General features: G+C 34.1%; 5 protein-coding genes across 7 annotated transcripts; 4 read left to right on the top strand and 1 right to left on the bottom strand.

The window, feature by feature from the left end:
* Positions 1–7,574: 7,574 nt before the first annotated feature.
* Positions 7,575–12,484, bottom strand: LOC123668512 (succinate dehydrogenase cytochrome b560 subunit, mitochondrial-like). Its single transcript, XM_045602247.1, has 3 exons — positions 12,450–12,484; positions 9,317–9,555; positions 7,575–7,861 (listed from the first exon to the last, which is right to left on the bottom strand). Exons 1-3 carry the CDS (start codon positions 12,482–12,484, stop codon positions 7,575–7,577), a joined length of 561 nt encoding a protein of 186 aa, XP_045458203.1.
* Positions 12,485–25,243: 12,759 nt separating this feature from the next.
* On the top strand, positions 25,244–25,600 carry LOC123668511 (protein GVQW3-like). The gene has a single exon (XM_045602246.1). The coding sequence runs from the start codon at positions 25,244–25,246 to the stop codon at positions 25,598–25,600; it is 357 nt and encodes a 118-aa protein (XP_045458202.1).
* A 9-nt stretch (positions 25,601–25,609) lies between these two features.
* Positions 25,610–26,041, top strand: LOC123668510. Its single transcript, XM_045602244.1, has one exon. It carries the CDS (start codon positions 25,610–25,612, stop codon positions 26,039–26,041), a length of 432 nt encoding a protein of 143 aa, XP_045458200.1.
* Positions 26,042–44,999: 18,958 nt separating this feature from the next.
* On the top strand, positions 45,000–53,217 carry LOC123668509 (protein SCAI). Its single transcript, XM_045602243.1, has 9 exons — positions 45,000–45,091; positions 45,165–45,347; positions 46,049–46,402; positions 46,691–46,929; positions 47,194–47,373; positions 49,026–49,286; positions 49,869–50,039; positions 51,783–51,985; positions 52,847–53,217. The coding sequence occupies exons 1-9, from the start codon at positions 45,003–45,005 to the stop codon at positions 52,895–52,897; spliced, it is 1,731 nt and encodes a 576-aa protein (XP_045458199.1). The 5' UTR covers positions 45,000–45,002; the 3' UTR covers positions 52,898–53,217.
* A 6,444-nt stretch (positions 53,218–59,661) lies between these two features.
* LOC123668486 lies at positions 59,662–68,179 on the top strand. 3 transcript variants are annotated; one of them, XM_045602218.1, is made up of 4 exons: positions 59,662–59,838; positions 60,147–61,431; positions 62,373–64,236; positions 65,450–68,179. In XM_045602218.1, the coding sequence occupies exons 2-4, from the start codon at positions 60,314–60,316 to the stop codon at positions 67,619–67,621; spliced, it is 5,154 nt and encodes a 1,717-aa protein (XP_045458174.1). In that variant the 5' UTR covers positions 59,662–59,838; positions 60,147–60,313; the 3' UTR covers positions 67,622–68,179. The 3 variants fall into 3 exon arrangements, with proteins under 3 accessions (XP_045458174.1, XP_045458173.1, XP_045458171.1); XM_045602217.1 differs by having other exon boundaries at positions 59,947–61,431; XM_045602215.1 differs by lacking the exon at positions 59,662–59,838 and having other exon boundaries at positions 59,893–61,431.
* The last annotated feature ends 3,910 nt before the right edge of the window (positions 68,180–72,089 follow it).

The following is a 72,089-nucleotide window of genomic DNA, read 5'->3' as shown; positions in this document are numbered from 1 at the left end:
TATTACTTTTTCATACAACGGTAATTATAAACATATGGTAACTAGTATACGGTAATTAGAAAACGATACATTTTCATAAAAATGTTTCAAACCGACACAGTATACAAATTCTAGCTTATTACAACGTACGGAGGCCAAAGTACTGTCTCCATTTACATGATCAACTTCGGTCTATCTTAAAAATTTAGTATTAAAATAAGAACAACGGTAATTAGAAAAGTTTTTAACCAAGGCTACGGTAATTATATACTCACGTGCTTCATTGGCGGTACACTAAACTGAGAGTCATACAACTGCTGATGGACCTCGGTACACACTGAGGAGACGCGATGCGTACGGTAGTGATGTGCCAAATACTTTTATTTAGGGATGTGCACTCGAGAACAGCAGATGTTACGGTAATTAGAAGTTTCCATTGGACATACGATTACTTCATAATAATTATTTGTAGACTGGTTCTATTGAGTTGATATTTTGTTATGCGATACACGCTGCTTAATATCGTTTAAAACGTTGAATGGATCAAAGTAAATCTATACGCTATAAAAATTACAAGCAAGTTTTAAGATTAAGTTGGTGTGCGGACACGCCACGGTAATTAGAGAACAGAGGTTTTTTGAACATAAGTTAAATTAATTTAGTCTTAATTACTTAAAACAGAAGCCAATATTTTTTTTTACAGCTAGGTACGGATGCTATCTAAAATATATAAAAAAGTGCATGATTGAATATTATGATATTACGGTTTAAACAAGCCCGGACACGAAAAATTTGCTAATCGGAGAATGGCCGAAACAAGCATGTCCAAACGTATTTAGCCCGAGAAGCTACGAGTAAAAGGGAAGGAAGGGCGCGCGGGACGGGACTACTTGCAAAAAAAATAGAACACGTTTCTATTCACTTGACTACGCTGTTTACTAATCACTGTTGCAGTCCACACGTGTTTTGTACTAATCATTAAGCATCTTCACTAAGCACTTGCACTCATACTAATCAAAGTGTAAACTAGCCTTTACTTATAAGTACCAGACCATTATATTTTATTGTATTCTTGAACGTGTAATTCATAATATTAAAAAAAAAAACCGTTCAAGAGCGAGTCAGACTCGCGCACCGAGGGTTCCTTACAAATAAAATTATTAAAAATATTTTTATTATATGATGTGACTAAAAATTTATACTTACAATTTTACCTTTAACTGTGCTATAAGACGTTGCTTCGTATCAAAATTTCAAGATTATGTAGTCACAGGAGGTACCCTATAAGTTTTGATTCCCTAGCGAGCGTTGAAACTTGCAGTATAAACGGATGCGGCTTTGGATTACGTTGGCTTAAAAGTTCGATTTTTTTACAGCTCTAAGAGACAGTAGACTTAAGTATTTGGTATGAATTTCAGCTTGATACCTCCACCGGTTCTTGAAAGAAGGGTTTTGACAGACAGAAGGAGGACAAAAAATCCTGTAAGGGTTCCTTCCTTTTGAGGGTTTTTTCCTTTTATGGTACGAAACCCTAAAAATAACGATTAAAGAGTAAGAGTTATTAGGTATTATTATGTTGAAAATAAATAATAAAACATGGACAAATGCAGACCAAATTCTCATACTAGCTACAGGCTATAAGAATCTATGAGATCTGAGACTCAGTGTGACAGTTTTTCTTATTTAACGCAGGTTAAATTTTAAAATATAGATAGACATATAAGCAATTCACTAGAAAGATGTTGGTCTTAAAACAATATATAGAAATGTACATTATATGTCTACTTTCTTCAACGTATTATTTAGGTTACTCATGTAATAATAACTGAAAAAAATATACAAATAACTATTTTAAAACTTTGTTATTCAATATAGATTATTATATCAATTCTCTTTTTATTTTATCATACAGATTAATTCTATAGGATAGAAGATGTCATAGATTTAGAATTACGCAGAAGCAAAACAAACATTCAAGGAAAATTGTTTGACAGGCACGTGGGCGACACTAGAATAAAAATCGATATCTCCTTGAAAAGAAAAATGAACGAAATTAAAAGCTCGTGAATGCAAAGACAATCTCTTTGCTCGCCAATCGGATATAAACAATACGGAGTTAACCCCGCGTATTCATTTAAAAATTCCAATTTTAAAATTAAATAATTAATTTATTATAAAATTTTCAATTCAAAAATCAATTATAAAAATTTCAATGTTTGTATGTATTTTAGATGCCTGATGATAGTCCAATAAAGGATCGAAACTTCGCATGAATTTGCAATTAGTGGTTTGATTGGCACCTTATGTCCACTTTCCTGCGAACCGTCAAAGGATTAAATAATTAATATTTCAATACTTGGCTATTATTGTTTACTTTAAAAAAAACATGTTTAGACAAATCAAAAGTGCAAGTGTTTGTGTTATATCGTCTCATCTATATTAATTACGTACTTAAAATTATTTTAATGTAACATTAAATAGCCTCAAAAGTTATTTTACTACATATATACTAAAATAAATATAAAATTATTTTCATCTATAAAACAGATGAAAGTAAATCGTCCCTAGTTCAGATCTCCCTTATACGAGTATACCCATCAATGTTTCGGTCAATACAAGGTTTATATGAATTTGTTTGTAGCTATACAATTCGAGCTCGCCCGGGCACGGCAATGCAGCGCCTGGCCCCTTGGTAATGTAATGTGAAATAAAGCACATTGGTATCAAAAGTTTAGGGTAGAATTTAATCGTTTGTTGTTTAATATTAAATTTTTATATTTTAGAAAATGGCGAATCTAGCTTCCAGTTTGCTTTAATTTATGATAAGTTTTTATTTCCGTTATCACCTTTCTGAATTCTAACGCGAACAAAGTTTTCAAACTAAATAATAGGTAATTGTTTCTTTGATTCTAGAATCGCTCATTTTTTTCCGTTTTCTTTAATATTTGCCTGATTGTGACTCTACCATCAAAATATTTGTATAAAATGAATAATTTTTGTTTAAGTTATTGAATTATTTAATATCCGAAAAAGTATATTAACAGTTGATACAAAAAAAAAGCTTACAAGAATCGAAGTAGGAAAAAAAGAAAATTTTTCTTTCGATCACTCCATGTATATTACATTCATTTGAAGTAGTTATTATGATTACGGAATTATTTTGATTTTTTTATATACCGATGATCACTCGCGCTATCAAGACGAATCTAACGACACCTCAAACATTGAAATTCTTCAAGCCGTATAGACTGTAGTAGAAAACATAGAATGTAGGTACATATATACATAAATACCCTCGAAAAACACTACTCTCCTTCTGCAGTCACGTAAAAACTAAGATCAACAATGCTCCAACAGACTAAGTAATTTAGCTATAGATTCAATTGAACGTGAAATTTTAGACAGCTTGGATACAAGAAAGCTGATAGAAGATTTCGCAAATATAAAGGAGAGAAGAGCTAAATTTTTGTAGACAAATATTTAAGTGAATGGTTTTACCTACCAAATCAGACATATTTTTTTTTTTGTTAAGATTTTTTCCCACCATTAATGAGAAAAAACGTTAAGAAGTTTTTAACTAAACTCAGCGTATGTATTTAGTGCACACGGGCGATCAATCAGCTAATGACGGGTCTGGCTTCGGCTATCCTATTGCTGTATCTTAATATCCTTTAGCCGACTCTGCAGTATCGTCTGTAATCTATACAAAGTTTTTTTATCGGTTTTGTGGTAATGTGCTTATAATATTAATTCGCCTCGAAATAATATATTGTATAATAACAGGCGAAGAATATTAAATTTATCAAATACAAAGCAAGCTATCACATATTTTATATCTGAACATGTTGAGAAGATTTTTCAACTTCTCCCGTTTTTTCTAACTAACGTAGCAGTGTATAATGAGAGAGCATAATGTCTACTACTAATCTTCACTACACTTTATACATACATTGACAAATTCTTCTTTCAGTTCTCGTTCGTAGTTTCATCGTAAGTAAATATTGATGAAATTTTCGTAGATAAGTAACATGCTAAGCAAACACTTCCCTGTTCCCTCACAGTTTCAATAATTCGGTAAATACTCGACGCGCTATTCTTGGTTTTGAGGCGATAAGGTGTTAAGTTAACTGGATCCCAATTCGCTTCCGCAGGAATACTCACATCCTCTTACTGCTTTATCGCGTATTGTTTCGTCCTGATTCACCCTTTTACCTCAAAGAACGCTATGAGTTTCTTTGCGACATCCATGATCGTTCCTTTCGATCTGACACCAATTTAATCCTTAAAACTCCGTCTCATACTTCTCACTATTTTTCTAATTCCTTCTCTGTTAATGCTCCAACTTTGGAACTCTCTCCTTCTTCCTATTAGACAAGCTCAATCTGTCATCTCCTTCAAAAAATACCTAAAACTACACTATTTGTCACTAAACACGTCATGATCGCCTATATCGTGTTTGTGTGATATACGTATTTATATATGTGTGTATTTTATATATGTAAGTATTATGTATTTTTATTAAACTATTCTAATTTGCACTTATTTGGTTACTTCCTAACTGCAATTTCTGTTTCGTGTCCTATACCCAAAGGTTGTCTTGAAGAGATCGCTCTTTCCGCGATAAGACCGCCTTTGTACATCTTTCATTTTATGTTACTTTTTTGTTGTTTCATTTAATGGTGTAAAATAAAAAGTATTATTATTATTATCTTATTAAGTGAAGTAAGGCACAGCAGGAAATTTCCTGCTCAAAATATGGACCAGCCCGACTGGGGTAGTATACCTCGACCTTACAGAAGATCACAGCTAAATAATACCATTTCAAATAATGTTTTAAAACAGTGTTGTGTTCCTGTTTGCGACTGGAAGCTTAAATAATCATTCTGGAATTTTCAAGAAAAAATCCTTTTGGAACATTTTATAAAGTATCAGGAAACTAACAAAAAACATTAACCGCAATGGTTCAACAGAACTCGAGCTTTGCACTTAGCAAAATATTTAGTGATTCATTTTTCTTTATATACTACTAATTATTAATGTTATTATATTTTATTATAATTATATATATATTTGTACTTATGTTGAGTTACATGGATTTGATTTACTTTACAAGTACCATATTATAATGTGAAGTTTCAATTATTAATTTTCATACTTTATTGTTTATTTTTACTATATTTTCTCTATTTTTGGAAGTTGTCTGTAAAATATCACCTTTAATGATAAGCCACCTTTGCTGTTTTTAAATTACAATATTGTTATTTTCGTTATGTAGTTTATTGATATCCAATAAAGTGTAAAATAAATACCCCTACCTACAAGCCTGTTCGTGATTACGCATATTGACTACCATCCCCTCGCCTGAGGGAATAACGTAATACAAACTAATATAGATTTATATGATTCATATCAAGTTCTGTTCAAATGAATACAGTATTTTGATAGCTCTTAATATGACCACGATACTTATATATAAACAAAATTAAAAATAATCGCTTCATTAACTTACTCGTAGTTTTATTTTAAATTGGGTGACCCAACGAACTTCGCACCGCCATAGGCATTTTTTAATTAATGTATAGATTTTTTTCTTAAAAGTATGTCCAGACAATTACGAAAACAAACAAAAGAACTATCCCATTTCGTGCAGTATTCGAAAGTTATGCGCTTACACAAATTTCAACGATTTATTTTTACTAGTGGTCGCCTAGTGCTCGAATATCGACCATAATTAAAAAATTTAATTATAAAAATATCCAAAAAAGTACGTAATGAAAAACAACTTTGACAATCAACAATAGAGTATATAACTAACACTACTAATACATAGTAGTGCATGTAATGTTTTTTTTTTTTCTTAGATTCAATACATTTTTATGCACATTTTAAAAAGTGTTAGCATTCTGCGCTCCTTCTGTATATAACCTATAAGTGTACGAAATTTCATACTCCTCCGTCCGCGTAATTTTCGTAAAAATGGGTACAAGGTTTTTGCTTCTTGTTTTAATATATAGATTTATGCAGATAACAATTTTTCAAGTGACTTCTCAGCGTTGGGATGTTTACTTTCAATAATGAATATTTCAATAACATATTATTCATTTTATTTCAAACAAGCATTTACCTGACTCAATGGCGGATTTACCAGTAGGCTGAGTAGGGTGAGCCTAGGGCGCCAAATGTTAGTTTACACATTCTTATTATAAATGAAATATATAATGATGAAATACATATATAATAGTTATATTGATAGTAATAATAATAACGAAACCTGCTATCATGTGAATACGTTTTTAAAGTTAACTATACAATAGCTAAACTTAAACGTTCCACGTAATACAACCGCATGCAATTACGGGTTTTGCGAAGCGGATGCTCCGAGATCACCAATAAAATATTTTATGCATCGAAATAGCTTTTAACAAGTCTGTTCCGCTTAATAGTTTCATATCCTATTGAAAAGTCACAAATAATTAAGGTAGGCTATATTCAGAGGTTCGCAATTTTATCAATATTTCAGTTCTTAGACGGGGCAGTAATCGCATGCGTGCAAACCAGGACGCCAATGATACATAAAATCAATTACACATCCCGGCGAAAAAACGAAAACATTTGTTTGAGACCACTTAATTGTGAGGCACAGTAGAAAATACTTTGCTCACATTTAAAAGTAGTACAAAAGATTACAGTCAAATGACAGTGGTTTCAAGTAGTGTTGTGTACCTATAGTGCAGGGGTTCCCAAACTTATTTTGTCTACTGCCCACTAAGAGAATAAATTATTTTATAGTGCCCCCTTTGAGCAATCTTTTAATGAATATGAGTTGATGTTCACAGGTTGTAGTCGAGAGTCCTTATAGATTAAATTAAAAAGCCTCTACTGACTTTATCTGAAAGTAAAATAATTATTTATTTAAAAAAAAAGTGTATGTGTATTTATGTATACACGTAAGGAGTTATACTTCATTGGCTACCTAACTTCACGTTGCTATCTTCCTCTTCGTTCACTACCTAACTTCAGGGTGTCGGTTTTTTATGACAGTGTTTCCCCAAAAGAAGTATAACTTCAAAATACAAAATACGGTTTCAAATTAGATTTTTGCTACATTTACCGAGTTAAAATTAAACTAAAAGATATTATGAGTAGACAAAAAAACATATATATTTAAAAATAACATATTATACAGTAGGTATATGGAAATAAATTTTCCGTTTACAATGTTTTATATTACTTAATCGTAATAATTTATGTTACTTAATCGTAGCATTAACATCGTTTGGGACAGTAGAAAATTGCTTATGGGTTTGTAAGTGTGTACAATCATCAGTGAAGGTAAGTCAAACATTGCAAATATCTTGTTCTAAATTTAAACCAAGACACCATTGCTAAATTCGTGACAGATAATCAAAATTATACAATGTAACCGTCATCACATGACTATACGTATTTATACTCGTATAATTTGTATGAATATAATTATTATCAGGTAACAACTAGTTACTCAAATATGTTAATTAACTACAAGATAAGTTCGAAACATACAAAATTTTTCCAATGAAACAGTTATATGCCAGCGAATAAGAAAATAATATCTTTTAAATAAGAGCAAAAATTAACGTTACAACAGCGGTAGCAACAAAACTTTTTTTTGCTGTGGCGTATACGTCCTTCATTTCCAGCCATCTTCCAGCATTCCACATACAGAAACGTATTCCGTTAAAATAGTGATACACAAACGGAACTCCTAATATAATTTTTATGATAAATATGAGAGGTCTAGAAAGATCTAGACTTTGTATCATAGACACATAGGTCTCCACTCCATTGGACAGGAAAAGACTGCCACATGCAAGTAGCAGCCCATAAAAAGTAATAATTATTCCTGAAACAAAATATAAATACAATATAATATAATAAAGATTTCTCAATATGTTTTTACAATAATTTTTTTCTGTACTACATTGCATGCTTAGCTATCATATATATACACAAATGAAAAATAATTTTGTGACAGACCTACATTAAAGATGTCAAAGGATTTTTAAAAAAAAATCCTTTAATTTTTTATGCTACAAACTTGAAAGTTAACACAAATATAGGTTATAGTCAATAAATATATGCTGTAACAACAGAACTGGGTTAAGATGGCCTAAGGACTCTCACAAGTTTGTTCAGTTTTTGTGTTACAGGCGTGAAATTTGACAAAAAGATAGTTAATAGTAGTGTTCTTCTATTTTGTGATAGATCTGCATAAAGAAAATCTAAGGGCTCTCTAAAGATTTTATAAAAGTCCTAAGGCATTGTACTATATCTTAAAAAATTACTCAGAGGTAGCTGATAATTAATAAATATCCAGTAAGAACGGATTTTGTGACAGAACTGGATTAAAGTAGTATAAAGGTCCTTAATTTTTTGTGCTACAAATACTACAAGTTAACAGACGTCCATTTAACATATAATACTTCTAGGGGGGTGAAATATGGTTTGAAAGCTTAAAAAGAAAGTTCATCATATTTTTGAAGCTGGAAACATAAAATTTTAATACTGGACTACATGATGAGAAATGACATGATTAAAAAAGTGTAAACGGGTGTGTAGCTTTTACGGGAATTCTAACATATATAGGAGTAAATTTGTAGTGATGTCTGTCATTTCTGGAATTAGAAACTTAAAGCCCTTGGCTTCTAATCACAAGTACACAAATATGTATTTTGCCACTTTTGAAGTTAAGAAAAAATCACTTACATTAAAATCATTGACATTTTGTATGAAAGTGCGACTTATTTTTGCATATCTTTATTTCTAGATTGCTACTAAAATTATAAACACTAGTTCAAGTTTTATTCTTATATCCGGTTAGGGGTTGATTAAACAAAATAATTTTTTTAATTAAATATTTTCCTCTCATATCTGAAGTAGAAATAAAAGCATGAAATTTTGTTTTTATACTTTTGATTGCATATAAAATAAATAAGAATTAATAATTAACAGTTCTTATTACTGAAATTATACAAAATGGCTTGAGAAGACCTAAGAGAAGACTGTTTTCCGAACAACTGTTCCTTTGCGAACAACTTCTATTAAGATATAGAAATAACTTTCCACAAAAAGCTTTGAAAACTATTAAAATAATACGTTATAATGTTAGGTGTATAGCATTTAATAAAGCAACACTATTGTTACGTATTTCGTATTATACGAGTATAATGACATCGTCGCTTGTGACTTGATTGGAACTACAGAATCATTATTGACGACAAGGTTCCAGCTGCATGCAAATCAATAATCTCGTTAAATTTTACCATTATGTGGTGTCTAGCTGACGTTTCAATCTAACCTGTAATACGCTGGACAATGGACGTCATGGCTGGTAACGTAGGTGCATATATCGTCAGATGCGGCGACATAGGGCGATTCAAACTCATATTCTTTTCATCGTGAGTTTTTTTTGGTGGTGGTACGTATGTTTTGAATATTATCTTACTGCCGCTACCTTGTGAGTCCCCACAACCACACGAATCTTTACCGCTTAAGTTTACTCTTCCGGTTAGTGAAAGTGATGATGGTGTTATTAATCTGGAAGACATATTTAAAAATTAAATTTAGAATATATTTTATTGGCGAATCGCAATTGTTTTAGAACCATACTCTGTCAATCGAAGTGTCTTTTTTATATTTGTGTTATATCATAAACAAATCTGCAGCGAGTAATATTAATGAATCTTCTATTTTATTTTAGACTGTGACGAATGAAATGCATAAAATATAGTACATGTATATAGTTACTATTACCAATATTAACGGCCCCCAGTACGATTATCTCCTGTGTCGGGAGTCCGGAAACACACACAGTACACAAGCACAAACACCCAGACCGTGACGAATATCTCTATGGCTAATACAAATATATGTCGTGAGTGGGAATCGAACCCACGACCGCCAGCGCAACAGTCAGTGCTATGACCACTGTGCCAACACGTGTCAATGTACAAATAACTATAGGTATTAAATATGGGGCATTCTACGTGAAGTGGACAACTAATAATGAGATGATGAATGATGTTTCCGATTTTAGTACAATTCAATTATGTAATACATATATTTTCCTTTTATTCATATCAATCCTACCGGATCCATTTTTAACACTAATTTTTCTGATTCTGATATCCCAGAAATAATTATAGCATATTTGTATAAATTTAAAAAATATGAAATTCAGATAATAATCAATTTAAGCACAAGTAAAAAAGTACGTAAATATAAATTAAATTTATGTCAAGCTTATAGATCTTTTTCACTCGTCATACGCCATATCTTTACAGAAAATGATAACAATCCTGCTTTCTTTCGTAAAAGAAAAAAATAGACCTTTCAGTACTTTAAAACAAAAATAAAAAATTTAAGAGACTTTTATTCAACCCCTGCGAAGTAAACATACAGCTTTAATACCATCGAATGAGATAGTTAGAATTTTTCAAAAGTATATACGTACAGTGTAAATAATCAAAACAAAACGTGGTATAAACAAGGGACGGCATGAGTTATTTAAAAAGAGTATAAGTAACTATCCAAATAATATCGTATTATACACCAATCAATATCCCAGTATCAAGGCTTCTATGCAATTAGGGAGTTGCAGGATTCAAGTTAAATAACATAAATAATGAAAGTGAGTCCGAACTGACTGAATATCATAGCGAGTACAGTAGCGAAATCTATTCGTTATGAGTACCTATGACATATATACGATAAACCTAGATAATAACTACCTACTACTTTTATTTTATTGCAATTAAATATGAACTGATTACAGTAAGTTTTTTTTTTGTGAACCCAAAATTCTTTGTAACTCGAGACATCTCGTTTTTAGTCTTGTTACTAGCGATAGGACACGGTACATGACACTTTGAGACTATGCCCCATATAGTCTGGTATCGTATATTGCTTTTGTATATTTTTTTTTTAACATAGATCAATGTAACGTCTTGTTTACACTGCATTAAAACTGGCCAAGAGTAAAAGAAACATAAACAAATTTAAAATATTTGTATGATTTAAGAATCATACAAGTTTGGATTGGGAGGAAAGTTACAACTTGAGTGTTTACATTTGAGAGTTTTAGTGACTTATCTAACGCTTAAAACGTGTTATTGTATTTACACGAAAGTTATCACAGTAATGTTGTTATTTAAAAAATTTAAATTATTTTCGTTTAGCTGTTGCTTGTGAAAATTTAAACGCCGTAAGCGTTAGTGAAGGTCGTCTAAATACAAGAATACAAAAAAAAACAAATTTCGTTTGATATATATGTACAACATACCTATCAATTTTGACTTCTAATTGTACTTAGAAGAGCTGACTACTATAGTTAAAATGAAGTTGGGGCTCCCGACCATAGTGTATCTATTAGGTTACATACAAACTAGCATTTTTTTTTAAATTGATGCACCCCATTTTAATATTTGCTTTCGGCTAATATTATAATATAAAAACCAAGCTTGAGATACAAAGCTTTTCAAATTAAAGAAAAAGCGATTGTAATTACAAACTGACACGCCAACACCGGCTGTACGTAGGCTGTAGCTATGCAACTAACGGACGGCCACGGCGGGTTAATGTAATTTGCAACCCCAGCATGATCTCTATACCTAATACACTTATACCAAAATTGTGGCAAATCTATTTCTGTATTGACGATATACGAGTATGTATCTAATTTGTATATAGCTATCACTGAAATGTCAAAATGTAATTTTTTATATTTTTTTTTTCATTTTGCCTGTATCGTAGTCGTGTGTCATGCCCAAATTACAAAGTTAATTAAAATAAAACTCGGAAAATAGGGAATGTTTGATTTCTCTTAAAGCGTGGAGATAACTTTTGATGAGCGCATTTTACACTCTCTAAACATGTTCTTTCTATTATATTTTTAGCTTGAACGCATTTAATTTAAATAGTGTGCGTAGTTAAAAACTATCTCAGTGTCATCCCAGTAAAAGATAACAACGCTGTTAAAAATATATGTGTCTAATACAAGTATTTTAAAGGTTGAAAGGGTGGTTAAGACGTCATCAAGCGTCTAGGAGACAAGGGAATATGTATTGAACAAATTATTCTTTAACGTACTTCATTTAGTGTTAATAATGAATTATATTTGAAATTCACTCACCTATTAGTTTTAAATATTCTAAAAGCAATATTATCTCTAAAACAATACGTTTTTAGTAAAATATGAAACATTATTTCAATTTTTTATACTGTCAATGTTTCACGTAGTTCCCTTTTAAAATATTTTGGTAAGAGTGACACTATAAACAAAACGTCAGAGACAATTATTTTTAATTATTGCCAGCTTTACAAACAATGACGTAAACACAAAGAATTTATTTTAATTATTCATTAACATTTTTTTAATATCATATCAAAAATGGACTGCTCCAGCGGGGATCAAACCTGCATCTCCAACTGACCGTGTCGGTGCTCTAGCCCAGCCGTACTCAACCATTTTTTTATAGGGGCCACAAATATGTTTCAGTCATGGTGTCGCGGGCCGCAAGCAAAAACTATTTAGGTTTCAATTAAAACGAAATTCCAAGTTAATAATGTAGTTACTTTATTAATGAAAAAATAAGTTTTGACAAAGATATATAGATTTTTACGTATTTATTTTATTTTTATTTTTTACTTATTTATTCGTTTATCAATTTATTTTTTTCTCTGTGTATGTATTTTTCTTTGTTATCAAATTATTATGTGTTTTTGTAGGTATTTGTGTACGTGTATATGTGTGTATTTGTGTAGGTGTATTTGTATGTATATGTATGTGTATGTATGAATATAAATAACTAGCTGACCTGGCGAACTTCGTATCACCTTATTTTTTTCTGAAATATAATAATAACATAATATATCAAAATAAAATATAGCCTATCTTTTAAGTTGGATCAAACTGCACACGGTGTGCAAATTTGACTAAAATCGGTTAAGTAGTTTAGGAGTCCATTGAGGACAAACATTGTGACACGAGATTTATATATATTAAGATATATATAATATATACTTATGTTTATGACTGATAGCACTTATTTAGCGCCCATATCCCCAATAACAATCAATTCTAGTCCTCTGCCCAAAGGTTGCCTGGAAGAAATCGCTGCTTTAGCGATAAGGCCGCCTGTTGCAACTAATGCAAATTTATTATATTTTTTTACCTCATTAAACTTATTTTACTTTTGTGTTGGTGTGCAAAAGTGTAAATAAATAAATAAATAAATAAATATTTTAATGCGATTTTTGTATTTAAGAACACTTTTTACAACTTTTTTACGGTCTGGTTTAGCGCTACATGCTATCCTTATTACATCTTCCTGATGAAAGTCTGTAAGTTTGTTTCTATAAACGTCCTCCTGTGTAATTCATTTTTGAAAAAGACGATTCGCACACATACGTAGATCCAAAAATGTTAGTAGGATTTGGGCACATCTTTGGACGTTTTATACTTTTGGTACTCAAAAATTTTACATATTCTCTATTTTTTCCTTTTTTTCTTTAAACAAAACTTCAAGATTAGTGTCGTTTTTAAAATCAATGAACTCATCGAACCACTCAGAGTAATTACAATTTGTATCGTCTCACTATTTTTGATCCGAACGCCCGTTTTCTAATGGACACAAAATTTAAATTGGTTTACAATAAATTGGTAAATTCAGGTGGGCCAACAACAAGAGCCCGGCGGGCCGCATGCGACCCGCGGGCCGCAGTTTGAGTATAGCGGCTCTAGCCAATTAAGCTATGGAACGATATACCCATTAGACCGAAATTTTTGATATGATGATTATTATTGAGTTCTTATAGCATGGTGTCGTCTCCTGTCAAAGATTTTCATTGTAATATGAAACTTTGAATAGTTACGAGTTTCTGTAAAGAAATCACTATAGACGGCGCCACGGTTCGCTTAAATCGAATATAAAATCATGTGTGGGTAACACATTAAAAAAAAACGTACAAATTAATTATTCATTTATAAAAACTTTATTGCACACACACAAAAAGAAAATAGAATTTAGAACCATTAGATATAAAAACAAATAAGTATGCAAAGGTGTATCGCTTATAAGCGATATCTCCCAGGCAACCTTTAATTTATTTATTTTTTTAATTTTTTCAAAAATACAAAAAACACATACTTAACACTTATACATAAGCCTGTCACGAAAACTCACAAGAGCTTATCCGGACAAACCGCCGCGTCGCATACCATATTATCATACAACATCTATACCGTACCGTACCATATTATAGCAATTAAATCTAAACTAAGGTAATTACCAAAATTTTGTGACTTTTAAACGCTTAAAGATTTCAATAAATGTTGTTTTAGTGATCTTCTATATTTTCGTTTTTCCAGGTATAACTTTTGTAGGTCTTCGGGAATTTCATTAAAAAATGCACGTATAATGGTATTTAACATTCTAGCTCCGTAAAAATTTCTAGCATTCGGTGTAACAATATTTTTTGAATTTTGATTATTTCTTAGGGTATTGGGACTACATTTTTCGATTAATAAAGAAGGATCATTAACTTCATTTAGGATATTGAATTTCACCAACGTAAATACATCCATGACATTACAATATTTAAAAATATCGCTTTCATTCAAGATACTTTTATTTTTAAATTTTGGGATAATGGTTTTTAATAAACGTAACTGTAAAGCATAAATATTATTTAAATGTGTTTTATAGGTCCTACCGTAGCTACTTAGTCTATAACTAATAACAGATTTAGCCAGGGCTAGATACAGTATTCTAGAAATTTTATATGGGAGCTTATGTTTCAGTATACACAATTTACTAAGTAGAGATATTACTTTAGAGCAAACGAGGTCTATGTGAGGCTTCCAGTTAAATCTTTTATCAATAACGATGCCGAGATAGGTATGTTGATTTACTTTTTCTAACAGTTGGACATTGACAATTTAAACTAATACGACTACTATGGAAACATTCATGAGTGTGGGCCATGATAGCAGGGGAGGTGATAAGTACGTTATGGGAAGAATGTATATGTATAAATTTAGTTTTTTGAGCGTTAATCATCAGCCCAACATCATGGGCCCATTTACAAATAAGATTATAATTAATAGTATAGAAAAAATATGTTGGTAATAATGCGCAATCAATAGCGCAAGTTTATTACACATAATGAAATTAAGTTATAATGCTAAACATAGTTGTATAATATAATATTTATACATTACACGGCATATACATACATAAACATATACATACAAAATATATTTAAGCAAACATTTAAAAACAATATACCACTAGAATAAATATATTTAAGTACATAATCATTTCACATAGAACTTTTTTTTTCTAAAAACGTATAAAAAATTATTTCTTGCTCAAGATTCATAAGTTGCCGCTTGATAGAGGAACAATGTTCAATACTCCATACTGACTAAAGAATTTTTCTCTACCAATACTTATTGTTATGTTATGAAGTCACTATTGATTGATTATATAACTACATATAGTGATTATATAATAAGAACTGATGACTTTACACGTTCTCTGAGGCACCCACGCAATTTTTTGTTTGTTTTTTGCCTATTTTTGCTCGATATCAATAAAGGTAACAGGTAGGACTTGAAATATTAACAAAATACTTAATTGTATATTTACTTTAATAACAAATAATAAAATTAAAATTAAAAAAAAATTAGGGGGGGTGGTTCTCATACAATAAGTGATTTTTTTGCCGCTTTTTGCCCGAAATTAAAATCAATGTGCCTACTGTTATTTACCTAGTTAATGGTATGGAACCCTTCATGCGTGAGTCCGGCTCGCACTTGGCCGACTTTTTATATTAGCTTCAGTCTATAATATCCCACTGCTTGGCATAGGCCTCTTTCTAAATGTGGTCTCCATGTCCGTAAGTAACCATCGCTATCAGGGGTACATGATATCAACCGGGACCGAGAACTTAACGTACTCTGCGAGGCACGGTGAGACAAGGACTAACAGCCAGACCGGAAATAAATCTATGTAAAGTTTCTAACTTTGTTTGTTAGTAGGGTGTAATCTTTAAATACTGATCCGATCATAAAAAAACATTTCACTAACAGAAAGTTACACTGTTCAGGTTTCATATTTTATTGTTATTGAACAGAAAAAATAATAGTATATGTAAATCAAGTCGGACAAATGCGAGCGAGATGAAAACTTTTCTATATATTGGCATCAAAAGTAATAATTAACGCCCAACGAAGTGGGCACAGGTCAGCTAGTATTTACACAAATATCCACTCCGAGCGGGAAACAAAACAGCGACCGTCGGTGTTTAGGCACTACTGACACGCACCTTTACACCAGAGCGGTCATCATAAAAAATAATGTAAAATAATAATGTCGCTTAAAATATATGCAGCGTAAAATCATCAGAAACTGTCCTAAACAATATAATCTGTAGAAGCCCACCGCAATTGAGTACCGTAGTTAATTATTATATTATTTCAATAAACGTATAGTTTATTTATTTATTCATTTATTTACTCTTTATTGTACACCACAATATGTAAATACAAAATAATAATAATACAGACAACTTAAGAATGTGTAGTACAAGAGGCGGTCTTACGGCTAGTTAGCCATTTCTTCCAGACAACCCGAAATAGGATTAAGTATTATTTATTTGAAGATCGGGTAGGTGGTATAGTTATAATAAACGCTCAAGATCGCTATAAGCGATATAGATCGCTATAAGCGATATAGATCGCTATAAGCGATAAGGCCGCCTTTGCATACATTACTTGTTTTTGTATCTGATCGTTCTGAATCTTTTTTTTATGTGTAGGTACTTACAAACTAAACTTACATACAAATATCTACACATTAATACTTACAAGCAATAAATATATACATTAGAATAATATAATATAATAAACTAATAAATATAACAACAGTATCTCATAGCACTTACAGTGTAGTTCTAGTGATGTCAACTCTCTTTAAGTGCAGACAGAACGTATGTCAGGTGAGCTAGTTAGTAGTCCAACCGGCGTCTAACATAAGCAGTTAAATGGATTTTATTACTTTTTTTTTAAATATTTGATAAATAATACTACCTTGTGAGCCTACCTAGTCGTTGAAAAACAATTCTATTTTGTTTTTTCATTCTATTTTATTTGTATTTTTTAATGTACAATAAAAAGTTTTTTTGTACACATTTCTTTGTATAATGATTGTAAAAGAAAACAAAAAAGTACTGTGCCTTGGAATAAAATAACAAAGTAATTTATTGACTAATTAGAGTTGTATTGTGTTGACAACCCAAAAATGAAACGCTAATGAGCGAAAAGATTTGTCAGCAATAACAATAAAAACTGACCAAGTGCGAGTCGGACTCGCTCACCGATGGTTCCGTACAAACAAAATTATTAAAAATATTTTAATTCAATGATATAACTAAAAGTTTATGCGTTTCGCAATTTTTCCTATATCTGTGCTAAAAAACGTTGCTTCGTACCAAATTTCAAGATTCTGAGTTCACGATAAGTACTCTGTAGGTTTTGATTCCCTTGCGAGACTCGAAAATATGCAGCGTGAATGGCTGTATCTTTTGATTGCGTTGTTTTAGAAGTTTGAATTTTTCACAGCTCCAAGGGACAGTAGACCTTGGTATTTGATAGGAATTTCAGCTTGATACCACCCTCGAATTCCTAAGAAAAGGGGTCTTGACAGACAGACGAACAAGAAAGTGATCCTATAAGGGTTCCGTTTTTTCCTTTTAAGGTACGGAACCCCATAAAAGCTTTTAGGTAAACAAAGTACTATTAAAAAAATAAGAAGAAGACACTCGATAAAATAGAAAATTTAAAATGTTTTTCACGTTAAATACTGATGTACTTTTTCACAACCCACGACAAGATCCCACTCTGTTTCTATAGGCCTTTTTATTAAAATTTATTTTCTGTTATAGTAATAAACGAAAGGCCAGTTTTTTTTATTAGTTTACACTGCGAAAACTACTAAACCGATCGGAATAATACTTATACCATCAGGTGCAGCGTGCTCCGGAGAAGGTTTTAGTATATTACTGGCTGAGTCCGCGACTTCGTCCGCGTGGAATTTAACAAAAAAGTTATTGTCCAGTTCGCAGATTTATAAAATAAATAAATTACTAAAATAAATGTAGCCTAAGTTACTCCTTATTACATCAGCTATCTGCCAGTGAAAGTCCCGTCAACCTCGGTCCAACCGTTTCAGAGATTAACCGGAACAAACAGACAGACAGACAGACAAAAATTGTAAAAAAATGCTGTTTTGGTACATGTACCATGTGCATGCATTATAAAAAGCGGTTATTTGAATATTACAAACAGACACTCCAATTTTATTTATTTCTATTGTATATGTTGGTGATTACTTATCGTGTAAAAAACATGGACAGACCGAGGACGCTAGTGTTGCTTATATGCCATAATCATAATTATGTCATACATTTGCTGAACATATTTATGTTCCAATAATTGAATGCGAATACGGTATATATATATATATATATATATATATATATCTTCTTTTTTAAATTGTGTTATTAATTCCTTAGTCTTAAATAAATATTTGTACAATTACAAATATCCATCCCGAGCGAGAATCGAACACGAAAACCGTCGGTGTTTTAGGCGACTACTCGCATCACTACACTATAGCGGTTGTTCACTCGGTTTATACTTATATTTAAAAAATATGGTTGTGGTCGATTTTTATAAGTCCGCCATATTGGCTTAATAGTAACTTATCTTTAATTTATAAGCTACTCTTAGAAATTCCTTTAATTTGATACCCATATTATAGGAAAACACAAAAACTTAGTCTGACATCTTTGGAAGGCCGCCTTATTGGATTTAGAGTTATGTCAATTGATTTTTCGGGTTACTCTTTAGAAACCCCGTTCATTTGGTATCGATATTGTAGTAGTGCATTAAAAAAAAAGCAGCCGCCATATACGTCACATAGCTAACCATGCAATGTCTTCCAAACTAAGCATGTGTACGAAATATCAGCTCCATCAAATTGATTTGTAAGATTTCATCCTAAAAACATACCTACTTATATACATATATACAATAAAAAAAGCGTTTTAAAAATATATTTGAGATAATTATATGTATTGCGTATACTAAACATGTAGTTTTTGTAAATAATAATTGGTCGTGGATTTTTTAACCTAGTTTAATAATATTACATGTCTGCGTGATTTTTAGTCCTAGCCATATATTGGCCTAACTGCTACATATTTACCTGAGCTATAGAACGAAAGAGACAGGTAGTAACTACTATTTCAAGATAAATTTTCGATTAATGTCTGCATAAAATTTAGTCCTAGCTTATTGCCGTTATTTACCTAGCTCTTACAGATTTACCTGAACTATAGAACGAAAGAGATAGATAGCAATTACTCTTTTGCGATAAATTTCCGATTCTCGGTGCCTCCCACTAACTTCCCTGTATGTGTGTCAGGACAGCCTTCATCCAGTGTTGCTAAATTGACCTATTTACAATAAAGGACTTATTCTGAACATATACGGAATATTTGAATAAAATGCACTAAATATTATTTATTATTATTACCTGTTACATTTTTTTAACATCTATACGACTATGTAAAAACCGACCACATCCATATTGTTTATATATAAGTATAAACCGAGTGAACAACCGCTATAGTGTACGTGACGATTTCCATGTTCGATTCCCGCTCGGGGTTGATATTTGTAATTGTAAAAATATTTCTTTCCGGTTTGGATATTTTTCCTTGTGGTTCACCCCACCGTACCCCGGAGAGCACGTTAAGCCATCGGCCTGGTTATTATCATAAATACCTGACAGCGATCGTTACTCATAGTATGAAACATATCCGCCAACCCGCAATGGAGCTGGAGAAAGACGCTTATGCTCAGTGGGATGATATAGGCTAAATGGGTATGCTCAGCCGAGTAATTGACGCAATCTCTTTAATGGCTGCTACCTACCTAAGTAAGGTCCAAATAATATAGGAGCTTAAACTGCGTGCAGTGACACTCGCTCTGCACGCATAATAATAATAATAATAAATACTCTTTATTGTACACCACAAAGTAACATTACAGAAAAGAAAGTGATACATGCAAAGAAGGATGTACAAAAGCGGTCTTATCGCTAAGAGCGATTTCTTCCAGACAACCTTTTAGCATAGGACATAGCGCATATTTAACACTTGTTATATAACATTTAAAAAATATTTTCTGTAAATTACAACAAGTAAAATAAAACAATAACTATAATATCAAACATAATAAAATGAAATATAACAATAATATGACGTATAAGATAGATATGTACACACTTTTAATTATTTTTTAAAATACATATATTTTTTAAATGTGTTTAACGTGGTGTAATGGTAATAAGACGACAGCATGCGCGCAATACGCGAGGAGAATGCAACACTCGAACAAGTACCCGTAAACAAACAGCCTAAGTAATAAAATTACAGTACTACACAAAAACTGCACCGAAACTACAATGTTTATAATAAAGTACATTTACGTATTTCAATAAACAGGGCGTAAATTCTCATAATATGATTTCATATTATTTAAATTTCAAATTTACTAAATATTTTCACTGGGGATTGAAACCAACTTAACTCACTACACACTCACTACACACTCGCTCACACGTGTCTAGATCGCTGAGTGTCAAATGTTCATCATGTAAAAAGAGGCCAGCGGCGCCGTAATCCACGTTAATGTTTATCGTTCTATAGGTTTAGAACTATCCGTCCAAACGGGCAAGGCTATATCTTACTTCGATTTATTGGTTTTTAATGTGAAGCAACTTTTATTCATAAAGATTAATACGCTATCATCCATTAATATCTTTCAGAATTATAATAATACTAGTTGTGCACTATGGATTCACCTGCGTCAAATGGAGGAAAAAAGGTACTAAACCATTACTGTGAAATTTGACTCGGGCGACTTACAAGGGCGCGCGGCGCGACGCGCCGGAGGCGTTTGCTCCTGTTAAAATAGCCTATGTCACTCAATATTAATGTAGCTTTATTATTGTAGTTGCTAAAGCGTTTTTAGAAAAAGACTCCGCAATTGGTATATATTATTACAAAGAAACAAATAATCAAATCTTTCCACTCTATAATATTAGCGTAGATAGAGTTTATTATCTTTATTTGTTGGTTGTTCATAAAATTAATAATTGTGAAAACTTTCATCATTATCATCATCATTACTTCAGCCTATCGCAGTCCACTGCTGGATAAAGCCCTCCACAAGTTCGCGCCTCCACAAATTGCGTGAACTCATGGGTGTTGCCCATAGTAACCACGCTGGGCAGATGGGTTGGTAACCACAGGACTGGCTTTGTCGCACCGAAGATACTGCTGCCCGTCTTGGGCCTGTGTATTTCAAAGACAGCAGTTGAATGGTTATCCCGCCATTGGTCATCTTTATAAGTCCCAAGGTGGTAGTGGAACTGTGTTATCCCTTAGTCGCCTCTTACGACACCCACGGGAAGAGAAGGAGTGACTATATTCTTTACAGCCTTACTGCTACTTTCTTACTTTAAAAAACTTTGTTGGTCATTAAATAATTTCTTGTGCATTGTGATAAAATACTGTTTTACAACTATAACGATATATACACGAGCTTGGAAGACCAAATATGAAAAATAAAGGAGAAATTTCGAATCATAAATTACTAGCAATTGCATTTTATTTTATTTTTATTTAATTTTATTTTCTAAATACAGATAGATAACAAAAAAATCTCATTTTATAAATAAAATATACCAAAAGCAACGTTAATATAAGTAAAGTATACATTAATTGGTTTCATTTTTTAACCTGTAAGAAAAAAAATCGACACCTGCTGGCCTCGAGACCTAAACTTATGTTTAATCAAAAAGAATGGTAACTCTTTCTCTACAGTATAAAAGAAGTTCGGAAAGACATTTCCAAATTCAGAGTTACTTGAAGTAAAATGAAAGATTACTAAAAAAAGGAAAAACTTTCCTTTGTACATTATGATATATGTCTATATATTATGTATATTGAGAATAAGTATTAAATAATTCAGTTTTCATGTTTTCAAGACAAATGACCCAGCTTATGATAATTTTTACACGCACTTCAGAATAAGCCCTTGATGTTCATCCCCACCGCAACACCTTGTCTCAAGCTATTGCACGTAACTAGGCGGGACTTAATTTAAATAAACAATAATAGCTTTAAAATCTGCAATGTAAAATATATGAATTTAAACATCTTCCGGTAACATTTTTATGACAATAGTAATCTCCAAAATTATAATTTTAGTTAACTAAGCTCTGGGTGTGTCAGTCCTTCGAAAATCATAATAAAACGGGGAGCGTACAGTGATTGGTTAATCGCTTTTTACCACCCCTAGTGGATGGTATAAATAGTGCCTGGTGTTGTCCATTCCTCACATTGTAGCAGAGTTAGACAGTCCTCTCTGAAAGCTGCCGCGACAGAGTAATCGTGCTTAGAACGCGGTGTGATTAAGCCGTCATCATTATTCATACAATTCTGATCGTCTGTGTTGCATACCTCTGTTACCGTATTTTTAAATTTCTCGTCAATTTGTATATCCGTTGCTGTCAATGTACAAATAATCGTCGGTTGCGGAGTAAACACAAATAAGTTTTTTTTGGGGTTTTCAGTTTTTATTTTTATTTTTAAATATGGAACTTAATAAAAGTGATGATGAAATAGAAACAGACTTTTCCAGTGCTAAAGAACGAAGACGTAAGTAGCTTGATAAAATATATTTCACTACGTGTTCACAAATTAGAAGTTTTTTTTGGAACACATATTTATTTATTAACTTTTTTGCACACAAACACAAAAAGTAACAAAAATTTAATTATGTAAACAAAAATAATAAAGATGCAACAGGCGGCCATATCGTTAAAGCAGCGATTTCTTCCAGGCAACCGTTACATATACATATATATGTACACATCAGCATATTCTACATTTTTGAAATACATTTTAAGCTGTTTAATTTTTTTTTTTTTTATCAGTCATATCAGACCTATTCAGATCAAAATTGGATACAACTATTAATTCTACGGAAATAAAAGTGCTATAGTTAGATATAAACGAACGTGTTCGCACTTACTCTAATCATTTCCAACTTTTATGCATTTTCTAATCTTGTAAAACTGAATAAGATTATACAACTCTATTTTGAAAAATGTTAAACTGGAAATTAAATAATGTCGATACTTGTAATAAATACAAGTAAAAATCTACAAAACATTATCAAAAATGAATAATTCTTAAAAAAGTAAAAGTGAAAATTTTAAAAAGTTTCAGTTAAGTGCTGTAATTTTCGCACTTTTTGATCAAGTACCTTAAATTCAATGTCGATAATTTGTATTATAAAAGAAAACCTTCATATAATTCACAATTTAATGCCAAAATTTGAACATTTGTATATTACAATATGTATATGTCCTGACCATGTCGCCAATTTAGTCACATCATGAAATGACCGATTATTTCATGAAATGGACGCATTTCGTGTTTCACTGTCCTTTGGCCACATCGTAATGTGCTTTAACCAAATCAATGAAACAAAATCGTTTATCGTTTGGTCAACTAAACTCGTGACTACTTCATGAGTTGGTCAAGATTATTTATTTACATCGTAAAAACCTCAACAAATGCAAAAACAATATAATCTGATTTCTTCTGCTCAGAAACTAAAACCTTTACTACTTAAAATACACATCCCTATAAGTATTATACATACTATTACATAAAATATTACTTATAATAATAATTTCCATTTCTTATTGCCCCTCAGTTATTTAAGGAAATTATTTTCGAATGAATGTGAAAAACAACAAGTGTATTTGAATCGAAAATTGCTAAGGTAAACAATAACACAATGACTTTCACCTATTGATTTATTTAAGACCCTTAAAGTTGTACTTGCGTATATCATTATTTTCTATTACTGTCCAGGAAACATCGTTGATACATTTATTTTTTATTAAGATACATGAAATAATATAAATCATAATTATCACTAATAATAAGATATCACATAAACTCATTCGAGTATTACTGGATATCAGTGTTGTCGACATTATCAGTACACATTCGACTTAATGGTAAAGTACGTAACTCTACTGTGATAGCATTTATTAATTACATAATAATTAATTCTGACTATTTTATTATAGTATAGTATTTAGTTATACAAAAATCATTATTACAAAGAAAAAATACAAAATATGATAAAAATTGGTTCAGTAGTTTCGGAGTTACATACTAATAGCAGCGCCACCTACCGGGTCCGATTGAGATAACAACTACCCTATCTCCAAAGTTGGACCATTTACAGATACTTACAAAATTTGATATAAATTGGTTCAGTAGTTTCTGATCTATATATTGATAGCAGCGCCACCTACCGGGTCCGATTGAGATAAAAACTACTTTATCTCCCAAGTTGGACCAAATCATTGATTCTTACAAAATTTGATAAAAATTGGTTCAGTAGTTTCGGAGTTACATACTAATAGCAGCGCCACCTATCGGGTCCAATTGAGATAAGAACTACCATATTTTTCAAGTTGGACCAAATTACAGAAGCTTACAAAATTAAAAGAAAAAATTGGTTTTAACGTTTCGAAGTTACATACATTTAAAATTTTCATTGTTAATGCCCACCCCCGCAATTCTTATTGGGGATGAGTTATCATAAAATCAGCTTATTGATCATTTCTACATCACATATAGGAGATTCCTAATAAATTTGGTGTCGATAGAAGCTATAGTTTAAAAACGGTAATTTTTTCCATTGTTGACTCCCCGCAATCCCCTCTTGTGGGTGGAATTTCTTCAAATCCGTTCTTAGCTAACCTCTACTCGGCAAAAGGAATATTCCTACTAAATTTCAAGAATCTACGCCTTATAGTTCCAGATATATCATGATGAGTCAATGTATATATATATATATGTATATATATATATATATATATGAGGGTGCGTTTTTAAGTTCGCGAAATTAGAGGGTTGGAGGGGGGTGATTAGGCTCATTAGGATGGTCACGTGTTTAGTGACTCATAATTAGTATAAATACGAGATTTCATTGTTATTAGACTATTATTAGTCTTTGAGCTATCGCCAACCAAGCAACATAATCAGGAGTGAAAAGTGAAATATGGAAAAAATCGAATATCGTGCCGTTATAAAGTTCCTTACCAAGCAAGGAAAATTAGTTGCGACCATAATGGATGAGATGTCATCGGTTTACGGTGACTCTTGTCCAGAAAAAACCATGGTGTACAAGAGGCACAGTTTGTTTAAAAAAGGAAGGGAATCCCTTGAAGACGACCCGAGGCCGGGCAGGAGCATCGAGGTGACCACGCCAGAACTTATCCAAAAAGTCGAAATACTTGTACTCAACGATGCTCGACTAAAGAAGAAAAAACTCGCAGAAATGGTTGGCGTATCCGTTACAACCGTTTTTAAAATCCTGCACGATCATCTTAGCATGACTAAGGTCAGCGCAATATAGGTACCGAGAATGCTCACGCCGCCGCAAAAACAACAACGCGTAGAGTGTTCACGTGCATTTTTGGACCTCTGCAATGAAGATAAGAATGGTGTATTGAGTCGAATTGTTACTGGTGACGAAACTTGGATTCATCATTATGAACCTGAGTCGAAACAAGACTCTATGCAGTGGCATAAAAAGGGCACAGCACCCCCCAAGAAGTTAAAGGTGCCACAGTCAGCTGGGAAACTCATGGCAACGGTCTTTTGGGACTCAGAAGGAATATTATTAATCGATTATAAAGATAAAGGTGTTTCTATAACCGGAGAATACTACGCTTCAATATTAGAGCGATTAAAAGAAGCCATTAAACAGAAAAGACAGGGAAAATTGACGAAAGGTGTGCTGCTTTTGCACGACAATGCGCACGTCCCGCCGCGTGGCGTTGGCTGCCCTGCTTAAAGTGGGCTTCGATATTTTAAACCACCCACCCTACAGCCCAGACCTGGCCCCGAGTGATTATTACCTCTTTCCAAAAATGAAAAAGAGCTGCGGGGCAAAAAAATTACCACCGATGATGAAGTTAAGGAGGCAGTTTCAGCGTATTTTGAGGACAAACACAAAACATTTTTTATGAGGGTATAAATTAATTAATTGAAAGATCTGAAAAATGTGTACATCTTGCAGGTGAATATAGTGAAAAGGAAAAATAATTTGGTTTTTTTATTTCAACCCCTTACCCTTCATTCCGCGAACATAAAAACGCTCCCTCGTGTGTATATATATAAACGCGAAAGGTCACTCATCATGAAATCTCCAAAACTATAACACCTAAAAACTTGAAATTTGGCAGGTAGGCTCCTTACAAGACGTAGGCATCCGCTAAGATTTTATAAGAAACGACCCCTAAGGGGGTAAAACGGGGGTTGGAAATTTGTAGATGGTGAAAAGGTGTCCAAATAATGTATCTTTAGAAATCAACCCCTTTTTGGGGTTAAAACGGGGGATAGTAGGTTGGCTCACTGATCACGAAATCTCCGAAACTATAACAGTTACAAACTTGAAATTTGGCAGAAAGGCTCCTTATAGAACGTAGACATCAGGTAAGAACGAATTTTACGAAATTCGACCCTTAAGGGGGTAAAACGGGGGTTGGAAGTTTGTATGTAAGTCCCATGTTTTTGAAGTAAGAGACTTGAAACTTAAAATGTATGGTCTATGGATGGTGAGAAGATGTCCAAATAATGTATCTTTAGAAACCAACTCCCTTTTGGGGTTAAAACGGGGGATGGTAGGTTGACTCACTCATCACGAAATCTCCGAAACTATAACACCTACATACTTGAAATTTGGCTTTGTATAGGACGTAAAAGATAAAACGGGGGTCGGAAGTTTGTATGAAAGGCCTATGTTTTTAAAGTAAGAGACGAAATTTAAAATGTATGCTCTATAGATGGTGATAAGGAGTCTAAATAATGCATCGTAATCTATATATATATAAAAGAGAAAGGTCACTAATTCACTCATCACGAGAACTCAAAAACCGCTGGATGGTCCATCCATCCAGGATGGACAAAGATGAAATTTAGCAGGGAGGTAGATTATAGTTAGTAAACGTCCGCTAAGAACGGATTTTTTGTTATTTCACTGCTAAGGGCGTTTGACAGCAGTTGGATGGTTATCCCGCCACCGGTCGGCTTTTTAAGTTCCAAGGTGGTAGTGGAACTATGTTATCGCTTAGTCGCCTCTTACGACACCCACGGGAAGATAGGGGGCGGCTATATATTTTAGTGCCGTAACAACATAGTAATTTTGTCCAAATGAAAGTCCAGTAATAAAATAAAAAATAAAAAATAAATAAAACAACTACCGCAGGTTAGTTGGAAGAGACTTCTTCTAGAGTTATCTCTACTGGCTTTCTACATATAAATTATATAATGTGTATAACGCCTGACTGAGCGCAGTAGTCAGTGGTCGTCGTCCGGGCTACATCTGACGCCCGTTAGTTTTCATTCATTAGTTTTGATTCATTGCATATTGGAAAATTACTAAAATCGGAAGCATCGACATTTTTTTTATTGTCCGCTTAACTTAAACACGCCAATACGCCAACATACCAAAACTCCAACACGCCAAAACGCCAACACTCCAACATGCCAACACGTCAACACGCCAATACGCCAACACGCCAACACGCCAATACGCCAATGCGCCAACACGCCAATGTGCCAATACGCCAACACGCCAATGCGCCAATACGCCAACACGCCAACACGCCAATACGCCAATGCGTCAACACGCCAATGTGCCAATACGCCAACACGCCAACACGCCAACACGCCAATGCGCCAATACGCCAACACGCCAACACGACAATACGCCAACACGCCAATACGCCAATACGCCAACACGCCAATACGCCAACACGCCAATACGCCAACACGCCAACACGCCAACACACCAATACGCCAATGCGCCAACACGCCAACAGTCCAACACGCCAACATGCCAACACTCTAACACGCCAATACGCCAATGCGCCAACACGCCAACAGTCCAACACGCCAACACGCCAACACACCAATATGCCAATGCGCCAACACGCCAACAGTCCAACACGCCAACATGCCAACACGCCAATACGCCAAAACGCCAATACGCCAATCCGCCAACACGACAATACGCCAATACGCCAACACGCCAACACGCCAATACGCCAACACGCCAATACGCCAATCTGCCAACACGCCAATCCGCCAACACGCCAATACGCCAACACGCCAATACGCCAACACGCCAACACGCCAACACGCCAACACGCCAACACGCCAACACACCAACACGCCAATACGCCAACACGCCAACACGCCAATACGCCAACACGCCAATACGCTAATCCGCCAACACGCCAATGCGCCAACACGCCAATACGCCAATACGCCAAAACGCCAACACGCCAACACGCCAACACGCCAACACGCCAATACGCCAATACGCCAACATGCCAATACGCCAACACGCCAACATGTCAAAACGCCAACATGCCAATACGCCAATGCGCCAACACGCCAACACGTCAACACTCCAACACGCCAACACTCCAACATGCCAATACGCCAACACGCCAACACGCCAATACGCCAACACGTCAATACGCCAGTACGCCAACACGCCAATACGCCAACACGCCAATGCGCCAACACGCCAACACGCCAATGCGCCAACACGCCAACACGCCAATGCACCAACACGCCAACACGCCAATGTGCCAACACGCCAACACGCCAATGCGCCAACGTGCTAACGCGCCAATGCGCCAACACGACAGGACGCCAACAAAAATAACAAACCTGTTTAATAACGAACCGTTATTTATGATATCTGTCCCGGTCCGGAATAAGCCACTTCGCCATCTAAGGACATCGTGGCAAGTTTGCCGGGAAAACTTTTTGACTCACTGATTTAAACGCGGGCGAAGCCGCGGGCACAGCTAGTATATATATATATATCTATAGTACCATATTCAAATTTTAAATTTAAAAGGGAGAAATTACTTTTAAAATTCGTAATCGTACACATAGTGTATGTATGTATGCATTAGTATATATAACTCAATCATAGATTTGTATATTATATTTTTATACTACATATACCCGCGACATCGTCCGCGTGGAAATTAACAAAAAGTATCAAAAAGTAAATACTTTTTGATACTTTGTTCAGTTCACAAAGCTATAAAATAAATAAAATTTTAAAATAAAAGTAGCCTAAGTTACTCCTTACTACATCAGCTATCTGCCAGTGAAAGTCCCGACAAAATCGGTCCAGTCGTTTCAGAGATTAGCCGGAACAAACAGATAGACAGATAGACAAACAAAAATTGTAAAAAATATTATTTTGGTATAGTATGTGCCGTGTATACATCCATATGCATATAGTGAAAAGCGGTTATTTTAATATTAACAACAAACAGACACTCCAATTTTGTTTATTTTAATAGATTATCTTTATATATATATATTTCTTGTGTGCGTGTGTATGTCACTGAACTCCTCCTAGACGGTTGGACGGATTTTGATGAATTATTTTGTGTGAGTTCAAGGGGATTCGAGGATGGTTTAGATTCACAATTTGGTCCACTGGAAAATGTTTATTTAACTAATTTTTCATTTATAAGTAAGTTGTTCTTTTTGGAATGTTTTACATTGGATCCGGTAGACTGCGCCACGTAGCATCAAATATTAAATTTATTCTATTTTAATTTCAGTTTGTCCCAACAGTTTGTGCTGCGATCAAATTGAGAAAAATATTTGAAATTTTGTGTTATGGCAAAACAAAGTTTGCGGGGTCAGCTAGTAGATGTATAGATTATCTTTATCTTATATAAAAAAATTCTCGTGTCACATGTTAAGAATACTCCTCCGTCAGAGAATCGGCCAACATCTATTTGTCTTACCCCTAGTTAAAGGGGAGGTTTATGGATTAAGAGGGGTAAATAACAGATATACCAACACTACGTTTGCGAGGTCAACTAGTCTTTTTAAAAACATAAAAAGATGAAACAAAATTCTCACATGTGAGAACACTGACTGGTGAAGTTTACTCCTTAAAATCGATTACCATGATGTTTTAAGATTGAAATGTATCGAACATTTTGAGTCAAATTATTATTATTTAAAACAAAAATTCCCTAAAAGCAAAACAAATTGATTCTATCCAAATCTTATATCGTGGGTTAAATAGAATAGTGACATAAATCAAAAATAGCAAATTTTGCATTAGGATAAACGCATTTAAAGTTCTTACTTTTATTAAAATTAATTTTTCCTTGTAATTTTTATATTTACATGTAACTGTTGTATATCGTTTTAAAGGTATTTACATAAAGATTAAGATAACTTTGTTATTTTAATTTAATTATAAAAAATAGCAGAGCGACGTTGTTCTTTTTTTTATAAGACTGGGGGCAAACGAGCAGACGAAGCCATCTGATGTTAAACGGCTACCGTCGCCCATGGATATCTGCAACACAAGAGGAGCTGCAGGTGTGTTGCCGGCCTTTAAGAAAAAGATACCTATATACTCGACCCTTGAAAACCCCCAAATTATAGCGCCCGGGGAAAACCTCAAGAGGAAGGTCATTCCACAGCCTGCATGTACGTGGACAGAATGCGCGTGAAGCTCGCACATTGGTCGCAAACCATGCATCCAAATGGTGTGGATGGAACTTAGTCCTTCGACGAAGGGTACGATGGTAAAAACGTGACGGCGTCACCATATCAAATAGTTTGTCAGAAAACTCACCGTTGTACAGACGGTAAAAAACACACAGAGAGCCAACGTCTCTCCTTATGCTTAAAGGTTCTAAACCGTTCGTGAGTTTGGGATCGTCGACAATGCGAATTGCCCGGCGTTGGATGGAGTCAAATGGGTGGAGTTGGTATTGAGGGGCCCCTGCCAAAAGGTGCGAGCAACACTCCACATGGGGACGGACCTGAGCCTTATAGAGCAGTAGTCGATGCCCCGATGTGAAGTACTAACCCGCCTTGTTCAGAACCCCAAGCTTTTTTGTAGCCAGTTTAGCTTTGCTGTCCAAATGACTCCGGAATTGGACCTCGTTCGTAATGTCAACCCCAAGGATCCTAATACTTTTAGTAATATTTAGCGATGTGTCTTGAAAACAAGGCGCTACAGAAAAGGGGGCTTCTTAGCTGTGAACGCGCAAACTTGTGTCTTCGAGGGGTTAAATTGGACGAGGTCGCGTCTACCCCATTCGGAGACATGCTCCAAGGAAGTCTCATCGTTCGTCGTTAATCGTTTATAATTTTCAAATTATTTCACAATTTAAAATATACGTCAAAAATTAGACAGTTTTTCGTAGAAGACAAAGGCTAAAAACGGGCTAGGTATTATCAAAAGGAATCTGATCTTTATACCAACCCAAACACGCTTACGTCAACTATATTTCTCGCCAATGTACGTTGCATGACGACATAGTCATACTGCGTTCCTGTTAGTCGAAGGATGGGCCGTTGGAATATTCCAGTGAGTCGGAACCAGGTACCGCATAGTTCATGCTGCGTCGGAATTGTCTGCGGTGATGCGTAGTGGCTGACTGCCACGTCGACAGGGGGAGAAGTGAGTCTCTGCTTGTGACCGGCCGGAGTGCAGTGTGCGGTGCCAAAGTTGCTGAGAAGGTGTGTGATGACCAGGAATGCACGTTCGTCGCAAGCTATTGGTCAGGATACCCGTAGTAGTCGCGGATGCTGGCTGGCTGTGCTAAAAGCTTGAAGTGATGATGACGATGAAGGTTGCGCTGATGTTTATACTTGGGGCCACACCAATTTAGTAGCGAGAGGAACGTGGTGTGGAGAATCACGTCCGCCATCGAAAAGGGAGGATCCTCCGACCAGACGGGTGTTGTGTCTGGTGGGCTACTGCCCCGACGATTGTTGTCGGGTTTTTGTCAAAGAGCAACACGGAGGGGAGTAGCCATGTACAGGCGTTCCCCTCTATCAAGGTATAAAGCCAAATGGCCATATGCATACAATAAAACTATTTGCAGCCACACTGATCACTAGACTAAATCTAGTTGCGCGATTGAATCAACGTCCTTCAAAAAATGCCAAATTGTTCTGTTTTTTGCTGCAAAAAAAGATCTGCCACGTCAAATTTACTAAAACATGGCGTTACCTTTCATACTTAAGTATTTTTTAATCACATTATTACTTGTATACTTCCTTTTTTAAACTTAAAAATTACAAATATTATCGGTCGTGTTGACTCGATTTGTTTACCAACGCAGGCCGCTCGCCCTCATACAATATGCGGATCAGTCGAGCGACTGATCGGAGTCTATTTCCGAGAAGTCACTATCGCCGAGCGATAGTGTTGTTACCGGTTTGTTTGTAGATGGTTATCGATAAAAACGGCAAAGGCAAAAGAGGAGACTGACATTTTTGAGATGTTGATTTATTTAAAATATTATATTGCTAGCTTTTTTTTAATAAACATAGTTGGTGGCGCGGGTATACGAAATTCTAAGCGGCGATTTAGTGGACTGTATATTTTTTTGTTTGCTCGATCCCACAGGTAAATGGGACGTAGGGACTTTGGAATTATGGAGGAAGGGAAACTGACCTTTGCAAGCTTCTTCTTAAATGGCCGCCGCCGCTGTCCTTCGGGCACACGACGAGCGCCGTAACACTTTGTCCAGGGCTGATACAGTCTTCTTCCCTTCACTTACACAACTCCCAAAGCGGATAATTATAGATTTACGGTAGGCAATATTAATCAGACGGCACAAAACTACGTAGGTTTACGAAACAAATTAGCGGGCGCGGCGCGGTGCATTCGATGCGTTATTATTTTCTTGATTAATCAAAGTTAACGCGCTGGCGCGTCCATGCCCCCGGGGTTGAAGCGCTACCTTCAAAGAAACTACGACGCGGAGTTTACGAGATTTAGAAAAAAAAAAATACGAAATCTAATCTAAATTATTATGATTAATAAAACCAAATAAGAATAACCTAACCTAACCTACGCGGAATGACTACAACTAATTACTGTTTAGGTAGTGGACAAAGACGCACTACAGGACGCAAATACGTTCCTGTAGCGGCACGAACGCGAACAATACGCGTGACACCATTCGATCCAGGGAAGACTTCCTCAACTACCCCTAACGGCCAGTGAAGTGGCGGTGCATTATCGACTATAATTATTACCACATCCCCCTTAGCGATCGGATTGGTTGGAGTGTTCCATTTGTTTCGAGTCTGTAGCGTATGTAAGTAGTCAGCCTTCCATCGTTTCCAGAACGACTGAACAAGTTTATCGATCAATTCTTGGCGCGAAAGCAAATGTAACGGACCTTCTTCTATCTCCTGAGCCGGTAAGTATTTTAAAGGAGTGAGGGTGAGAAAGTGAGCCGGTGTCAACGCGAGAGATTCCGATGGATCGTTCGATAGTGTGCGGCACAATGGACGAGAGTTCATGACTGCCTCGATTTGAGCAAGCACAGTACTGAACTCCTCCAAGGTCAGAATTTGGTCGCCTATCACGCGATATAAATGAGCTTTGAGACTTTTAATGTTGGCCTCCCAATTGCCACCAAAATGACAAGCAGTTGGAACGTTCAGTGACCATTCGATGCGGTTTTCTGCAAGTATGTGACCAAATTCAGACCTGAAGTGTTTCGACATTAAAAAGTCGTGCAATTCAGATAGCGTGCGCTTGGCACATACGTAATTCGTCGCATTATCAGAGTGCACGCGAGCGACGAGACCTCGGCGCGCCTGAAAGCGTTTAAATGCTCCGAGGAAGCTAGCTGTGCTTAAATCGCTCGCAACTTCTATATGTACAGCGCGAGTGGTTAAGCACACGAATAGACAAACGTATGCCTTTGCTGGTCGAATTCCGCGGCCGCGAGATATAGTCACTTTAAAGGGGCCTGCGTAATCAGTGCCAGTGTGCAAAAAAGGCTTAACGGCCGGCGTAACTCGACACGAGCGGTGATCTGCCATTTCCGGAAAATTTGGTTTAGCGCGCAGTCTAAAGCAGGGTAGACATTTGTGTACCCGGCTTCGAATTAAATTGCGAGCGGATAAAATCCAATATCTCTGACGGAGTATGGACATCAACAAATCTGGACCGGCATGGCAATTGACTTTATGATGATAATCAACTAGAAGATCTAATATATGACCTTTTCGCGGTAGAATGATCGGATGTTTTGTATCGAAGCTTATATCGGCGTTTCTCAAACGACCTCCTACTCTTATGATTTTATCCTGAAGGAAAGGTTTGAGGCGTTGAAACGTTGGGCTGCAATATTTGCCTGATTGTAAATTGGCAATTTCGTCTGCGAAGTAAGAGTGCTGTATTTCACGCAAAATCAAATTTTCAGCGTAATCCAGATCCGACGCAGTCACTGTTTCACGACGCGGTAGCAGCTTAGCGAAACGACAAACGTAAACTACACAACGTAAAAACTTCGACCATGATGAGAAGCGATCTGCGAGCGAAATTATTAGATTTCCTTCGCTGCCTTCTGCAGCGAGAAGAACATGTTTCTTTTCTTCCGGAGGCTGTGACACCGTGGAAGGATTGAAAGCGGTAACAGGCCAAAGATTTGGATCCGTTTCAAGCCACTCAGGGCCAGAGAACCAAAGCGGGTGATCAATTTTTTGTGCGGGTGTAAGACCTCGCGACAAACAATCGGCGGGATTTTCAGTGCCTTGCACATGAAAAAAAGTTTGAACGGGAAACTCATTTTGAATTTTGGTGACCCTGTTGGCCACGAAAGTGTCCCAACGATGAGGTGAGGAATGCACCCAGCACAATGCCACTGTTGAATCCGAAAAAGCGAGAATGCGGTCGATATTAATGCGGTTGTTGCAGGCTTCAACTACCCTTGTAATTAAGCTGCTTAGTGTAAGGATCGCACAAAGCTCCAATCGCGCTAGTGATACGACTTTACGAGGCGAGACTTTTGATTTAGCAGTTATCAAAAATACTGAATTCCTGCGAAGGCCTCTGCCGTCTTTTACGTGGAAGTAAACTACTCCTCCATAGGCCTTTTCGCTCGCGTCCGCGAACCCCACGATTGTTACGATATCGCCAGTGACGATGCCTACATGCCGTGGAATTTTCAATTCACTTAGCAAGGGTAGTTCCTTCTTGAAACGGGACCACTGTTCAATAATATGTTCAGGAGGTACATCGTCCCAATCACATTCGCACAACCAAAGTTGTTTGATAAGAAGCTTTGCGTGTAAGACGACGGGAGCAACGAAACCCATGACGTCCCATATTTTAGCGACACATGACAAAATTGTACGTTTAGTACATGATTCAGCGGGAACACTAATCTTAAGACTGAAATAGTCTGTAGCGGGTGACCAACATAAGCCGAGTACCTTATGTGGTTCAGAATCGTCGAATTCTTTAACTGCGGAAAGTCGATGAGACAGCGGAATTGCGTCTAAAACCTTTTGTGAATTACTCATCCACTTCACAAGGTCAAACTGACCAGCTTTCAGGAGAGCAATCACTTCGGCAGCGGTGGAGATAGCATCGTGTTCACTATCGACGCTGTAGACGAAGTCGTCCATATACAACCCCGTATCTACGGTTTCTTTAGCGCGTGGGTATGAAGCACCTTCATCTAAAAGGAGTTGCTTCACTGTACGCAGAGCATGAAACGGACTTGACTTAAGTCCGAAACAAACGCGGTTAAATTCATAAACCTTTAAAGGTTCTTGCGGGGAAAAGCGATACAAAATGCGTTGAAACCTTCGATCGCATGGACGAATTCCAATGCAAAGGAACATTTGACGAATGTCAGCGGAAAGAGCGATACCATATAAGCGGAAATTAACGATAATATTGAATAAGTTGCCCTGCAGATTCTGACCATTATACAGAATGTCATTGAGGGAAACTTGTGTGGTTGTCTTGGAACTAGCGTCCAGAACCACGCGCAATTTAGAGGTCAACTTGTCTTCCCTTATGATCCCATGATGCGAAATCGTGTACGATGGCAAACTCTGCGTTGCCTCCGTGTCCGGGGATGCGCGGGAGATATATCCTTTGTCTAGATATTCCAGGATCACACTGTCGTAGGCCTCTTTAAGCTTAGGCGACGCTAACATTTTGCGCTCTAAGCAAAAGAAGCGTTTTTTAGCCTTATTAAGAGAATCGCCTAACGACAGTACGTCACCCTTAAAAGGGAGTGCGACCACGTACCGTCCGTCCGCTTCGCGAGTGGTCGTGTTGCTATAAATTTCTTCACACGCCGTGTCGTCTGGACTTAATGCTTTCGGTGCGTTCACCTCTTCCATCTGCCAAAATTTACGCACGGCGGTGTCTAGGGGATCTGTAGCACAACAGTAAGAAACCGTCGCGCAACTGTCAACACGAACAGGAGCAGAGCCGACGATAACGTAGCCTAACACCGTTTCCAGAGCTAGCGGCGAGGTAAGATCAGATTGACCTTGAACCTTACGTGACAACAAGAGATGCGGAAATATTGAGGCTCCAACCAGCAGATCAATGTCTCCTGGAATGAAGTAAGTGTCGTCTGCCAAAGGTAAATTATTGAAATTTATTAAATTCGCAATATCTACGGGGACTGTGGGCAAGCGTTCTGTGACCTTGTCTACAACGAGCGAGTCTATTTCGAAACAAACGCTGAGATCGAACCTAGAAAAGAACCTTATCGAAACTGAGCCTTGAATCGGTTTGGTTGTACCTCCAATCCCTTTAACTACCGAACAGCTTGGATTCTTACTTGCTTGTAACCCTAACCGTTCGCATAAACTACGACTGACGAAGTTACTCTGTGAAGCACTGTCCAATAATGCACGCACAGAATATTCTTTCCCTTTGGCATCGAAGACAATAACGCGTGCGGTGGCGAGCAGCACCGTAGTTGGTGAGCGAGAAATATTAGAACTCGACAATGAACAAATCGATACGTCATTGGAGCGTGCGGGTGAATCCGAAGATTGTGACTTACTGGTGTCGTTGCCAGCAGTGCTGGTAGTAGCAGGATGGTGCACGGTAGCACCGGGCGCCTTCTGCGAAGGAGTGGCACCAGAAGTTGCACCAGAAGACGCGGAATTTACAAATGCGGAATTTACATTGGCGGAATTCCTGTGGATCATACTGTGATGAGGAGATGCACACCAGCGACACCGCGACTTACTGAAACAAGAAGCTAGCCGGTGGTTCCCAAAACAATTTATACAAAGGTTGTTCGCCTTAACAAACTTGAAACGATCTTCAACAGACATCTTATGAAAAGCGGAACAATTATAAAGATGCTCGTGTTGTGAATTACAGAGCGAGCAGAAAGTCTGTACAGGCGTAGTCGCGGTAGTGGTATATGTATGCGTCGACTTGGGCGGTTTGTGTGGCTTAGAAGCCGTATCCGCTTTTCGTTCAGCACCTTTCGGAACATCCTGTTTCCCAGAAGTGCGTTGTAATACCTTAATATGTTCGCGGAGGAAAGCAACAAAATCGTCATACAAAGGTATGTCGCTATTATGTTTATTTAACTCGAAGAGGCGGACAGTTTCCGGATCTAACTTCTTTTGAGCGAGATATAAAAATAAGAAGTCAGCCAGATTATCTAAATTTAAATTTTTAAGCGCGGCAACCGACGATGCAAAAGTGTCCAAAAAATTTTCAAGGTTGGTCGGAGTCGCGTTTGACATCGCCTTAATATTATAAATTTGATCTAAGTACGAAGTTGCCAAAAAACGTTTATCTTCAAATTTATCAACTAACGTTTTAAAAATTAGTTGATAATTTTCCGCGGATGGCGTGATTCCAGCGCAGGCCAATTTGGCCTTTCCGGATAATTTCCCCATAAGGTAGTATAACTTTTCGGCGTCGGTAAGAGTCTGGTTCTCATGTATGATTGTTCTGAAGTTTGTATAAAACAGACTCCATGCCTTCAAGTCGCAACCATCGAACGATACCAATTGAATCGGAGGTAAGTAAGGTTTCAGTCTTCGCGGGTCATCATCCTTTGCAATTTTTTCACCTCCCGTATACTCAGAGACTAAACGCTTAACTCGGCTGTATAGGCGTTCAAATGACGTTAGGCTACCGAACTCCGGTTTCGCTGAAGGGTTTAGCAATAATAAGCGACTGTTATAGTCTTCCACTATTTTGTTAAATTCGCAACGCAATGTGTCTATGTTAGAACTAGCGTCGAGGAAGTCCTCCCGTAATGAAGGTCTAGTACTAACATTTTTTGACATATCAAAAATTTCTTGTAGATAGCTAAATATCGCATTGCGTTTTTGCTCCATTATAACTAATTGAGTATCAAAACCACTCTTATTTTCGGAATCCTCTGTCGTTTTGTTACTCTTTGACATGTTTACTAAGTACTAAGAAACGAAATATAACGATTGTAAGTTTTAAAAATTATTCTAATACGCGAGTAATGTTTGTTACGGCGTAAAGTTATTACTTATTAGCCGCGTGCAGTTAAAGGTCACGCACGGTTGTTCCTATCTAAGATTAGGTACTCGAAACGATGAACAGATGTATTCTTTTATTTCACGTACGTAATTACGTAATTTAGACGATATATTTAATCAATAGACTAATTAATATCTAAGCGGGAGACAACTACTATGTAAAATAACTAATATTACGATAAATATGTTACGTATGGCCTGTGTAGGTACTTAACAAATCAATATAAAATTACCTTATTTCCTAAGCAATGCGGGACGAACGAAATTAATTTGTTTTAGAAACGAGATAATATGATGCGCGGAATAATCAATTACCTACGTGCAAATCTTATAAACTTAGAACTATTTAACAATTAGCGGTTTCGAAATCCGGCTCGAAGGACCAGCAATGGTGGCGCGGGTATACGAAATTCTAAGCGGCGATTTAGTGGACTGTATATTTTTTTGTTTGCTCGATCCCACAGGTAAATGGGACGTAGGGACTTTGGAATTATGGAGGAAGGGAAACTGACCTTTGCAAGCTTCTTCTTAAATGGCCGCCGCCGCTGTCCTTCGGGCACACGACGAGCGCCGTAACACTTTGTCCAGGGCTGATACAGTCTTCTTCCCTTCACTTACACAACTCCCAAAGCGGATAATTATAGATTTACGGTAGGCAATATTAATCAGACGGCACAAAACTACGTAGGTTTACGAAACAAATTAGCGGGCGCGGCGCGGTGCATTCGATGCGTTATTATTTTCTTGATTAATCAAAGTTAACGCGCTGGCGCGTCCAATAGTTATATAATAAAATTGCATTAAATCAAATATAATACACGTATTATGAGTATTAATACATTTTACTAGAATTACTTAATGTGAACTTCGACCATAATGTTTTACATAAAAATTTGGCAGGTTTTCTAAAAATCCAAATTTAAGGGATACATAGAATTTTTTTTGTAATAACAGACTAATCTGGACGCCCAAAAAAAAAAATAGTGTAATTTGTTCAGATCATATCAATACCAACTTTCAAGTGTTGGCAAACAATGTATGAAGGGGTTAGTCGAGGGCACCAAACCAACACTAACGCCACACTGTTTTTGTCCCGTAAGTTTTTTTTTTGTCTCATGTACAAGGTAATCAAGATATGGTTCACCTTAGTCATAGTAGTGAAATGAAGCTTAGATTTATCAACTTTGAAAATTAACAATGTCCATCCTTTCAGAGTCATCAACAAATCATTAAATCTAGCAGATGACTCAAAATGTATATTAACTTTAAATCGTTTATTGTAGACTGGCGTTGTTTGGCACAACAACCTTGCACCAAACGTATTGTGACATAATTATAATAGTTAAACATATGCTGCCTCGACACTTTTTAATTAACTTCCAAAAAGGGAGGAGGTTCTCAATTCGACTGTATTTTTTTAAGTATGTTACTTCAGAACTTTTGACTGGGTGGACCGATTTTGATAATTTTTAATTTAATAGAAAGCTAATGTTTATCATGTGGTCGTGTTTAAATTTCATCGAGATCTGATAACAACTTTTTGAGTAGTTACCCAAAAAGTTGTTTTTTGAGTAACCACCTTTGATAACGCGTATACATGACGTATATTGTATTACTTGTCGATGTAATTGAAGTCAGCTTTTTTTTTCGTTTACGAGCAAATACAATTATTGTAGATAATGATGTGTTCTACAAAGTCTTACTACATTATATATTTCTATTATCATTAGTTTTTGCAGCGCACGCAATGTAAGGAATTTTTTAGGTTAATTTTTTACCCCTTGGGTTACATTATTGGAGTTTCAGTGAGGATCCCTAATATTTTTGAAAATGTATAACCTATGTCGCTCAAGGATAATGTATTTTCTCAACGGTAAAATAATTTTTTGAATCGGTCCAGTAGTTTCGAAGCCTATTCATAGCTAACAAACAAACTATCAAATCTTTACTCTTTATAATCGTTTATTTTACATGAATATGTTTGATTTGTAGTATAATAAATTAAGTCTATTTTTATAATAACGTCTTAACTTTGTATCACTTTAAAAACCTTATTTCCCTAACAGAGTACTTGAATTTATCGATAATTCATATCGACAGTTGTTACAACCACGGCTGTAAGCAACTTGTCAATGTAGTTGCGGCGTGTGATTATACTGTAATGACACAGAATGTATCTATGTGTGTGTGAAAAATGTAAGTATGATTTTAATTTAGTATGTGTGAGTTTCGTAGTGACAGAGGATTATTTTTGTGTGGGAATTAGATAAAGTGTGCATGTGTGTAATTTCCCCCCGCAAAAAATGACAGACAGTTTTGTATCGGTAACAAACGCAATGGCTACTCCCCTCCGTGTTGCTCTATGGGTTTTTGTATATATACTCAATCACTTTGAAAACTCTGATGTAGCATACGTCAGTTTTCTCTAATTATGTAGTTAGTATGTTGCGCGATAGATGTCGCCACAAACGTAATAAATGAAAAACGTCATCGTATATTATATATAAATATATATATATGTATGTATGTGTGTGTTTATATATATAATATTGTAATAACAATAGCTAGGTCGAAAGATATTAACGAACCATGACAGAATATATAACAGTTCAACACGGGCAAAGTAATATTAGACAAAGACTAATCAAAATTTTTACGAAAAACCGATACAAAAAATATGAAAAATATGTACCATTGAAATAATCTAAATGAATAAAAACCACCTAACTAAATAGAAACTACATACTTCAAGTCAAAACTTGAACACGTTACATATTTCAAAAAACTTGTTTATGTTGTTGAAAATGAAGACAGACGATTTTCTCTTTGAAATTAATGGCTATTATCAATTTTATTTACAGAGACGCTAAAAATTTTTCAAGTTTATTTTATCAAAGGCCTTTTGATATTCTGAAAGGCTTATTTTTGATTTGATGTTCTGATTTTTGAAAGCAACACCAACGTCTTAGAAATATTATTAAAACAATATACAAAGATAAAGCAAAATTGTAAGCCCACCGACAAACATGAAAAAATCACAAAAAAATGACACAGGATATAAATATAAAAAGAAAAGAGAAAGAAAGATAACTTATTCATTTGCCTTAGTATAAAAGCAGTTATAAATTGTAGAAATGAAGTTGTAAAAATTAATACAATAATAACATCAACATCATCAGTCATCATCACCAGTTCAGCCTATTGCAGTATATTGCTGGACATAGGCCTCCCTAAGGTCGCGCCAGACATCCCAATTTTCCGCAATCGTCATCCAGCCCATAGCGGCAATCTTACTCACATCGTCGGTCCAACGGGCCGGACGACGTCCCACACTGCGTTTGCCAAATCACGGTTACCACTCCAGGACCCATCTGCTCCAGCGAACATTGGTCCTGCGACATAGGTAACCAGCCCACTGCCACTTCAACTTGCTAATTCTGTGGGCTACGTCGGTTACTTTCGTTCTCTCGCAGATAGTCTCATTTATTATCTTGTCTTTGAGAGAAACACCAAGCATAGCCCGTTCCATTGCACGTTCAGCGACTTTAAACTTGTGGGCCAGTTCCTTTGTCAGTGTCCACGTCTCGGCTCCGTATGTTAACACAGACAGGACACATTGCTCGAAGACTTTTGTCTTCAAGCATTGCGGAATCTTCAAAGTGAAGACTCAACGAAGCTTGCCAAAAGCCACCTAGCCTAACCAAATCCGCCTATCGGCCTCTAAATCAATACCAAGTCATACCATCGACCGATACCAGTCTCGGTATGACTTGGTTGTTAAAAATAACTTTCGTTTTGTTCAAGGTTATACCGAGACAGACCCGTCTGGAGGACTCATTTAGGCCAGCCAGGATTTGGACTAGCTCATCCAATCAGAGTCTGTGAACACGAAATGAAGGAAAGTGTCTTAAACATTGAACGAATGGAAAAAGTTAAATTAACAATTACAAGAAATAAGATTCCAGTTATAGATATAAATCCACTTATAGAAAATAATAATAAATAAAAATACATATTCGGATATGCATTTTTTATTGTAATTTTATCTATAAAAATCAAAAACTACTTTACAAAATTATCTTAACAACTTTATTTTATTCACAACTAGCTAAAAAAATGTTCAGTACGCAATTACAAAAAAATATTATAAAATGACAATTTGAAAGTGCTCATTGGGCCTATTAATTAAGTTGTTTTTGATTTTGATTTTGTTACGGAGCGTTTTTTTGGGCTAGGATACTACTCCGCAATGACATTAGACCAATGCTTATGCCTGATGAAAAAAATAAAAAAAAATATAGTAGAATGAAACCCATTGGAAAAGGAATAGAATACAATGACAATGAAATGAAAAATAAATCACGGGTGATCTGTGGTCGGGAAGTGATGGCATTAAGGGTAAAAAACGGTTTATATCGATTTCCTGCTAAATTACAAGTCCTATGGAAAAAAATTAAATGGAAAAGTTGTAAGTAATAACAAGATCTACAACTTTTGTATTTACATTTTTTTCACTTAACCTCAATATTCGTGTGAAAAAAATCAAAAAAAATTATCTTTTTATGTCCAAAACACTGTATTTTTTTGTTTAACAAGTTGATCAAAAAAATAATGAAAAAACTTTTTATTTTCAATGATCGATATTCCAAACATAAGCACTAAAAAACGAGAAGCTGCGCCCGTGACTTCGTCCGCGTGGAATTTTAAAACAAGTTACAGTTCGCGGAGTTACAAAATAAATAAATTTCTAAAATAAAAGCAGCGTATGTGACTCCTTATTACGTCAGCTATGTGCCAGTAAAGGTCCCGTCAAAAAAGGTCCAGCCGTTTCAGAGATTAGCCGGAACAAACAAACAGACAGACAGACAGACAGACAAAAATTGTAAAAATGTTATTTTGGTATATATACCGTGCATACTTACATATGCGTTTGGTAAAAAGTGGTTATTTTAATATTGCAAACAGAAACTTCAATTTTATATATTTGTATAGATACTTTAGTTTAAGTATTTGTGACATATTTATAAATATGTACAAACAAGTGAAGAATTCAAGACGAAAAAAAAAATGTATGTATGTTGGAATCACTTTTATAATGCGCAATAACGATAATCTTCAACAGTCAAATTGAAATTCCAGTTCCTTTAATTATTAATACTCAATAACTTTTTCAAAAGTTGTCAGTTCTTTTCTGACATTGATCCTTTTTCCACATCTAGAAGTTCCTTTAAAAGGGATGTAATAGAGAAACTTGCTAGCACTTACATAAGAATCTATACAGTCACTTATCCATACCCACACCCAAAAACACACACTCACAAAATTACACATAACACATCCACACATTATTGACCACGGATATTTTATATCTTATATTGTATCTATTTTTTATTTTTATTGTGACTTTGATTCTATCTTAGTTTTTACTACCTGAACTCAGCTTTGTCTACTTCGTCTACCTAAACAGTGTAATTTAAATAACGTAAAATCCGAAATTAGCTTTTGTTTAGATGTCTGTATTGGCTAAGATATATAAAATGTAGCTGTCGATTTTTGGACAAATAAATAAAATGTTTCGTTCTTAATGTACGTTTTTGTGATAAAATAAAGTTATCGACTATTATGTACGATTTTATTTTTTTGTGTTACCCACACATTAGGGATTCTAAACATTTTGAATATCATATCAAAAATTGACCGCTCCAGCGGGGTGGAACGATGTTCTTAATGCTTAATTGGCTAGAGCGCCGACACGGTCAGTCGGAGACGCGAGTTCGAACCCCGCTGGAGCGGTCAATTTTTGATATGATATTCAAAATGTTATCGACTATTTTTTATATCATAAAAACAGCAGGCATTTATATTGTTTTTATATTTTACAGGTGCATTTTCTGAATCTCGTTCCTTCAAAAAAGTAGAACGTTCTTGGAGCCTGCCAACCAGCTCTGATTCCTCTGATTCCTCTTACCTATATGAGACACCCAGAAAACGTAAAAAGAATTGGAAAATATTTTCTTGTTTAGGTTGTCGAACAAAAAGTAACAAAAATAAAAAGCAGATTGCGAAAATTACTAGAGTTGCGGAGCCTGATGATTGGGATATAATATTAAGTGAAATTGAAGCACTAGATGTTAAGGATGGGTCTCAAGAGTCAAAATCTATAGTTGGTGGTAAGACATCGTACAGACATCGTAAGAAGTATAATCCCGATTATTACTCCAAGGAGGGTAGTGAACGTAAAACATGCCATCGGTATGAAGTAAGAAGCAATTGGAACAACATAAAATCAAATAGCTGCGAAATTTACATTAATAAAGAAAAATCTGACAAATTCGAGGAAGGCGAGTGCTCGTCAAGCGTAAATTAAACTTTCACTTGAATCTTCTGATCCTGACAATTATCAAAACATTAATTAAATCATCACAATGAGTCCAATCTCTGAGAAGGAAAGGAAGATAATTCTCGAATTCTGCCATTTACTCGAAAAATCTAAGCAACTATTCAATGGACTAAGGTATAAAAAAAAATAATATTAAAATAACTGTATGTTTAATTATTTTTTGAATAATCATATATGCACTTTTCAGAGAACTTACTCCATACGGAAACAAACAATGGCAAGCACATTTTGGCCGTACTTTTGATATTTATGCAAAACTCTGGAAATTTCAACAACAATTTCGACCCGTATTGGACCAAAGATATGGCTTGAAACGATGGCAAATTGGTGAAATAGCTTCTAAAATAGGACAACTATATTATCATTTTTAGTAAGATTTATTTTGCTTTCAATCGTTTGCAAGAAGTTTTTAATTAGTTTTACTGACATTTTTTATAGAATTTATACCTATTTTAAAAATTGAATTGAAGATGAATCAAGTTCCAATGCTTTGTTGAAAAATGATAAAATTGAGTCTGTCCAACAGGTTAGAGATGTATCTACTAGAAGATACATACTGACATTAACTATTCTTTAAGCTTTTTGTGCCCCGATATTGCTTTTGATTTCATAATTACACTGGCTTACTTTAACATTATAATTATGTAAAAAAAACCGTGTGGTGTCGTCAGATACTACTATAGGAACGAAGTTCCTTATTATAGAATATTAATTTCAAGTTATATTCGAGGTATAAAGAAAATAATTATTCGGGTATACATTTTTATTATGATTTCTTTATTAACAAAAATTAAAAAAAAAATTTAGAAAATTATACTAACAAACAATTATTTTAATAAAAGGATTTATAAAAATATTTAATAATTACCGAACGATATGATAATAATAGCAAACTGCGATAGTAAAAACAGTCATCACTAGACTATACATTAGACACTGTATAGCCATCATACATGACTATACATAATAATTTTATGCTTTTATTTAACGTTACGGACGTTTTTTGCCTGCTAGGGTTCCGCAACGCCCCATAAGGAACTTCGTTCCAAATATAGTTTTCTTTGATGGTAGCTTACGGACAAGTGAAATAAATTATCTCATCGAAGCCTATTCTTTTTATTTGGCTATAAGAGGACGACAGTACTACAACCTCGCGAGCAAAGAAGCGAAATCAGAACTTATGGTGAAAAAACTGCGCTACTACGCAAGATTTATTGTTGTCGCTATACTCTTGAGGCAGTCTGAAATAATCAATGATCTCCTGATTGAATTAGAAAAACAAATTGTTGCATATGGACAAGCATACGATCCCAATGATCAAGCTGAGTGGTTAAACGTTTTGGAAGAGGTACGAGCATTTCTCAATGCTGACCCTGGTGTGTCAATTATAGACCAAGAAAATAATAACAGAATTATTACTTTGAGGTAGGTATGCTTAAGCACATTTACTACATTATTACATTTACTATATGTGAAAATTAATCATTATCAGCATAAAACAAGCATTTTCTAAAAAATTATGAGATTTTTAACTGATAAAATAATAATTTTTATATTTTTACCCAAATAATATGTTGATAGATTCTCATGTAAGTGACATTGTGTTTTCAATGAGAAAATAAATATTCTTTAAACCTAACTGTTAAATTGTAAAAATATACTTATGTGTGGGTTGTATAACAATATGTTTTGTTAATCTAAATAATTTTACAGCGGTCGTCTCAGTCGCCATACAATTCCACCAGTTGAAAGAACACTCCAAATGAATTTGAAGCTGCAAGACGCTATTATAATAGGCAGCGGTACACAACTCGTCAAATTCTCAGAATTGACAATCGATATGTTTCGTATGCTACAAAACTTGGAATGGGAAATTGATGTCCCTATTAAAGATCCATCGGTTGACTCTCCACACGCGTCTGGAGAAACATCTAAAACACCCAAACGTATTGGTAACCAAAAGAAACATTTTTATTTTATTTTATTGATAGAATATTTATCTAAGCGACAAATTTATTATAATATACTAGCGTATTGTTGTAATAACTATATCAATAAGCTGCATTTGCGAAATGTTTGTGCGAATTTTACGAAATTAAAACAACTGCTTGGCGATTGGAACACATTTTTTAATAAGCAAGAAAATGATGGTGTTTTACGACAGATAAATATACAATATAAGGAATAAAAATGAATAAGATATTATTTCATTTTAGGCGTACATTGCGAAAGTGGAAATGTTAATCCTCATAAATATTTACTGTTCAAGCCGTCTGCTTGTCAGGTTGTTACATACGTTGCTAGCACAATTAACGAACTGCCAAAGAAGGGTGTGCTACTTATTTTTATATCTGCAGACGGTTATCATCCTCATCAAAACACGCATCCAGAAAATTGTGAGTATATATTTTGCTTTTTTGTTTTAGAATGAAAACCGCCTGTTCTATTTACAAATAATGTTAAAAATTCCATAGATAATTAATTTGAGTATGAGTTTTAATTATTCTGCGAATTAATGTACATATGTAATTATGTAATTATGTATATGTATATTAAAATTTAAAGAACTTTTAATTACATCAAGGGTACGAAGATTATTTGTAATAACCATATAAAAAGTTATAAAAAATAATTTGAAATAGATAATATTTTATTGTTAAATAAATATAGAAATTGTATTAGTTACGAATTGCTAACTCTAACTCAGTGAGAGCTCTAACATCTAGTTTATAGACTTTAGGGGTCATCCATTAATCACGTGAAGGGGGGGGGGGGGAGGAATCACGAAATATTTTAAGAATGAAATATTAAGGGGTGTAAGTAAGATATCAAGTGTATTTATTTTTTTTGTCAAACGCACGATATCTAAGACGAAAAGTAACGTGTTGTGTGACCTTGACTCACCGTTGCCAGGCAACGGACGAACTCCTCGCTAGAGTCCTCGATAAAGAAAACTGTTTATTTACGTACTAACAAAGCATTTTATATATATACTAACTGTGCATGTGACTTTGTCCGCGTAGAATTTAACAAAGATATTTGTTCAGTTCGCATAGTTATAAAATAAATAAATTTCTAAAGTAAAAGTAGCTTAAGTTACTACTTACTACATCAGTTATCTGCCAGTGAAAGTCCTGTCAAAATCGGTCTAGCCGTTTCAGAGATTAGCTGGAACAAACACACAGACAGACAGACAGACAGACAAAAATTATAAAAAATGTTATTTTGGTTATACCGTGCATCCATATGCATTTAGTAAAAAACGGTTATTTTAATATTACAACCAGACACAGAAGAGAAAATAGAATTATAGAATATAGATTATAGAAAACAGATTATAGATTATAGATTTAAAGATTATATTCGAAAGATTTAAGATTCTTTGTATGTACTAAAAAAATACACACCTTGGGTGGGGGGCAGATTAAGCCTTAAAACTGAGGTTTAAGACTAAACCCTCCCCACTGGTGACGTATCACCAAGGGAAAGGGGGTACGGTCCCTAAGTGACACCTTTCATACTACCAACTAAAAGATAATTAATAACTTCAGGTTCAGATTTTGTGTGTAAGTTTTTAAATAAACGAGGCAAACATTCAATTGAATTGATAATAAGATATATTTATAATGAAAACACAACTGACTTCACAAACAATATTTGTTTCTTTTTTTTTCATCATACTTTGAGCACAAACAAAAATTATAATAAGAGACGCGTGCAGCACCGGGGAATGAAGTGGTTACACTCAGCGCTTTAGGCGCTTTTATTTTTACCACGGTTGCTTTTAAATAGTCTTACATTTAAAAAGATAAGAACGTGTACGGTCTCTTCTGCATTTAATTAGAAGAACGATTAAAAAGAAATAAATTCTCATTTTGATTGTATTTTTTTAATGTTTGTGTTATACCGCGTAATCTTTTAACTTTTTTTATTGAAAAGCTAGTGATAAATTTGAATCATAACTGACAAGTATCTGTCGAAGTAAATAGAAATTGTTTTTTTTTTTTTTGTTAGAGAATAAACACAATTATTTATTTGTATTATACAGATACTTATGACATTGGTGGCCTGATAACGTCATCTAAATCGGACATCTACAGGGATTACAACAGGGAAACAAAAGCTGGCAGCAGTAAATATAAAAACAAGCACATCCTTTATCCAGGCGACTTGCAACCATTCACCAGAAAACCACTCGTTTTGATCGTTGATTCAGACAATTCATATGCATTTCAACATATTTCTAGAACATTCGGATTGCCTCTCTTAGTGCTTATGTCACCATTGTCATTACCAGCTACAATAAATGGTAATTATTTGCTTTTTACTTTAGTTATATGAAATGAGAGCTCATAAAAAATAACTGTAAGATACACTACTTATATAGTATTAATATTTTGTTTTTTAAAGAAACGTCAAATAAAAAAAAATGAATACGTTTCGTTATTTTTATATTGGTTCGAAATATTTTTCGCAAATATTGTAGTTAATAAACAAAATCGAGTATTCTTATGTCTACTTGTATTCTAATGGTCGAGTTATAAGGGTAATATCGATGTTGTATATTATTCCATCGAGTTAGATCAACACAGAAAACATCGTTCTCAAAATTTGGATCAGCCCATCAGGGAAAGTACCTCAACCTCACAAAAGATTACAGTTTAATATCACTGCTCTCAAGTTGTATTATGTTTCTCTGGTGAGTAAGGTAGTCAAAGCTCCTAAGGAGCGTCGGGGATAAAGTCGGCAACGCGCCAGCATTGCTAGAGGTGTTGCCGGCATCCATGAGCTGCGACACCCGCTTATCATCAGATGGACCATAACTTTGTTTAGCACCTTTGTAATAATAATTACAGGTATACTCTTGAACTTAATTATTTTACGTCCACAGATCGGAGTAGTCATGGCAGTTTGTTCACACTGTTCTTACACAATCCGATAGCTGGACTATGCAATTCTTGCGAAATCTTTACCATAACTTTGGAAACGTGGGAGAAATGTTCACATTTACGTGACGTTTTCATGAAAGAAGCCATACATTTGTTGATGAGAATAAGAGTAGGTAAGAGGAATTTAACTTGTTAATATTAAAGTAAAACGAATAAATAAATTGATAGGCATGATTAATTATTTCGAATAAACGCAGGATAGTTGAGCTAAATCAACACATACATAAAGAGTCAGAAGTCGGAATGGAGGGTAAAAAGACTAATAGAAGCCTCTTTTAATATAACTCGTTTAACTTATTGTTGTATAAACGTATAGGTTATTTTTTTATTTATTTGCTAACTAAAATAGGAGATATAAATACCATCGATAAAAAAATCATATCCCAAAATCCACATGCCTACTTCATATTTTTTTAATCTTTATATTTTTTTATTTTTATCAGAGAGTTAGGGCAAGTAAGTAACATATTTAGGTTATGATATCGAAGTTAAATGGAAGGACGCCTGATTAATAACACGTTGTATATACATATATTCGTATATATATTAGGTATTTACCTATAAAATTGCCGTTTCGTCGTACTGGCTATTTCAAAACCTAAAAAAAATTCGCTAAGAACTCGAATTTCAAATTATTTTTATTTTAAAAGTATACAATTTTTTTTTATAATTAGTCATTTGTTTAGTGCTTAGCGTTCTGTTTACATCGCATTTGTACGTTTTTCGTCATCATGGATATGTTAAAAATTCGAGTAATTATGGAGTATGAGTTCCGTCGTGGTAGCAAAGCGGCAGAAGCGGCACGCAACATCAATGACGTTTACGGTGCGAACACTACTAACGATCGTACAACCCGTTATTGGTTTTGCTCGCTTTCATTCCGGAAGTTTTGACCTGAGAAATGAACCACGTGGTCGGCTGGAAATGCTGGTCGACAATGACGAATTAAAGGCGATTGTGGAGGCTGATGATTCTCAAACTACAGCTGAATTAACAGCAGCTTTCGAAGTTAGCACTAAAACAATGTTGGACCATTTGTGTCAAATTGGCAAGGTAAAGAAGCTCGACAAATGGCCTCACGAATTGAATGAACGCCAGCGCAAAATACGCGTCGAGATGTGCCTTGCACTGCTCAACAGACACACAAACGAAGGCATATTGAATCGCATTTTTACATGTGATGAAAAATACGATTTGGTGATTTATGTTAGTTGTGTCCTGGTTCAGTACCTAATCGAAAAATCACCCCTAAGAAAGTGATGGTAACTGTTTGGTGGTCTAGCGCCGGTGTAATTTATCACAGCTTCTTACCAAACGGCAGGAGCATTACTGCAGATGTGTACTGTGAAGAACTAAACACAATAATGGGGAAGCTCACACGTCACCAACCAGCTTTGGTCAGTAGCTCGGCTCCGTTGCTGCTGCACGACAACGCACGACATTATATTGCACAGCAGACGGTCTCCAAGTTACAAGAGCTGGGTTTGGAAGCTCTCCGTCATCCACCGTACTCGCCAGATCTTTCCCCTACAGACTTCCACTTTTTCCAGAATTTAGATAACTTTTTGGCGAGAAAAAATTCAATAACCGAGAGGCAGTACAAAATACCTTTGAAGAGTTTGTTGCCTCCCGTCCAGCAGAGTTTTTCAAGAAAGACATCAATAAGTTACCACTAGTTTGCACAAATGCATTGATTCCATGGGTAACTTTGAATAATAAAAATAAAAAATATAGAAAAAAAATTTGCGTTAACTTATTTCATCAAAAACGGCAATTTCATAGGTACCTATTATATTCGTGTCTACATCACTTATCTTAGGCTTCTAATAACGTATAATTTAATATATGCGTTTCAGATTTGACTTACCACGCCTTTCTCGGCTGTGAATTCTTACGTCTTCTAATATTGAGATATATTTTCTGTGAATGTACTTTGCGCTTACACCGAGGATTTCGTGCAAGGACTAATCTACCGCGTGCCTCGCCACCTCTCCCCGACGAATTGATGGAGAACTGTGACCTTATGGCCATCGTCCTTGATATAGCAGACTGCATTGGGGTAAATATGATTGTTAAATTATTTTAACGGTACTTAAGTTGGTCCCACACTCTACTTGATAAGAAGGTTAACGTTTGTTTTGATTTTTAACCCACTTTAAAAAAGGAGGAGGTTCCCAATCCCACTGTATTTTTTATGTATGTTACCTCAGCACTTTTTGCTGGGTAGACAGTGATTTTTTTTAATAAAAAATCATATGGGGAGGCCCATTTCAATTTAATCGAGATATGATAAGTACTTTTCGAGTTAGATCTATATCTATAATGCGTATTTACGTGACTATTTTTTCGTAAACCTGCGTTGTATTTACACCTCATAACTTTAAGCTTGGTGTACCGATTTTGATGGTTCTTGTTTTAATCGAAAGCTGGTGCTTGTGCTATGGTCTCGTTTAAATTAAATCGTAATCTTATGACTACTTTATGGATAATCTTTGATTAACCGTATTTACTTGACTATTTTTTCGTCTACCTACATTGTATTACTTGTCGATGTAATGGAATCGATGAATGGATGTCAATGGAAATCGGTTTTTTTTCCTTTCCGAGAAAACACAATTACGTTTCAAGTATAATATTAAATGAAGAATGAATGATCATCAATTATGATATCCCACTACTGCGAATAGACTTCTTTTTATCTAGAATGGTCTATTACGACTAATGATCGCTGTCAGTTATCAATGACAATAACCGGGACTGACAGTTTAACCTGCTCTCCGAGACACGATGAGGAGACCACAAGGTCAGACATCCAGACTGGAAATAATTATTATTTAATATGTAATTTAGATAATATTTACTTATTAAATAAATTGTGGTAAAAGTAACACATAATTTAAGAAAATATCTTTGTTTGCAGGTTCGTGAATACTTTTACGATCTTTCGGGTCCTGAGACTACGAGGGACTAAACCAACTAGACCGAATTTACAAAATATTGAAGCTATTTTACCATTGTTTGTAATTTGAGGGTGTAATGGAGTATATATTATTTCAAAGTGCATATAAAGTGATCGACTTTTGAGTATAGCAGAATTCGGAAATAACGTGACATTCATAAATTTGTAAAAACTGAACCAATTTTAAAATAATCTATTATGTAAGTTTTATTGTATGTAAATGCTTAAGTGGTGAGAAGGTGTGTGAAATTATTATACTAGAAGAACTTATATTTAAGAAATTAAAAAAAATATATGCAAAATGTTACATCACGTACGTGGTGTACAATAAAAAAATTGTGTGCGTACAAAGTACACTTGTAAGAAGTGAAACTTCTTTGGCAGACTAATAAAAAAAAAATGAATTGAAAAAAAAAAACAAAAAGCCAACAAGTAAAAAGAAGCAAAAAATACCATAAAAATGTTTGCCCTTCATGCGCCTAAAGAAATTTCACTTCAAAAGCTACAATATATATTAAGACGATGAAACTTTGCAGGTATAGTATAGATAAGCTTTTAAAATAAGTAATACAAAAGAGCATTATGATAAATAAAGACATTAAAAATATATAATGCCGGATTACATTTAAATAGTAATAAACATACAAAAACAAACATTACAGTGTAAAAAAGTGCGTGGAAGAGAGAGACTACATTTTCCAACACATCCAAACATTATTATGAGTGACGTGCTAAACCAAAAATAAAAACTACTACTTACACAAGTGAGAACTAAAATGAAAGAACTATAAGATTAATAAAAATTTAAATTTAAATTTTAAATGTTACAAAATATAGACAAGCATTTAAAGAAAAGTGATAGAAGTTCACTGAGAAATGTTTATTGATAAACTATCGGATAATAAAAAATTGTGACATAGACATTAATTATTACATTTTAAAAAACAATGTAGGCTTAATTTAAATATTGGAATAGTGTATGTTATGCGTGTGTGCGCAATACACACACGCAGAAGTGAAACTTCTGAAAAGTCGTAGGAAGACAGGCCGTTGCGATTTGTTCTATCGACAGTGATCATTGTCTTATGAAAAAGGTCATAAGCATCATAGGTTGCCTGAAAGAGATCGCTTATTAGCGATAAGGCCGCCTTTTTTACTTATCTCCTGTTTTTATTTTTGTAATTTTGCTCACTCTTGGTGTACAATAAAGAGTTTTTATTATTATTATTACTATGCGTTTTGAGCAGTAATTTATTCTATTTCATTCTTTTTATTTTCATTTTCCTATAGGTTCATTTGTGTAGTTTTTCCTTTATCGTGATACGTTTTCGTCTCTTCGAGTTTCAAATCACAACGATACTGAAGAAATTTCACTTCAAAAAATTAGATAAATATTTGCTGGTGTTAGTGTAATAGTTAAGTAAAACCTGCTAAAAGTAATACCTGCTTATGTACTTCATTTCACTTTGTCCCTCGTGGTATTCGTTCCTCTATATCTCACTGACATTACGAGTAGTTAAAATTTAAATAGCCTGTCATAATATAAAAATTCAGACGAATAAAGTCTTAGTAATAAATTTTAATGCTGGTTTATTAATTAATAACTATGGATAAGTGCTAAAGCGATGCTTACATAAGATTCGACTCATACTTCAAATAGCATAGCATAATTCCCAATTCCTACTTATTATTTACAGAAAGTAAGAGAAAGTTGTAAGTGTACTGTTGTGTGTGTGGTACTTATAAAATTTATATTGAAAATAAAAGTTTATCTAGTTCAAATTTAACTTAAAGTTACGAAAAAAATCGTATTTGTGTATAGCCTGTTCGATCGATTTCCGTTCAGGCCCCAATAGATCACTGCATAGCAGTGCATACATATGCATATTGTTTATCTAAGAGGAGAGATACTGGTTAAAAACAAATAATAAAAAATCTGTATAAAAACCTCTTCAGCTCAATCTGTTACAGATAAATGCTTCAAAATAGAATTGTGGTATCTCTATACATTGTTAGGCCTAGCTCAGTTGTCCACTAACACTTTGGTTATCAAGTTTTGTCAAATTGTACTAAGAAATAGTTATAACAAGTACGTTGATATATTTACAATATGATGATATCATTTACAAACTTAACCATGGATGGGAAACATGGGTACCAACAGTACTTTTTTAAAAGTGCGCAATTTAAATAATTATTGTACTAATGCTCTTTAAAATTTAGTCAAGTTTCAAAGGCTTAGAATGCTGCTAATCTACAAACAGTACCTAAGAAAAGCAGTCCTTCTGACTTTGCCAATTACAAATCTATTACAATCACCTCTTTACCTAGTAGAAGATATGAGCATGCAGTAAATATTGAGATCATATTTCATGGCAAACAACCAAAGGACCCAAATTTAAAATAATATGAAACATACGTGTGATTAAAATTTACAAATAAATAATTAAGAAAATCTTATTGATAATATAGAAGTCGCAGTAACTCTGCTCTTTGACCTGTATCTCTTTCTCCTTGTCGTCATAAATTAAAGATATTGATTACATAGTTCTAATTACCACAATTTTAAATTAAATATTACTTAACTATTACTAGAAACGAGAATCTTCTTATCATAAGTGAATCATAAGAGGCTCGCTGAAAATCAGCACCGCAACTAATAAGTTGTAATAACATGCTGAGTTAGCGCCATTTTCGAGCACTCTAACATGTATTAACGTAGCGTAAAATAAAAGTAAACACTGTTATTTCCTCAAAACTGTAATTTTATTAATTTTTTATTTAGTTTAGTCTCCCTATTTTATTTGTCACGTGTTAGAGTGCGAGAAACGAATGCTCTATTTATTTATTAATTATTTAAATTAAGAATTTCGATGTAATAATATAATATAGGCCTTTAAGCAAATGTCCAGTTGACGGAACAGGCCGTTACAATTGGATATTGAACATCTAAGTCTTTATTTTGGTGAATTTTATGATATGACTATCATTTAGATCAGTCTTAGATCACGTCTGATCTTTTAGCTTTTAATGTCGATGTCCCTTGGATATATTTTCACTCTTCGACATTTTTTTATGCACTAACCTAACCAGGTTTCCATATGATAACCCTTTCATCGGGAGATAATATGTCCAGTACTCCAACTAGTGTAAAATACGTGAGTTTAAAGAGTCTTTAGTGAATAGATTTGACTTTGAATAAATTTTATGATTGGGGTAAAGTGATTTTAAATTTATTTGAAGATTAATAGTAACGTTATCTGGTATTTTATGACTGGGCTAAAGTATGCTTAAATTTATTTGAAGGAAAATGGTAACGGTAATTGGTATTTCTTTCAAAACAGACAACCAGTAAAACGTAAGAATCATTGTTCTTGTAAAACATTATTACACAGAACGCGTATTGTTCTCCATTCAACCGTTTCATGGTAACTAATTTTCTTATAACTAAGTTACCGCGTGTGAGTTGTCTCCACCGAACCTCCCGCGCCTAGTCCGCGCTATGTCGATTTCTTAAGTTCAAAAAATTATAGCCCAGGCTCTTATTGTTATGTCACCTTCAAATCATGCACTTCAAGGAATTCTATTATTAAAAAAATTATAAACTTATAATTATAGAATATTAAGTATAAGGACATTGATATATTATTATTATATATGTATGCTTTATAAAAATATATGTTGAGTAATCCACATTAATAAATAAATTAATTAATTAAATCTATTACGTGGAAATTAATTATGTGGAACTGGCCTGAAACAGTTTCCACGCTAGCAGTTAAGAATTCATTCTTAATTTCTTAATAAATATTTTGTATTGCATTTGACTATTTTCGTATAGTAGGATTTAAATATTGTTACCCTTCTTGATAAATTATAATTGAGTACATTGTGGATGAAGTTAATGGTATTACTGAATATGTAGTTGACAGCTGTTGTAGCAAAATTTTGAATAATTTCATCTAAAGTGTCAAGCCTATTGTAAAACATACAAAAAATGAGTAATTTAATCATTTTACTCAAATCACTCATTCATATGGGTATTTAAATGCTGTTGTCCAAAACAACTTTTAAGAGAAATTCGGTTATTAAAATGCTTAACGTTCATTTTTTTAAGAAAATATGCTCAATAATCGCATTTGATGGACGGCCGTCCATATATGAATGTTCTTTCTAGCTAGAATTTAAAAATATAATAATGATATAAAATGCTGTTGGCAATCGCAGGTTCGATCCCCGCTCACGACAGACATTTGTATTGAAGTTTGTTGTGGTCTGAGCGTTTGTACTTGTGTACTGTGTGTTTCCGGACCCCCGACACAGGAGAAAATCCTACTGGGGGCCGTCGAGCGTTTGTTTATTTAAGCCAACGCACAAAAAAAATTATTTGTGAGTTGATTGTGTAAAACTTTAAAAATTGGACCTTGTTGTAAATTAAAAACTATTAAAATAAGCTTAGAAAAATTAAATTAATAAAAATTAAATTATTGTGAGAAAAATATAATTATTGTATAAAAATCTTTAATAAACCATGTATATATATATAATATGATTATACGAAATTTAAAGGGTTGCCACCCTTAACATTTATCTTATGAACAATCACTTATGACACTCGGTAAAAATATATTTGAAAAACTAAAGAGTGTTAAAAAATTTAAAGAAGAAATTTTTAAAATTATTTCGGCAAGACACTTTTTGAAACGTAAATTGTTGCCATTCTACGTCGTACTATGAATAGATATAATTTTATTTTAAACGGTATTTAAATTAGTAACCTGTAATTATTGTAAAACTTAACAAATCGTTTGAGGAAACTGTTTCTGAAAACAAAACAGACACAATTATAAATTCGTCGTAGTTTGGAAAAATAAAAAGTATTATATTATCCACTTTTAATAAGTATATTGTACAATGTCTTACTCTGTTATACTTATTTTTTAACTATAAATTATTTAATCGTTCAAAATAACTGGCAATTTTTAATTAGCTTTGCTATTTACTAAAGATATGTATTTGAAATTGTATGTGTAATTTATAGGAATATTATATATTGCAGTATATTGTAAAAGCAGCCGTAGCCAAGCCGGCTTTATTAAAAACTAGGAAAACCATGTAATTTCATTTTTAGCGTTATTAATAGTCTATAATTATTTCGAACATTTGAATACGATAATAGTTTTTTCCAACCAACTGCTCCAGAGCAGTATTTTATCCTTAACATACAATAAATCCGTTATTTTTAGTAAATCATTCAAATGGAGTTAGTTTTTCCTTTATTAAGGGTCTCTTTTCGAGTAGAGACCTCCTCCATTCTACTCCATAGTTTTCTATCTTTGGCTTTTGACGTCCAGTTGTCTTCTGCTATCTTTTTAATCTCATAAAGCTACTTATCAGACCGGACCAGTGTTTTTTGACATTATTTAAATGGGTTAATGGTACTTTAGATTTTGAAGCTGAAGGCTACGGTTGTTTGTTCACAACAAGCTTCACAGTGAGTTAAATTCGAATTCATTAACAAATATTGCAGTGTATCCTAAATATGTTTAGATACTATCGATTTACAGCTGATCAACCTGTAAGTTACTTATTACATTTATCTTGCTATTATATGTATACATACCATATAAAATGGTAAAAAAAAATATTTTTTAAATTGAAGCATTCTATGTAAAATATTCTATATCTAATTGTACCTATATGTTGTTAAATATATTCTGTGTTTAATTTCAATTTATTCTATTTTCCCCAACGCAATTTCTTTACCCAAAAGTAAAACATAATTTGACCTGGACTTGCTTAAGAATATTAAATTTATTTAAATGGCTCAATAACTTAAAATACACAACTCCTACTTTATATTATTCTACATTTGCTAAATTATGTTCCTGTTTATTTCTCAGTCCTTGTAGCACAGTACTTTTGCTCCTAATTATTATTAAACTAGCTGCTGCCCGCGACGTCGTCTGCGATACAGCACCAAAAATACCTACGATTATACCTTTTAAAATAACTAACATTTACCCGTTTCTTCTTTACATTTCATATCTGAAGAAAAATCTCATAGATGGCGCTGCTTTAAAATTGTCTTGTCTACTTATATTCATTTAATTATGTTTATCGGCTTAGTTACTTATATTGCGTGATTTTTATAGTGTGTAGTTAGCTTATATAGCATGGTTATTAACATAACAACAACAACATTCAAATATGCGTCGTTAGATTACACGTTGTTACAGAATGCGTTGAGGAAATAAATGTTCACTGCTCGTTCCCGGTAGGTGATAGCATGATAATATGTAGCCTATATGTTGACCTGACTTCTTAATAATATTCGTGCCAAATTTGAAGTAAATCCATGCGGTACTTTTTTAGTTTATCCCGGACATACATATAGACAAACAGACAAAAATTCTAAAAACTATATTTTTGACTTCGGTATCGATTGTAGATCACACCCCAAGTAGTCTTTTAAAAAAATATTCAATATACAGTTTTGACTTTTCATAATATGTATAGATTAATGACACTATCAAGTAAGTATTTTTCAACGACTTAAAACTTGGACAATATTCAAGACATGGTGAGTTTTTTCAAATTTCATAATTATTTGGTGAAAACCATACACATTACAGTCAATAATTTCTCAATGAATTTTATTAAATCCCATCGGTATTCATTATATTTTATTTGCTCTCAATGAAAAGTCTACCTTGAAATTGTACTGATGACGCGAAATGGTTACCAAAAATAAATTCATGCTCAATCTTATATTTAGCACATTTGCTCGGACCACGACGCAACGACCAGTTGGACGAAGATTTTGTACCGATCACAGATCTTTTTTTATTCATGAAGAACTAATTGCTGCATAGTGCTGATTGTAAATATAAACAAAAACTAAAAGAGATGGTTATTGAAGGATGCGTTTAACATTGTCAGACAGCTTCAAGGTAATCCCGATTTACTAGTCCAAAATAATCTGTAAGCCTGTGATCATAATATACAAGTTATTCACACCTATTTTCACACTAACCCACGCAAACACAACATGTTTTCAGTGTGGTTCAGCAGACGCGCAGTTCGAAACGAAATGTTGTGTTCTTAGTTTGACGGTGACTTTTTGCTGGGTCTATGTGAAAATAGGATAAAAATAAATAATATATGAAACTATCAAAATTACCCAGTGTAGTGTAAAAAAATTGTAATTTAATCTTAAATCTTTAAATAACTAAACATATGGAATCTGAATTGTCACCAGATTCTCAAAAAAAGTTACCACCAGTGCCAATTAAGACGTATCAATGGGAAGATTTGAGAAAAGCACGTGAGGCCGGTGGTTATCCTTGGACTCACCTCTTAAAAGTGCCTCTTGAAGGTGAGATAACAGCAGAAGACATAATTCGTGAAACCACTCCAAGAAGAAGTATGTCACGAGAATTTACAAAATCTCGAACTCACTCTCCCGTTGACAGGGATATTCAAAAAATACTTAACCTCGATTCCTCCCCGGGTAGCAGTAGAAAACATATCGAGGATGGTAAAGATGAAGGAATTCATATTCCAAACTTTTCCAAAGAAGTTTCCTTAGACTCAGAAGATGACGTTGTTAGTAAAGTAGCCACTACAAATACAGATAAAAAGCATGATGCTCAGAGGAACATTCACTTAATGTCTCGTATAGAAAAACCTAAAAGTGTCTCCCCAAAAGGTATATTAAAACGACGTATACCAGAAAATCAATATATTGGTATGACAGAAACACGTGAAAAAACAAAATGCTGTCACCCGTTAGTGAATAAAATTAAGCATTTAGCTGATAAAACGTTGCATAAATTAGACAAGACTGAAAATGAAAAGTCACCTGTAACTAAACGAAAGAAAGGCGAAGAAATTCAAGAAATACGACAATTAAAAAATTCACCTGGGGCTGTTCGACGACAAAAATTTAGTGCTATAAAATTGGGAGATTCCGATGAAATGAGCAAAACTATGAGTATAGACACACCACCTCCAAGGAAGAAAAAAGAACATATATATGAAGATATAGAAGAATCAAGGGAAGGCAATATAGAAACATCTTTACAGTTTTCCCCTACTATTAATAAAATTGGTGATCAAAATGTTGGTTTCCATAAAAATTACTTTAAAGGGAACGATAATGAAAACGACTTCATTGAGAAAAAATCAAATGCATCCCAAGACCCTAGTTTAATCACTGAAGATAACACATCTTTAAAGGCTGATGAATATGTAATGGAAAAGCTGCACAAGTTGGGTGACATAAATAAAGAAGCCATTATTTTAAACAATGATGTAGATTCAGAAGAACCAAATATAGACGAAGTGTACCAGAGTCAAAAAGATGACATAAGAAAAAGCAATGATTCTCCAAATATAACAATTACCGAAATATTAGATGACGATAATACTATTGAACCATCGACTGCAATACCTATAGAATCGTCTCCAACCCCTAGTCCTCGTGATATAAATAATCGTAAAGATGCCGAATACATTGATAAAGATTGGTCTAAACCCGACAGGTATGTTTTTTTTTTAATTATTATTTTTATAACTGTATGTTGTCACACGTAAAAATGACACAACAATTGAGTTTTAACTGCAAAGCGAACGCCCTCGCTTATTATATATTTGTGTCTGATAAATATAGCCCTGTCCGGTACGTATTCCTGCACATCGGGTAAGCGCTTTAAAATTGTCACCAGTGATCAACGCTCGCGGTTGCTTTCACATTAGTTGTTCACTACTGACCGTCTTACGAAACATGATCGTTAAATGACTCAACGTCTGTGTTACACAATTAGTTTCAGTAAAATATTTAAAAAATAAGAAAAAATAAATAAAAATGACTAGGGTGTAAGACTATTTTGATTAGGTGATAGTTATGAGTAAGTTGCGTCGATGGACATCCGAAGGTGGAACTCCTATAGAAAAACCAGTAAGACCGACAAGAGAAGGCAGTGTTCAATTATACACGCCGGAAGTACGTTGTGCATGTCAGTTTTTTCAATGTGATTCATTATTACCGGAAAGAACAAATCCAGTCGGTACCAGACCAACGTCGCGAGCTAGCAATATTATATCGAATGTGAGGTAAGAGATGTAAATCATACCCACATAAATCGAGTCGTATTTATATTTATGGTAAAATTACGATCATCGTATAGTATATTTTACGGTAAAATTACAATCTGCAAAATAATTTCAAACCACTTAATAACATTTCACCCGGCGAGTGCTGAGGCTAAAACGAGCGTCAACCGCTGGCCTAATTGTAACTTACCAAACATGTGTGAGTGAATTTAAATTTAAACTGAAACTTGCGAAGCGTATTAATTTTTGCGAATTTCTTTTTTTTTTGTACTTTATGTAAGCTCAGCGAAATATACAACATTTTATATATGGCGAAATATTTTTAACTGTTATTAAATTTATTTTATATTACTTATAATTTTTTTTTCAGTGATCACGATTACGAAATAATAGATAAACCACCTCCAAATATAATTTATACGGCACCAAGTTTAGATGAAAAGCCAGTCATGGTTAAAACAGACGATGAGTTATCCAGTACGACATCTTTAGAACGAAAATGCTTACAACATACTTCGGACGAAGAAGAACCAATAGACGATAAAGAGAATGTAAACAGTGAAATGACGGAAGAGTTAATTAATGCTGAAAATTTACAAAAAAATATTGAAGAGAGATTTTTTGTAAATACCCCTTCAACGGTGTCACGTACTGAATGTGAAGTCAGTACAAGTCAAGTAGATTCATCAGGTTTAGAAAATTTACCATTACAACGAAGTAGTCGAAATAAAAATGGAGAAAGCGTTGATAGCAAAATACAACAACGTATAAAAGACGGGACTGGAAAAATAAAAACACAAGCTGGTAAACTTAAAACAAAACTGCATAACTTGAGGAATAAGCAATTTAATTTGCCAGAAAGAGCTAAGTTTAAAAACCCTGATCGACCAAAAATATCGCAACCCGATAGACCCAAATTTACTTTACCTGATAGAAGGAAATTTAGCTTGCCCGAAAGACCAAAATTCAAAAAAATAAATATATCAGAGAAATTATCTTTTGGCGACCGAAAAAAATTTAGTTTTTCTGAACGACCTAAATTTAATGTCCCTGAAATGCCGAAGTTTAAAATGCCTGAGAGACCAAAAATAAACGTTCCTAGTCTTGGTAGAAAAAAAGAACCTAAGGTCGATAGCAATATATCAGAATCAAGTTCTGATTTACAAAATGTAGCGAGTGTAGATTTTGAAGCAAAAACTTATCCGAGGCTATTTAACAGAAAGAAAAAACCTCAAATGCAAAAGATGTCTTCTTCGCCCACATTAAATAGAGAAGACACGCCACCCCCTACGTTTACCTTTACTAGAGTAAAACAATTACGCCAAGATGAGGCTAGTTCGTATAGACCAGATACTCCTGAGCAGCCGCGAGAATATGGCACTGTTGATAATGAAACTAATTACGAATGTGAAATTGAGGGAAGAAAAAATTTCAGCACCACTTACGACTTTGATAAAATAGACCAGGTCTATATGAATGAAGAAGAAAACCAGCAAATGCTAAACGAAAATCTAAATATGTCACCGACTAAACAAGAGTATACACATATAAACGAAATAAATAATGACGAATTTTTCGTACGACCGAGAGGAATTTCTCGTGAAAATATTCAAGTTCGAGAATACTTGAGTGACGAAATACGACAAGCATTTAATATTCCTAAAAATGTTCTCACTGTGATGGGAAGTAATACAGGAATTAACGGAGATAATGTTTACGCCAACGAACCAGATGTAGATCCGGAACTAATTATTGATGGCAAAGAAATTAGAAATCGTTCAAGCGAGGACATAAATGACAGAGATGATGGATATTACACATTCCCACCAGTAAGACCATCAAGAGCTAAACGGAAGAAAAAAGAGACTGAATCAATTAAATTTATTGACGACAGTGTGAATGCAAGTATGCAATTTAGTGAAGTAGACTTAAGTATTTCAGAGGACCATTTGAACGACAAGCAATTTGATGGAGTTGTCTCAGAGAGTAACGCTGATCTAGATAAATCCATTAAAGACTTCGAGATGAGACCACCAACTGATCTTAGATCTATACATGAATATGCAAACGACGATGTTATAGAATATCCTGATACTATTCCAATACAGTCACAAACACTCCCGATGCCACCTAAAAGAAAAAGAAAATCTGTAAAAAAAGACTTAAAACATTCATCTCTGAATGACTTTACTCCGCCAGAAATGTGGCAAATACCTAAGGAACAAGCTGAAGACGTAAGTATTTAAATAACTAGTAAAAACTTAATTCAAAGAATTAATATTTAAAAATAACAGCAGTTTAAAAGACGGTTACAAATAAAGTCCTTGTTTTCATTTATTCAAAAGATTAAAATATTAGTTTTAACTTGGCTAAGCGATAACCTAAAATTTATTTAACAACTCGTCTAACAGTTTGTTAGCAATTAATTGACAATAATTTTTGACATTGCAAGTATTAAAGTAAACTTTAATTCAATTAAAAGAAGAAAAAAATTACTAAATTTTATTATATATATATATATATATATATATATATATATATATATATATATATATATATATATATATATATATATTATGCTATTAACCATGTTTATTTGTTTTAATAATTTATTTACATAAATTATCAGATTCTCATTAGAGAATTGTCACAAAATATTATCAACGCTTTTTTAACTATTGTTAAACGTTTACAATCATTCATTTGTCTCAAATTAGGCTCTACTTAGAATTGAAACTGTATTAGGATTTTATACTTAGACTAATAAGTATATATATATAAGAGTATTATAAAATTTACTACAACCATTAATTTACATATGAAATTTGTATTAATTATACACAATATTCATTTATTTACAGTTAATCAAACAAATGCAAACGTGATTTAAAATTTAAAATCAGTTCAAGCGATTGATACTGGCATTATTCCAATTGATACATATAAACTTTTGGACGAAACGTGAATTGTATTTTCGGACGCGTGCCGTCATCTGATGGTTGACCCAGTTAGAACGAAAACGAAGCATTCATTAATATATTTGTATATGTAGTATCGTTACGTCAAAAAAATAACTGTTTTTAAGACATAGACTGGCCCTGGGAGTTAAAAACAACTGGCCAACAAAAAGTTATATAACACCAAAGAATTTAAACTCTAGATAAATTGTGTAAATTACAGAAGGTTTTCAAAAGTACCAAAAACGTCTTACGTTACGGTCAAAAATATCAATGATATTTAATTTCAGGCAATGACTATAGCAAAAAGATATAAAAATTATTATAGGGCTTCATTTCATAAAATAGTGGAAATAATTAATGCGATTTACTATGAATTCTCTTGACGTATGAAATGTTGAAATGTCCTTTTTGACTTGACTTAATTTCAATGTAAATTATATGATTACTGCTTTAAAACACTACATAATCTTACATAAATAATTTTCAGATCATCGTGTATCGAACGGAACACGAATACATCGTTCCACAAGAGCCGACAAAAGTGAGAGAACAGAGTCCGATACCTCCGCGACGCACTCGCTCAAGAAGTTCAAGGGCAACATCATTGTGTGATGACGACCGAACTTCTCATGGAGCAGAATCTCTGATTTTAGACACTCACGTACCACCCATAGATTACGGTGATGCTGAGAATAGTATACGTCGAGAGAGTCCTGGATATGCTACAGTTGATAAAGGTAATGTACCAAGTAAAAGTGCGAGACGGTCGAAAAGTAAAACTCCGCCGGCTAGATTACGCAAAAGTCATAGCGCTGAACGAAAGTACTACACAGTATCGGGCAAAAAATCGGATATGCCCTCCCGTCCTCCAAGGAAGAAGTCATCAACAAGTCTTATGACTTTAAATATCTATAGAAAAGATTCGTTCAGCGGAGATCTAACGCAATATGACGAAATAGATGAACCACGCATTGATGAAGTTCATAAAAATTTACAATCGGGTGAAGTTGTAAGTAAAATGAAGGACAGACCATTACCTCCCCCTCCACGTCCACCTCGAGGACCAAAGCGAAAAAAAACATCTGAAGAAATAGAACAAGAGTCACTGAAAGTCGAAAGACGATCAGTTTCATCGCCTGAAAATTTACAAGAAAAGTCAGATCCACTGGATGTTATTGAAATAGAGGTATCAACTCAAACTGATCCATTGCCAGACGATGTTGATTTTGAATTAGGAATGGATGAAAATCTTGATATATCTATGTCCAGTTCATTGAGAGATATTGTTGACGAAGATTCAATAATAGGTAAAGTACATGATAAAGCTTCAGCATTACAGCAGACATCTCGTCCAGTTTCTCGGTCAGAAAAATCTCTTAAGCTTTCAGATCCTAAAACATCAGAATTTTCTAAATTAAATCATGAAAGAAATTCACCGACCGTAATACTGGTAGAAAAACGAGTTTCAAGCCCCACAAGAATAAATGAAAGAGAAGAAATTTTAACAGAAGCATCATTAACTGTTCAACATATTGATATTGACCAATCTCAAATTCCTGATGTTCCACCTCTTCCTAGAATAAAAAGTACACAAATTGAAAGTTCAAAAACTGTCACTGCTTTACAAAGCGAAAATGCTCTAGAAAAAGTATCTGATGCAGTGAGAGATATACAGTTAGATAATCTTATTACACAACGACTACAAGTTCGCGATTTAGATGTCGGTCGACTAAATGTATCCGAGCTACAAGCTACTAAAATTCTTGTTTCAGATATTGAAGGTATGACTTTAAACGTTAACGAATTAGACTCAAAATCTGGTCATATTTCAGTAAGTGGAATTGAATTTTCCCAATCAGTAATTGACGAAATAGTGAAAAAATTCGCCGAAATTTCTACTAGTATTATACCTCCACCACAAGTACATCGACCGCAAGAACCTCTACCACAATCGCCTCAACAACCTCAAGCACAAGATACAGTTGAAACTTTTAGACCCGTTAACAAAGAAGAAGAGACACAAACGGATATACCACCTGAAAAGACAACAGAATCGGCAACAATTACCGAAGAACAATTTATAGCACCACAGTCATCTTCAATTTGTCTTGAAACTATTGAAGAGACTTCGGTGCCACCGCAGAGACCTCCGCCTCCCGATTTAACACCATTATTGTATTCATATCTGCAGGATATAACAGCCTCTACGTCTTCTTCACACCTTCGTCCATTCCCTCATCGAGAACAAAGACAATTAAGTGAATTTCATGACTCTCAACATCAAACACCGCCACCACCAGCGAGGAGATCTAAAAGAAAACCAGCTGTCTTACTCAGTGAATCGAGTTCAGATGATGCTAAACCTAGGCCTTCTCCGAGACGACTACCACCACCTGTGAAAATTCATGAACCTACAATCACAGAAGCGGGAGCTCAATTTCTTAGAGTATGCCAATCTTCTATTAGCAGAGCATTCAGAAATATTTTTAAGATGTTCATGTCATATATAAATAGAACGGAAGATAAAAGAGATGTACAAATGGCCATGGTGATATTCCTTGTTCTGATAGCGGGATTGATTATGTTCGGTCTTAGCGATAGTCGCACTATTCACCATCATCACTGGGAATTTTTTAATCCACCAGATGGAAAGCAGTAATTTTATAATTAATTAATTAACCAGCATATTATTTTACACCTTTAGCTTAAAAATATTTTAAATTTTATATTATATGGTTTATAAGCTGCCATTGAAACTTTGTAAAAAAAAATGTGTATCAGAAACCTATCCAGCATTTCAAGGACTAAACTTTTCACGACCCATTTATTTGTAAAATGGAAACATTTTAAATTACTTTTGAAATATTTTTTAAAACCTCGAAATAAAATATATCTTAACATAAAATATTCAGTATATTTACTCAAATTCACTCAGTCTAATATAGTTTTTTAAAGTTCAATAAAGTAATTATTATTGAAATTACTAAACATTAAATTCATGCTAAAAATAATATAAGTATTACTGCAATTTATGTCCACGGATGTAAGATCTTTTGTAAATTTTTAATTTATTAACGATAGAGTTGTCTAGTTGTAAGGTTTGTTATTAATTACTCTGTTAATTTTGTATTAGCCTGTCTTGTGAACTGGTGTTATGCATTTTGTTAAGTTCGTTTTTTTTTGTGTATCATGTCGTTAAATAAATTTGTTAACAAAATTCATTTTGTTTGATCTTACCATCTGATTATAAGATAATATTCGAATCAAAGTTAGCTTAATTCTTAGTAGCGCCTGTATCCAAGTTTAATAGTACATCTTCTTAAAATATATAAAATTCTCGTGTCACAGTTTTCGTTGCCATACTCCTCCGAAACGGCTTGACCGATTTTGATGAAATTTTTTGTGCTTATCCGGTATCTATGAGAATCGGCCAACATCTATTTTTCATCCCCCTAAATGTTAGGGGTAGTCCACCCCTAATTTTTTTTTTAGACAAAATTTTTAATTTCTATTTTTTTATGATACAACATTAAAAAATACATACAACCCTAAATTTTCAACCCTCTACCATCAACCCCTATTTTTAAATAGCGTTTAGCGGCAAGACAACGTTTGCCGGGTCAGCTAGTAAAATATAATTTTTTTTTAAAAATCTTTTTTTTTGTTAAAACATGTCTTTATTTATTTTCGTCGACAGTATAGTTACATAAATAATTTAAAAAAAAGTTTTTTACAAACGTCATATTATACAGTCGTGTGACTGATATTACGTCACTTCCGTTATATATTTTTCTTACGGTTTTAGTATCACATTTTTTTCAGTTCGGTCGCCCCGCCAAATGTCAAGCCTGCCGTAAGAAACTTCGTTCCAAAAAAATACTCCTAACTTATGACGAGACCTCAAGCAGATTTTTATAGATGACATAAGTGCAGCGGATGTAGTAGTTTGGTTCCTCACATTAAACCAAAGGTTTATTGAAGCTTGGAGTTTAAGGCAACGCAATCGTTTGGAACCAGTAAATGAGTAACTATGTATTTCTACGTGTAAAATATTTAAGTGAACAATAACAGTAAATAATTTCAGACTTTCATCACTCTAAATAGTTAGTAATTCTAGACTTAGAGACATTAACATGTATTTTTACAATAACAGGTAAAAATAAATGTTCTATTAAAAAAATACTATATCTAAATGTAGTCTCTAATCATTGTTTATCCATAACTTTCAATCCAACATAATAAAAAATACATAAATTATAGACATAACTATTTGCTAGTCTCGCTTAATTTGGAAACATTTTAATTTCTTTACTAAGAACTAATTTCTTTTCTTTATTCTTGTAGGAATTGAAGTAGACAAAATGACAATAACGTACGCAGCTACTTTTTTATTAAACTTTGAATATTAGGTAGAGAACACGTTTCAAGAGAGTCTAATATTTATTATGTTATATTGCCATTTATACAAATAAATAAAATTGGAGTGTCTTTTTGTAATATTAAAATAACTGCTTTTTTACCAAATGCATATGAATGGTATATACGGTACATTATACCAAATTTTTTTTTTACAATTTTTTTCTGTCTGTCTGTCTGTGCTTGTTCCGGCTAATCTCTGAAACAGCTGGATCGATTTTAACGGGACTTGCACTGGTAGATAGCTGATGTAGTAAGGAGTAACTTAGGCTACCTATATTGTAGTTATATATAAAATTGCGTACGTGTGCGTATGTTTACAATTTAGTTGATCAACTTTATTTTGTTGGTTGGTTAGCCGCAGACTATTCGATTTAATCAGTGACAGTGTTGCTAGCGCGGTGCGTGTGCGTTAAAATACGGAAAAAAATGCTCTAATTGCTCTAATAATAAAAAGAAGACGAAAACAAAAAAGAAAATTTTGGGTGCACCTGTATTAAGTAATAGATTAGAATATGGGAAGCATCGTACATTGCATTCTAAACTCAGATGTTATCCAGATACATTTTTTTCATACTACAGAATGAGTATTTCGTCTTTTGATGAACTCGTATTGGGCCAGCAATAATCAAACAGGTCACACCTTTCCGACTCGCTATAGCCGTTGAAGATTTTTTTTTTTTTTTTTATTTATTAATAATTAATATATATCCACGGGCTTTTGAAACCCATGTCCTTTTTTATTTCTAAAACATGCTATTGTTTTTATTTAAGGTTCATCTATAAGTTCTTCTACTTTTTCGTTTGCAACAACTGATCGGGACGCAGACGTCGTACCCGTCGACGAAGATCCGGGCGTAGGGAAATCACGCGCACGCGTGTAGTCGTCTTCCATCTTGCCGTGCGACCACAGAGTACAGTAAGTATACCGGGACTGACCAACTAAGTTGGATAGCCAGCGAGCTTGTATAAGGTGCCTGTGCTAACGAACAGTTGGACAACTTTTTAATTGTACGTCGATCGGAAGTGACTTTCGATTCTGATGCTATCGGTATCCAATTAATAAGTTGGACAATTTAGTTGGAGAAGATGTGCGGGCTTCCATATGTCACTATACCTATTAGTATACTCTGCGATTTAGTCGGCCAACTTACAATTGTATGTCTGCGGGAGCACTAACTCTGCGAAGTGTACAATCACTTTCTTGTTAAATTCCACACGGACGAAGTCGCGGGCACAGCTAGTTGATGTATAAAAAACCCTTTTATAGATCAATGGTTATTTCTTATTACCAACTTTAGTAGCTGTCGAAACGCGTTCTTAAAGATGGCGTTGCTGTAGCTTAGGTAAATTTAATTAAACTTCTTACAACAGGTTACACTACTATTGCAAAACGCTAATTTAAACTAAATTAATTTATAACGTTTCCCATATTTATCAGTAGCTTCACCTAATCCTCCATACAATATGTTATCTATTTCTACAAATCTACACTTCATATAAAACATGAAGTCTCTATCCAGCGCCATCTTGCATTTATAGTATGCAACATCTACGACTTCTACTCTACAACGCCATCTAGTGTACATTATTGATACTAACTCTATATAATACAACTAGCGCTATGTGACATTAAGTTTTATCATTTCAAAGATGGCGCTAATAAAATAATATTCCTTTTCCATTCTTTTAATATTTTATCATTTTGTGTACTTAAAAACATTTATCCTAAAAACGGAGTTTAAGTGCAATGTAAAAATACTTAATGTTAGATAAATTGAGGGGTATAGTTTCAAAAACAGCTAAGTCCAATGTTAATGATTTTAAATAAAATGAAATAAACGTTTTCCTCCCTTCATCATAAAGTAGACTTTACAAATTTATTAAATAATAAACCAAACAATAACAATACAAGTCATAATTATTATAAAACAACGTATTTATTGTCCTAAATATAAATAAAACACTAAAAACCAATGGACTTTGCGTTTTTTGAAACTAATCTGAGGACAATGCAGGTTTTGAATTAAACTTTGATGGACATTGCTGATATTGATTATACTACATATTTTAGTATAGTGCAACTTCTATAGATAGTTTGATACTTAACGATTTTTTTAAAAAAATTACATAAGTATCTATAAATTACATGAATATGAAGGGGCAATTGGCATGTTCAAATTGATATAAATAAAAATATTAAGTATGAGGTAATTTATTGTTAAACAAAAACTTTTACTAATTTATCAATTTAAATTTTATAAAAAAAAGAATAGAACGTCAAGCGATTTTCTTTGGAAATAAGTAATAAAGGATCTAGAAAGGAAATAACTGTATTGCGATTATTTAATCAAATTCGAACATCAGGTAGATCAAAATTTTCTTGACAAGATGCTTTTTCGTCTTCTTCTTCATGTAGTTCGCATCTTCCGCTATCTATATTTTGAGGTATGAGCTTATCATAATAGGACAATGTGGGAGGTAGGCAACGTATTTACATAACCTCTGGTTATGTAAATACGTTGCCTACCTTCACTCCTCATCTTCTAATAGGTCACCGGAAACTCACAAACCGTACGAAACGCGACAGCATAGCTGTCACTTTACGCCGGTATTATGTGAGCGAGAAGTACCACCCCGGTCGTGCAAGCCCAATTCGGCTGCAAAGCAGCATTGTACTACTTCTTATATATAATTATATACATACACAT

This window comes from Melitaea cinxia, chromosome Z (assembly GCF_905220565.1).
Source record: "Melitaea cinxia chromosome Z, ilMelCinx1.1, whole genome shotgun sequence".
NCBI classification, from domain to species: domain Eukaryota; kingdom Metazoa; phylum Arthropoda; class Insecta; order Lepidoptera; family Nymphalidae; genus Melitaea; species Melitaea cinxia.
The sequence above is the reverse complement of the archived record's forward strand: the minus strand, read 5'-3'. Positions and strand labels throughout refer to the sequence as shown.

Bases quoted from the DNA above. Each gene is read 5' to 3' on its own strand.
- LOC123668512 (XM_045602247.1), bottom strand. From the start codon at position 12,484: ATGGTTGAGTACGGCTGGGCTAGAGCACCGACACG. The intron at 9,556-12,449 runs GTCAGTTGGAGA...TATGTCTTCCAG, and splicing joins TGGGCTAGAGCACCGACACG to ATTAATAACACCATCATCAC. The intron at 7,862-9,316 runs GTTAGATTGAAA...ATTTTGTTTCAG, and splicing joins CATTGTCCAGCGTATTACAG to GAATAATTATTACTTTTTAT.
- LOC123668511 (XM_045602246.1), top strand. From the start codon at position 25,244: ATGGAAAAAATCGAATATCGTGCCGTTATAAAGTTCCTTACCAAGCAA.
- LOC123668510 (XM_045602244.1), top strand. From the start codon at position 25,610: ATGCTCACGCCGCCGCAAAAACAACAACGCGTAGAGTGTTCACGTGCA.
- LOC123668509 (XM_045602243.1), top strand. From the start codon at position 45,003: ATGAGTCCAATCTCTGAGAAGGAAAGGAAGATAATTCTCGAATTCTGC. The intron at 46,930-47,193 runs GTAACCAAAAGA...ATTTCATTTTAG, and splicing joins TAAAACACCCAAACGTATTG to GCGTACATTGCGAAAGTGGA. The intron at 47,374-49,025 runs GTGAGTATATAT...TGTATTATACAG, and splicing joins AAACACGCATCCAGAAAATT to ATACTTATGACATTGGTGGC.
- LOC123668486 (XM_045602217.1), top strand. From the start codon at position 60,125: ATGGAATCTGAATTGTCACCAGATTCTCAAAAAAAGTTACCACCAGTG. The intron at 61,432-62,372 runs GTATGTTTTTTT...TTTTTTTTTCAG, and splicing joins GATTGGTCTAAACCCGACAG to TGATCACGATTACGAAATAA. The intron at 64,237-65,449 runs GTAAGTATTTAA...AATAATTTTCAG, and splicing joins CTAAGGAACAAGCTGAAGAC to ATCATCGTGTATCGAACGGA.